At 51.8% G+C, this 71,359-nt stretch overlaps 1 protein-coding gene across 1 annotated transcript; it reads left to right on the top strand.

Annotated features, from left to right (window-relative positions):
- Nucleotides 1–15,447: 15,447 nt before the first annotated feature.
- On the top strand, nucleotides 15,448–46,692 carry Disp3 (dispatched RND transporter family member 3). The gene is made up of 20 exons (XM_052175754.1): nucleotides 15,448–16,420; nucleotides 17,307–17,526; nucleotides 26,577–26,713; nucleotides 27,492–27,626; nucleotides 28,175–28,335; nucleotides 29,317–29,456; nucleotides 29,880–30,028; nucleotides 30,214–30,375; nucleotides 31,549–31,710; nucleotides 33,538–33,651; nucleotides 34,418–34,554; nucleotides 35,889–36,073; nucleotides 37,912–38,042; nucleotides 38,139–38,311; nucleotides 39,074–39,200; nucleotides 39,655–39,800; nucleotides 43,603–43,762; nucleotides 44,366–44,479; nucleotides 45,190–45,356; nucleotides 46,330–46,692. Exons 1-20 carry the CDS (start codon nucleotides 15,448–15,450, stop codon nucleotides 46,690–46,692), a joined length of 4,056 nt encoding a protein of 1,351 aa, XP_052031714.1.
- The last annotated feature ends 24,667 nt before the right edge of the window (nucleotides 46,693–71,359 follow it).

Here is a 71,359-nt window from a genome sequence, read left to right as displayed (position 1 = left end):
AGGGGAATGGAGGGCGTAATGGGCCTGAAATGGAGATTCCTAGGCCCTGGTTTTAATAGGTGACAGGTGCCCAGTGTCCCCTGCACAGACTCTCATCATATGCTCAGCTTTGGGCCAGGCTGCCCGGGAGATGGCTCTTTGGATTTGATTATGAAGAATGCTCACTCTATAGTGAATGTCCCGACCTGAATGGGATTGACATCATGGTCGTAACCCCAAAGGTTGTGGTGCCTCCCACTGCTTCCTGAGAACGCCTCACTACTGCTAAAGATACCCCGTTCCTGAGTGACGGATGCTCAGTTCATTTTCTTAATAGGACCAGAGATGCCAAGTAATTTTCTTACATCACACTGCTCAGGCCCAGTCTCCACGGAGGCAGGCACTGAAGTGCCTCTCTGTGTATCTAGCCACAGTGCTAAGCCGTGACGGCTCAAAGCCCTGTTTCCTGTAACGAGGACTTCCGGACTAACCGGCACACCTGGCCATAAAGGCAGATGGAGTTGCTGGGTTGATGGTCCTTGTCCCCACATACAACGGTCTCACAGAAGGGACTGTCCAAGATCTATCATCAGTCGGTGTTATTTCGACAATCGGCTTCCAGACTCCAGGACACAACCAAGCAGGCTGTTCTTGGTCTGTGCCTCAGGCTTAACCGTTTGGCTAAGCTGCTTCTCACAGCATCTTGGTTTGAGGACTGCAAAGCGGGGTTCCTAGAGATATGGTGGGTTCCCCAAGGAAGCCACCAACCCACTGCTGGTTGTAAATACAGTCACCCCAAGATGGCACGGGCGCCGAGAGTAACAGTCTCAGCACTGCTAACCGACAACTGCAGGATTTTCATTGGACGCTTGGTTCTCTTTCTCCAGATCCTTCCTCCTCTCTCTGAAACCAGTTCCCCTCAGTTCTCCCTCTCCACCATGCTCAAGTGTGGGCAGTGAGAATCGCTGTCCCTGTCCTAGCCGAGGGAGGGGAGGGCTTGTCATCTGAAACCCTCTCTCTCTCTCTCTCTCTCTCTCTCTCTCTCTCTCTCACTGCCCGCCCTCCCCCCACTGGAGCCCGTTTCTGCCCGTGGAGCGTGAGAGGCGCCAAAGTCTGTCAAAACACCCTCCAAAGCTGGATTCCAAAGCACCAATATCCCGGGGAAAATAAATAAAGAGAACGGCGGCAGCCCAGAATAGAAACACGTGCTCAGTTGCAAATATGCATGTTTTTCCACGAGTCGCATTTCACGGGCAGGCGGTGCAGCATGCACTCCAGATGCTCAACAAAGGCCAGAGGCAGGGACATCGCTGGGGACCAGTTCAGGGAAGCCAGCGGAATCTTCCCAGCAAGCTCATGCCCCACACAGGGACACCACAAGACCACACTCCCCAGCTGCCCTGGCTGGAATGCCAGGAGGTGAATGATAGTTAATATGTTCCTGGGGTTACTCACCAGTTCTTTGAGAAGGGACACACGAGGCTGATGGTCTCCTGCCCCCTGTTTACAATGACAGGCTGGCAGTGGCAGTACCCATAATGGCAGCTGCCAGTAGTTGGATGTCAGGCATTGAACACATACACATGCGGTCATATTTTTAAGCTCTGAGATCTTCTCACGGTGTGGAGGTTGTTATCCTCAGGGGATTTGTGGGGAAACGGGCCTCTAAGAAGTCAAAGAGCCTATTCTGAGACTTCACAACCTGAAGAGTCCAAGTTGGGACTGAATTTTTGTTTGGTTTGGTTTTCAAGTCAGGGTTTCTCTGTATATAGCCTTGGCTATCCTGGAACGCTATCTGTCGACTGGGCTGGCTTCAAATTCTCAGTTCCTCCTGTCTCTGGCTCCTGGGTGCTGAGATTAAGGGTGTGCACCACCATACAGGTGCTAGATTTTGATTCATATGAAGCAGAAGTCTCCATTTTGCCCAGGATTCTGCGTTGTTGTAGTTATTTCTTTCTTATTTATTTTTTTTTTTCAAGAAAACCACTTGTGCTTGGTGTAGAAGTGCATGCTATAATCTCAGTATCAGGGAGGCTACTAAATCCAAGGCTGGTCTGGAGTATATAATGAGACTCTGTCTCAAAAAACAAACAAACAAAAACACAAATAAAATGAAAAACAGACCCACCTATGTGATAGTTTACAAAGAATATAAATGTCCTGCCTGCATGTTAAGTTAGCATTGTCACAAATGTGTCTCTGTGGCCTGAGCCAGTATCATGCACGGGGTACCTGGGGTTTCTGAGCCATGATTAGGCTAGGTCTGAAGGCCTCACTGCTGCGTCTTAGATTCTGTCTCCTGCCTTGGGAACCCAATGAGTATCCTGAGAGATGGAGTCCCACTGTAAATCTTGGGCTAGGAAAGACAACATAGTTCAGAAGACGTTGGGGCCAAACAGACTTTGCAGGCAGGAAAGTGACTTCAGAGAAGGCAAGTCAGTTCCCCAGCGTCACACAGCATTCTTGCACCAGAACCTGAATCTCGAAGAGGCTTGTTCTGGAGCAGTTCAGGTGGTCTTAGGGGACCGAACTGATACAGGCAGTGAGCCTGGCGGTGCCCCTTCAAGGGCAGAGATGAAAGTCCTCCTGTTACTGTTCAAGCCATCCCCACATCCCTGTGGATGTCAGTCTGAACCTCTTCTTACCCCGGGCCTACAACAACCAGTAACCGAGGCTCACACAGCGTGCCAGCCATGGGTCAGGCATGGTGGTAAAGGCCCTTTGTATCCTAATGCCCACTACTACCCCAAAGATAGACATTCAAGTTCTGTTTCACAACGGAAGGAAGCAAGTGAGACTGGGGAGGTTGAGTCGCTCGCCCAAGGTCGTAAAAGGGAGGATTTGGGACCAGAGCCAGGGAAGGTGCAGTCACTGTGCAGCCCCAGGCAGCCCCAGCCTCTTTCTATGACACCTCTCCATTCTCCTGTCCACTGCTGGCACCAGCAGCCGCTGTGTCCCTGCCAACCCCTGGAAGGAGGAGACCCAGGGGAGCATCTAGGGCGGGCTGTTGGAGGATGTCACTAGGGGACCAGGGCACGAGCATCTTACCTTAACCCCAGGCCGAGAAGTCACTAGAGGGGGACTTCATGGTACGTAGGCCCGCGTGCCATAGATTCTCACATCCCGCGTGCCATAGATTCTCACATCCCGCTCCCTCCTTTTAATGCCAACCCGGGAACCTAGGAATGGAGCTGCATTGGTGGCAGGCTCAGGTCTCAATGTATTGAGAACTAGAAGGTAAGGACAACAGAAAGATCTGTGTGGATTTCAATGCTAGCCTGTGCCATCCGGGTCCCCTACAGAGGGCAATTTTTGGAACCAGGTACGGCTATCCTGGGAGACAGTACCAGGGTCTTAAACCTCCTGGGAAAGGCTTCTTTAATCCCCTGCACCCCTGAGAACACCTATGTACAGCCCCGTGGTGTGCCAAGCACTGGGCATTCAAAGATAAAAAGATCTGACTGGAGACTTGTGGAGTACCATGGAGTCCCCTACCCCACTCCTGACTCCTGCCCTGAGAGCAAAGGTGACCAGTGACATAAGTTATTGCACTCTTGTGTCCCACCAGAAACAGAAAAGGGATCCAGTATTTTCTGGGACCGAGGACCTAATCCAAACAAGTGGTCTTCCCCAGTTGTGGGAATAAGTTTCCACAGGTGCTGCAATAACCAGCGTGCGACCCAGCTTCCTGTCTTCGTGGCTGTGGTAAGAGGCGCCGTGGGGCTGGTTCTTCCCACATGACATCTGGTCCTGGTATCATGCAGCACACATATGGCACCTGGTCAGTAGGAGAAGAGGCAAGACAGGAGGCAATGGTCAGGCAGACCTGCCCTGAAGGAGAGGTAGCACTTTCCTGACTCTGGGGAAGGTGCTTAAAAGGAGTCTAAGGACCGGAAGATGATGCTAAACTGGGACACTGGGAAATTATGTTTCCCAATTGTCTTGACCTAGGTGCCATCCTGAGGGGCTTCACATGAGTCTTACTGGGGCTCAGTTGCAGAGTGATAAGAATGACTCCAAAAATAGGCAGCATGCCTTGAGTTTGTAAATGTTATTTATTTTCTTGGTATGAGTGTTTTGCTCGCACGTATATGTGTGCTACTTGTGTGCCTAGTGTCCACAGAGGTCAGAAGAGGTTGTCAGAGCTGGAGTTAGGGAAGTTGTGAGCCACCAGGTGGGTGCTGGTCCTCTGCAAGAACTAATGCTCCTGACTGTTGAGCCATCTCTGCAGCCCCAGGCAGCAGACTTTGAATGTTTGCTATGCAGGTGACATTCTGTAGATTTTTCCTGTCAGTCAGCAGCAGATGGCACCTACCATGTCCATCGTAAGGGAAGGAAATGGGAAGTGGACAGAGGGGAAGCAGGAAACAAGAGAGGCGGGATTCGAACTCAGACCAGGTGATGACGGACACTATGTGAGGATGAAGTCCACAACATGGCCTTTGCTTAGCACAACTTGTGAGAGCGCCTCTCGGATCCTTGGCGATCGATGGTTTGTAGGTCTGGCTCTGAGTGAGGACTGGTCATTTACAGTCCTGACTTGCCAAGCAGCCAAACAGATCCCTCTTCTGATATCCAGATGTGGACAGCATCTGGCTGACTGACAGGGCACCCTCTGGCTTTTATCCAGATGGTCCCCCATCCCCACCCGTTGCAGACACAGGTGGGTCCCGGGTCCCTCTGAGTATAATAGCATCTGGACTTCCTGGATGAGAGCCTTGGTTTAAAAGCTTCATTGTGTGGTTCACAAAAATAGGATACTGGTTTTGGTTCTTGCCTGCTGCCCAAACCTGAGAGAAATTAACCCAGAAAGAAATCAGGCTTTGTAAAAATATCAGCCACCAGATAAAACCTTTCCTGGTCTGTCTGGGGACAAATACTATAGCAGTAACTGCTACCTGCTAGCTACAAGGCAGCCTGACTGCCCTAGCAGGCCAGACAGAGGCTTGGAGCAGAGCATCTGAGGTAACAGCTGCAGTCTATGATAAGCAGGGAGACGTGAGAATCAAGAGACATTCTTGGGCATTAGTGAACTTGAGACTGGGTCTAGGGTGAGAATTTCATGAATCCTTTTGGAAGAAGGATTTCACAAAGTCAAGTCTGGGATGATTTAACAAAAAGAACAGTCCTTTTATATAGAAAGTACAAATAAGGCGCAACGAATGCCTGGGTGGGTACATAGATGGTTCCTGTATGGATGAGTAGGTGGGTGGATTGAAGCACGGATGGATGGATGCATGCGTGGAAGGATGAGTGGGTGGGTGATGTATACATGCATGGATAGGATGGATGGATGGATGGATGGATGGATGGATGGATGGATGGGTGGATGGATGGATGGGTGGGTGGATGGATAATGGTGGATGGATGGGTGGATGGGTGGATGGGTGGATGGGTGGATGGATGGATGGATGGATGGATGGGTGGATGGGTGGGTGGGTGGGTGGGTGGATGGATGGATGGATGGATGGATGGGTGGGTGGGTGGATGGGTGGGTGGGTGGGTGGATGGATGGGTGGGTGGGTGGGTGGATGAATGGGTGGATGGGTGGATGGATGGATGGATGGGTGAATGGGTGGATGGATGGGTGGATGGGTGGATGGATGGATGGATGGATGGATGGATGGATGGATGGATGGATGAATGGGTGGATGGATGGGTGGATGGGTGGATGGGTGGATGGGTGGGTGGGTGGATGGGTGGGTGGGTGGATGGATGGGTGGGTGGGTGGGTGGATGGGTGGGTGGATGGGTGGGTGGGTGGGTGGGTGGATGGGTGGGTGGATGGATGGATGGATGGGTGGGTGGTTGGTGGGTGGATGGATGGGTGGGTGGGTGGATGGATGGATGGATGGATAGATAGATAGACAGACAGAGAGATAGACAGACAGATGGGTGGGGATGGATGGATGGATGGATGGATGGATGGATGAATGGGCAGATAGATGGATAGGTGGATGGATGGGTAGATGGATGGGTGGGTGGGTAGGTGGGCAAATAGATAGATGGATGGATAGATAGATAGATAGATAGATAGATAGATAGATAGATAGGCAGGCAGATGAGTGGATGGATGGATGGATGGGTGGATGGATGGATGGATGGATAGATAGATAGACAGACAGATAGATAGACAGACAGATGGGTGGGGATGGATGGATGGATGGATGGGCAGATAGATGGATAGGTGGATGGATGGGTAGATGGATGGGTGGGTGGGTAGGTGGGCAAATAGATAGATGGATAGATAGATAGATAGATAGATAGATAGATAGATAGATAGATAGATAGGCAGGCAGATGAGTGGATGGATGGATGGATGGATGGTGGGTGGGTGGATGGATGGATGGTGGGTGGGTGGATAGATGGATGGACGGATATCTACATGGATGCATGTATGCATAGATGAGTGGGGTAGGTAGATGCAAGCATGATTGGGTAGATAAATGGTGGATGAATACATATGTGAGCACATGGATAGGTGATTGTGTGCATGGATGGATGGATGGATGGATAGACGGATGGATGGACGGACGGATGGATGGATGGATGGATGGAGTTAATGGACTTTGATAATCAGGACTTTGATTGGCAGGGCCAAGCCCCAGGTACTGATAAAGGAAAGAGTCTTTGTCCCTATCCCCATCTTCAAAGGACTTCCCTTACTCCTGGAAGAGTTTCCGTTATAGAGGTCCTGAGTCTGGGAGGCCCGGGGAAGGATCTTTGGCTCTAGATTAGAGACCCTGACAAATTCCTCTCCTGGAGTGATGTTTAGTAGACCAAGTTCACGCCCTGGGTCATGTCAGGGCCTGCCAGAGTTGCAGGGTGGGGAGCGGCCGCTTTCCTGCTACTGCCAGTTTAGCCAGGGGCAGGCAGCGTTTGAATAAGAATCAGTTGGGTTTGTTTTCTGCCCTGACCTGCCCAGAAGAATAAGTGGACTGCTGGGGCCTCTTCAGTCCTCCATCAAAGTATGCCTAGATTCCTGCTCATTGTGTGGGTCTCCTGAGGTGACAGGGCCTGCAGACAAGGAGAGGTGATTTGATCCTGGAAGCCTCATTCTCTCACTCCAGCTCCTGCCCCACCCCAGTCTGAAGGACCCCCTATTATGGGATTCCCTTGACTCCCAGCTGTGGGACCCCAAGATCTCAGGGAACCAACACCTCCCTCCCCAGCTATCTCCAGTCTTCTGTTACAGCCTACATCTTGACCCTTTAGGGATTCTGGAAGAGAGCTGGGTTGTCTTTGAAGCTCATTAGATTCAGCGTTCCCATTTGACAGGGGCCAAACAGGGACAGGGATGAGACTGGTAACATCTCAGAGGGTGGCTGCCGGAGGAGGGACCAGAGGAGGGACCAGGTGGCCTTGCTGGGCCTTTCCAGATCTCTGGGGCTGGAAGCAGCAGTTGTTAGCCCTGGGGCCTTGGATCTCCTCAGTAGAGTCAAGGCTGGACTCTAGAGTTTCCTCTCTCCACCCAGATCCTTTGACCCCAGCTGCTCAGCTCTGAACATTCCTGCCTGTCTCAATAGACAGTGGACTCATCGCAGGGTGGCCTGGGGGTCAGAGCAGTGTCAGACTCCTGGCCAATCCTCGGATAGGTGGAGTACTAGGCTCTCCTCCAGCACTGACCACACTCCTTTCATGGATGCTGGAGCTGTCAGTAACCAGCCACTGGGAAGGGCACTGAAAGGAGAGTTCACCGGGACACCCTCAGTTTGAAGTAGGACGTCATTTCCACCCACCTCTCTCCCGGGGCTGCGATCCTGCCACCCCGGCTGAGAGTTTCCCCAAGATTGTCCCTAGAATGACTCAGGTAGACACCGGGCGTGCACAGCAGACGGCACACGGCGCATGCGTGTGAACACCACACACCCGCGAGGGTCAGAAGGGCTGATTTTAGAGCCCAGCGTTTTCAGAGATTTCAAACTCAAGGAAAACCTAACGGTGAAAAGTTCAGGTCCAAACGAGCCCCAGTAGTCCTTTAAAAGACGCAGTTTTCTGCTTTGCAAATTGGAAACCATTCCTCCTCGGGGCGGAAAAACACGAGACCTAATGGTCTGCAGGCTGGAAACTGCTTCAGAGCCGCAGTGTCCGAGTCCCCTAGGCTGGGAAGACCTGGGATGGGCAGAAAGCCGCTCTGGCTGTGTGTGTGTGTGTGTGTGTGTGTGTGTGTGTGTGTGCAGGGAGCCTGATTGGCCTCTACCATCCTCCTGCCTCTCTCATCTGGGACTGGCCCCCTTTGTGCTCTTCAAGCCTACGGTCTCTGAGGGAGGGGCGCTGCCTACAGGTCTCACCCCTCCCCACCCGGGAGCAGCCACAGTCTCGGTGCTCCCACAGCCCGGAGCACCTGCTTTAGGCTCCTGTTTGTCTAAGAGCTTCTCTGTCCCCTCCAGCTTCTCTACCCCATTACATGGTAGCTTGTGATGAGCGGGGGAGAGGGACCTCCCCCAGCCCTCAGCTCCCTTCGCCCTGCTTACCCCCCCCCCCCCAAACCTCCCGCCTCGCCCCCATTTACATTAAGGCAATTCTTCCCACTCTAGTATCTAGTAGGTGAGGAACCTACAAGCTCAGAGACGGTAGACGACTTGTTCTAAGTCACACAGCAGGTCTGCGGCCCTGGCCCATCCTGCGGTTGCGGGAGGTGGGGAGTGTGGGGGGGGGTGGGGGGGAGCTGCCCATCACCTGCCCCTGAGGAGCCCGCCTCCCTGGACCGTCTCCCCCCCCACCCCCACCCCCACCCTCCACCCCCACCCCCGCCCCGAGCAAGCACCAGGAAGAGCTGCTTGGAACCTGGGAAGCAAGAATGGTTTTACATATTTGCTAATCGGGTCTTAGAGAGGGAAGAGCCCTGAGCTCATCAGCCAGGAAGGAATCCAATTCGGCTTTTACAGCCCTGGTTATTCACCGTCCATTGTGGGCTCTTCTCTCTTTTATTAGCCCAGAGAACCGCAGAGGCTGCTGCGCCCCGGGGGTCTCAGGCTCTAGAGCCCCTCGCGGTGGTCCAGGCAGTGGCCAGGGTGTGTTGGGAAGGGGGAGGAGGACGGGGGCGGGTTCTGGAAGCTTCTGCCCCTCCCACCGGGAGGACCTGGGAGCCTGTTCTAATTTCTATTTCTCTGCAGTCTGCTGGTTACACTAAGCTTTCATTGTCTTGTTCTGTGATGCCGAGGCTGCCGCAGGGGCCCCAGAGTCTGGGCTGATTGATGGGTCTGGAAGGAGGCCTGAGCTGCACCGGTGGGGGAGAGGAAAGGGGAGAGGAGGAGGGATCAGTGGGTGGAGACCCTTCGGCAGCCAAACAGGGACTCAAGTGGCCCTCCCCTGCCGGCAGCCAGCTGCTTTGTGATGAGGATGACAGCAGATGAGAAACGGGATAACTGAGAAAAGCAGGGACAGAGAGAGGGCTGGCTCAGTGACCAAAGGCTCTTCTTGCCTCCAAACCTGAAGGCCCGAGTTCGAGCCCTAGCGCCCAAGTAACAAAAATTGATTCCGGCCGGTGTGCTCTGATCTACACACACACACACACACACACACACACACACACACACACACACTCTCTCTCACTCAACGAATACATATAAATTTTAAAAAGCACTTAGTGTGTGCAGTAAGCACACACTAGCGCCCAGCTGTGCAGCTCACCATCCTATCAATGGAGAAACATTCCTGCCCCAAACACCCAGCTAGTGGCAGACCCGGGGCTCAAACCCAGGTCTTCCTAACTACACAGTCTGTGCTGCTCAGCTCACCCTTCAGCCCTGGAATCAGACCCTGGTTTTAAGTCTCTAATAACCTCTTGTTGGGGGATGGGGAAGGGAACCACTCCTGTCCCACAGAATGGCAGAGATGCAGTCATGAGGGTTCTCTGGAGACACCCGGACAGTACCCTTAGCTGACATACTGCCCAGAGCAAAGCTTGTTTGAATGATATATATTGAGCTGTTGAGTTTATGAGTCGGCGTGTGGTTTTCTCCCCCTGTCAGCCTGGGGAGGACAGCCTGGGGAGGACAGCCTGGGGAGGACAACCTGGGGAGGACAGCCTGGGGAGGACAGCCTGGGGAGGACGGCCTGGGGAGGACGGCCATCCCTCATCTGCTCTGTCTCAGCTGCCTGCCCTTCTCTCAGAAATGAGGGAGGGGCTTGGGCGGGCTTACCACAGCCTTTCTGCTGCCCCTCCATGCCCCCCTCCCCTATCTCCCACCTAGGCTCCCAGTCTGCAAGCCCAGATCCCTTCGAGCCAACAGGATGGTGCTCCCTGGGAGCACATCTCATGCACGACGTCTAGGCATCCATCCCAGCCGGGCACAGCCGGCTTTGCCCCAGGATGAGCAGAGAGATCTAAGTTGGCCTTTTTGGAGGAAGGAAGAGGTTTCTGAGAAACACCATGTCTGGGGGCCGGGGCAGAGCGTTCACCAGTTAGAATCTGAAGTTTTCTTTTTCTGGTACTGCGGATTGAACCAGAGCCTTATGCTTGCTAGGCAAACACAGTCCTGCTGAGCTATAGCTCCAGCTTAGGACCTGGGTTTCTTGAGAGAAAATTCTAGGACAGCTCTAGTATCTAGTTGCTACTGTAGGCAACCCCCCCCCCCTCATTTTCTCTCTGCTTCCTGTTCCTCTTGCATTAGAGTTCTCTAGTGAAACAAAGCTCCTGGATGTGTGTGTGTGTGTGTGTGTGTGTGTGTGTGTGTGTGTGTGTGTGTGTGTGTGTATGTATATCTGTATATGTATCTGTATCTGTATATGTATGTGTATGTGTATGTATATATGTATATGTATATTCACAGAGATTTTTTTCTCTTGTAAAATGGGGCTTCTCACATGCCTTTGTTGCAAGGTTAATATGAGGCCGACGGAGATGGATAAAAATCCTCGTAGCACGGTGGGACCAGAACTAATTACGATGTTATAATTATCTTAGTGAGTGTCGGAGATTCTAGCTAAGCTAGCCAGGTTTTTGGCTTCCCCCCCCACTCATATGGTTTTGTCCCCCCCTTGACCATCTAAACCATCACCAGTCTCCTAGTTTGGAATGGAGTTTCCGAGTCACAGGAAAAGGCCCTGGGATGCTGGATACCAGGCGTGTGGTGAGGCATGGGGGAAGGCAGAGACAGGTCTCAGGTCAGCGGTGCCTAGGAGTGTCTGTGCCCTTCCCTTTGCTTCTTTCTCTTTCCCATGAGCTGGACTTGTGGAAAAGGGAGACCCACAAGCAGGGGAGAGGAGAGGAGAAGAGAGGAGAAAAGAGGAGAGGAGAGGAGAGGAGAGGAGAGGAGAGGAGAGAGAGGAGGAGAGAGGAGAGAGAGAGAGAGAGAGAGAGAGAGAGAGAGAGAGAGAGAGCACACTCCAGTAGCAGCAGCAGCAGCAGCAGAGTGGAACGACTTAACTCAAAACATCTCAGTTTGAACTTCTGCCCAAATCTTTCAACCCCGACGTGAGAGGATTCCAAGGGCCCTGAGCTGTTTGTGGACCAGAGCTGACACAGTGAAGGAAGCAAGACACAGCAAGTCGGGGAAAAAGCTGATTAGCTCCTAATTGCCGTTAAATTATATATATACATATATGTATTTTAAGTAGAATCTGCATGTCTAATGTGATTTTTTTGATTACATTTTAATAGTCTGGCTGGGATGAGGGAATGAAGGAGGAAGGAGTCTGTCCTCCTTGGCTAGGAGAAAGCTGCAAGCAGAAAGCTTTGGCCTGGGCCTCTGCCTGGGCACTGCGTGAAGGATAAGGAGGAGCCTGGGTCGGGGTCAACACCACCTCCCACCAAAGGTCCTTTCCCTGCAGACTTCAAACACCACCTTCTCTATTTTGAATGTGCTTATCGTCTCCAGACCTGCTTGTCCCCTGGGGTTGCCAAAAAAAAACAAAACAAAACAAAACAAAACAAAAACAAACAAACAAACAAACAAACAAACAAAAAAACTGCTCCAGAATCTGGTGGCAAGATAAAAAAACTTCCATGCAAGAACCCTGGCCTCAAACTGCTGGAATGACCTTGGGCGTCACGACCTTCCTCACTAGGTCTCAGTTTCCCCCATGTGGGCAGCGGAACTGCTGTACTTTGATATATTTTGTTTTGGTTTTTTTGGGGGGGGGGAGATACAGTTTTATATAGCCCAAGCTGGTCTCAAATTTGCAATGAGCTGAGAATGAACTTTAAGTTCCTGATGCTCCTCCTGTTTTCCATCTCCTGAGTGCGGAGGTTAGAGGTGTGGACCACCACACGTGGTGTGTGGATACTGCGGATGGAAGCAGGGAATGCAAGCTGGGCAAGCTCTCTACAACTGAGCCACACCCCCAGTTCCTTTGTTAAGGGTTTGTGGACAGTGGTTTTCTTCCCTTTCCTTTGAAGGACTGTTCCTTCTGCCTCAAGGGGACTGAGAGTGTCCCCTGCACCCCTCCCCCTCTCTCCAGCCCACTGTACTGCTTTCTCACTACTGTATCCTGGTCCCTTGGTTTGCCTCTTGGAGACTAATTAGCACTCGCCCCACCTCCAACACCAAGTACATCATGACTCTTCGAAGACGTAAAGACAGCTGGTAAAATATGCATGCTAACACTACACACACACACACACACACACACACACACGATCTAAATAGCATTTATTTCTGATTCCAAAAGTAAGGCTGTACTGATCTTTGCAGAAAATTTGGAAACAGACAAGCATAAAAGAGAAAATAAGAAATCACCCACAATCCTCCGAGAAACAGTGATAGCCGTTCTTGGTGGGTTGTATTTAAAATATGTACCTATGGGATTCCTTCCCACCCCCTGGTTATAAAAGTGGGGTTTTCTTTTGGATATAGCTTTGAGTCACAGCAAGACTGATCTTGAAACTGAGTGAATCAGCCAGATAGGTGTGGTAGCTCACGGACTGGCATTCCAGCCCTTGGGGAGCAGAGGGAGGACCGTCAGGATTTCAAGGTCATCCTCAGCTATATAGAGAGTTTGAGGCAAGCCTTGGCTACATGATGCCCAGTCTCCAAAACCAGAAGGGCAGAGCTGCGGAGCTCAGTGGTTGAGGGCACTTACTGCTCTTTCAGAGGACCTGTGTTCCATTCCCAGTGCCCACATCAGGAATTCACAACTGCCTGTAACTCAAGGTCCAGGGGACCCAACACCATTTGAGCTCCGTGGGCAGTGCACACTCATGCTGCACGTCAGCTCACACACACGCTGACCTGAATACAAACGAGAGTGTTGGTAAGATGGAGTAGGAGGGGAAGGCAAACCCGTGACCTGGGTTCAATCCCTGGAACACACATGGTGGAAGGAGGGGACTGACTTCTGTCAAGGTGTCCTCTGAATGCCACGTGCTCACCACGGGTGGGGATATGCACACCTACACAGAGTGGGGGAACCACGGGTGGGGATATGCACACCTACACAGTGTGGACGTACCACAGGTGGGGATATGCACACCTACACAGAGTGGGGGAACCACGGGTGGGGATATGCACACCTACACAGTGTGGAGGAACCACGGGTGGGGATATGCACACCTACACAGAGTGGGGGAACCACGGGTGGGGATATGCACACCTACACAGTGTGGACGTACCACGGGTGGGGATATGCACACCTACACAGTGTGGGGGAACCACGGGTGGGTATATGCACACCTACACAGTGTGGACGTACCACGGGTGGGGATATGCACACCTACACAGTGTGGACGTACCACGGGTGGGGATATGCACACCTACACAGTGTGGACGTACCACGGGTGGGGATATGCACACCTACACAGTGTGGAGGAACCACGGATGGGGATATGCACACCTACACAGTGTGGAGGAACCACGGATGGGTATATGCACACCTACACAGTGTGGACATACCATGGGTGGGTATACACACACATACACAGTGTGGAGGAACCACGGGTGGGGATATGCACACCTACACAGAGTGGGGAAGAGGAGAGAATAGAATGTAATAAAAATACAGGAAGGTAAAGGGGAAAGAGGGAGGGAGAGAACTTGGTACATCTTTCCTTCTTTGCTCCCTATTAAGGGGCAATTCTCTTGATTTTTCCCCCTCTTCTTTCAAGTCTTGGACTGAGTCTCCTCAGCCATTCTATCGCGTCTGCCTCTCTCCTCCACCCCACTTCCCATTATCCCACTCTCCTGCCTCACTCTCATGGCCTTACTCCTCCCTCCAATCTCTGCCTCACTTTCTCTGACTGACAGCACTCTCTTGTTCCCGGGTTGCCCAGCTAATTGAAGCGAAGTGCTCCAGACAATGCCAGTCGGAGGTGCCGCGTTGTCAGCCCAGCTGCCTCTTCCCTCTCTGCCTGGTGTCTAACTGGATTAGGAGTCTCCCTCCATCAAGGGGCTGGCTATCCCAGGGATACAGAAGGTGGCCTTTGGGCTGCCCCGCGGGAGTCCTCACATCTCACTGAGAGGCGCCTAGCCCCTGTCTGTGCTCAGAGGGCTGCGGTTGCGGGAGCCGCATATTAAGTGCTGTGAGCTTGACAAACAGCGGCTGCAGCTGCTGCATTCAGGGAAGAACTGAGGATAGACTGAGGGCTCTGTGGCAGACACCTAGCCTTGGCACAGCCCCTGGGCAATGACTGAGGGTGTTACATTTCCAAAAGGGAACAAAGGAATCTAATTGGCTGACAGATGATACTTAACATACTACACGGATCGCAGAGTCCTTCTACTTCTGACCCCCCTCCGCCCCCCCACCCCCGGCAATCCTATGAGGCAAGAATAGCAGCCTCCATTTAATCAGGATAACTCTGAAGTTCAGGGTGGCTCCGAGCCTTGCCAATGTTCAGGTTGCCAGGACCCAAACCACGGCCTGTCTGATTCCAGAGATCATTTTCTCTCCCTCTACTCTGACAAACTCCTGAAGGTCCTTCACAGTTGCTCATTATACACAAGCAGTTGCTATGGAGTCACTTCTTACCATCTTACAGAGCAGCCTTGAGTTCTAAAGTGAGGCAGAGGAACACAGTAAAGACTGAAAAAACACATATAGTCTTGCTGGTTTTTACCTACCAGAAAAAATGTCCTTTATCTTGCAATTGGCTTACAGGTCCCCCTTCTTTAAAAAAAAATGCACATGACTATTTTGTTCGTATGTATGTACGCGTACACATGTGTATCTGGTATCCCCTAGGATCTGATCCCCTGGATCTAGAGTTACAGGCGGTCGTGTGCAGTCATGTGGGTGCTGGGAATTGAACCTGGGTCGCCTGTAGGAGCAGCCAGTGCTCTTAACCGCTGAATCATTTCTCCAGCCCCAGTTCTCCGTTTTCTTTCGTCTTGAAAGACAAAATCACCTTGCTGTGTTTAATGGGGAAGAACAATGCGGTTTTCCTGGTAGGAACACGTGTTGTTGGCTTCCCCGGAGCCTGGTGAACGTATGACGCAACTCCAATGTAGAAATGGTGTCTGCTGGTGGTACTCAGGCTGGGCAAAGCCTCCCCTCTCAAAGCTGCTGACCCATCCGTTTCCCCTAGGGCATGGACTCGGAGGATGACCCCCTGCTGCAGGATGTGTGGCTAGAAGATGATCAGCAGGAAGAGGAGACTTCGGATGAGGTCTGCAGGGGTGTCCCCGGGCCAGGGCTGCACTCTGGAGCACAGGGCTGCTGGCGACGCTGGACACTGCCCTCCAGGCCCCCGACCTTGGGGTTCTGGAGTACCCTGGGCTGGGCCTTCACCAACCCGTGCTGCGCAGGGCTGGTGCTGTTCCTCGGCTGCAGCATCCCCATGGTGCTGTCCGCCTTCATGTTCCTCTACTACCCGCCCCTGGACATCGACATCTCCTACAACGCCTTTGAGATCCGCAACCACGAGGCGTCACAGCGCTTCGACGCCCTGGCCTTGGCACTCAAGTCCCAGTTTGGATCTTGGGGGCGCAACAGGCGCGACCTGGCGGACTTCACCTCTGAGACTCTGCAGCGCCTCATCTCAGAGCAGCTTCAGCAGCTGCACCTGGGGAATCATTCTCGGCCTGCATCCCGAGCTCCTCGCTCAGCACCCAGGGACACGCCTGCCACTCAGACATCCGCAGCCAATCCGAGTGAGCGGCGTCGCCGAGAGGCTCCGCCCCCTGAGGGTCAGGTAGCCAATCAGAGTCGGGCCCGTCGGGGTGCCTCGCGCTGGGATTACTCACGCACTTATGTGAGCGCCAACACACAGACGCATGCACATTGGCGAATCGAGCTCATCTTTCTGGCGCGCGGTGACGCGGAGCGCAACATTTTCACGAGCGAGCGGCTGGTCACTATCCACGAGATCGAGCGGAAAATCATGGACCACCCAGGTTTCCGGGAGTTCTGCTGGAAGCCGCATGAGGTGCTCAAGGACCTGCCACTCGGCTCCTATTCCTACTGCTCCCCACCTAGTTCACTCATGACTTACTTTTTCCCCACCGAGAGGGGTGGCAAGATCTACTATGACGGCATGGGCCAGGACCTGGCGGATATCCGGGGTGAGCAGGCACACTGATGGAATGGGATTTTGCAGAGCTAGGGCATGGCCAGCAGGCAAAATGTCTGTGGGATATGCAGCTGGGATTGGGTATGAAGAAGGAGAGAAAGCGACAGACTGGGGGCGCCCACTGGGATTGTGGGATTTAGGAAGTTGAGTCCAGAGAGAGAAAGCGGGGAATGAGACTTAGCGGTGCAGTTGGTTTGAACGTACCTGGAAGGAAATTTGTCTTAGTTAGGTTTCTATTGCCACCAAGCCACTTGAAGAGCAAAGGGTTTATTTTATCACCCACATCAAAGGAAGTCAGGGCAGGAACTCGGGGCAGGAACCTAGAGGCAGGAACTGAAGCAGAGGCCACGAAGGGAGCCGCTTTCTGGCATGTTTGCTCCGTTTCTTTTCTTAAACACCCTGCCCAAGAATAGCACTGACTCCAGTAGGGTCCTCTTCTGTCATGTAGCAATTAAGAAAAAATGTTCCCACAAGCCATCTGATATTGGTGTCGCCTCAGTTGAGGTTCCTCTTCCCAGATAACATTAACTTGTGTCAAGTTGATAAAATACCACGATGAAGAGGAGCATGGAGGTTTAAGGTGCCTTTTGGGTAGTTTTTTGAGGAAGAACAAGACAAGGCAATAAAGGATGGGGTTTGGGTGGAGGGAGGCACAAGCGGGGTGGGTCTGCAGCAGATGGAGTTAAGAGATTACTGACTGAGCCTCGGAATCAGGTGCGGTTCAAACTGGAACCAAAGCATAAACCTAGCGGGAACTGCCTGCTCGGGCCAGGAAGCTATGGCTTCTCGGAGCCATTCCTCTGTCCCAGAAGGTGCAGTGGTAGAGGGGACTGGTGGGAGCTGGGCACCGAGCTCCCTGGGTTTCCTGTCCCCTGCAGGCTCCCTAGAACTGGCCATGACTCACCCTGAGTTCTACTGGTATGTGGATGAGGGGCTCTCCGTGGATAATCTGAAGAGCTCCCTTCTGCGCAGCGAGATCCTGTTCGGAGCGCCGCTCCCCAACTACTACTCCGTGGACGATCGCTGGGAGGAGCAGCGGGCCAAGTTTCAGAGCTTCGTGGTCACGTACGTGGCCATGCTCGCCAAGCAGTCCACTAGGTAGGGAGTCCAGCCACGCCCCGTGCGTGCCTCTGCATGTACGCGACAGGGCGTCTCTTAAGCCCGAATCTTCTTCCTCACAACTGTAACCCCAGGAAGCCTTCATCTCCAAGTTTGGGCAGAGTTAGGCACATCCTCCGGTCCATCCAAGAGGCCTCTTTTTTTGATCGGTGTATTAGTAGACATGGCAGATTTGAAGGAGGGAGACAGTTCCAAAACTCTTGTCCCCGAGGGATTAGGTATGATTGGCCCGAAAGGAAGCAGTCCCGCTCCGCTAATATACATAGAGCCCGTGGGCGGAATCGCTTTGTGTCCTCAGTGTCCCTACAGATGGGACTGTGATTCCTATTACTCTGGTCATTAAGAAGAGAGAGCAGGAGCTGGGCGGTGGTGGCGCACGCCTTTAATCCCAGCACTTGGGAGGCAGAGGCAGGCAGATTTCTGAGTTTGAGGACAGCCTGGTCTACAGAGTGAGTTCCAGGACAGCCAGAGCTACACAAAGAAACCCTGTCTCGAAAAAACCAAAAAAAAAAAAAAAGAGAGAGAGAGAGAGAGGGAGAGAGCGAGAGAGAAGGTAGTTTGATAGTTAAGAGCACCTACTGTTCTCCTTCTCTTCTTAGCACTAAGTAGCAGCTCACAGCCTTCCATGATTCCAGTTTCAGGGGGTCCTTTGCCCTCTGCTGGCTTCTGCAGGCACACAGCACGCACATAGTGCACACGCACATCACACAGCAAAGCGCTCACACATATAAAATAAATATTTCTTTTAAAGAAGTGGAGAGGAAACAGGCCTGTGGAGACGGCTCTGTTAGTAAAGCGCTTGCCACGCAGGCATGAAGATCTGAGTTCAGATCCCCAGGACCCACATAAAGCCCAGGCATAATCCCAGTATTAGGAACCAACCGTAGGCTTGCAAGCCCTCTCTCGAACCCATGGCGGTTCCTGGGGCGTTTGTGTGTGAGCGGGGCCTGAGGAGAAGACTCGATGGGTAAGACTCAGTGGGTTAAAGTGCAACCGGTGCAAGGCTTGGTAGTGAAGGGCTTGGTGATGCTTGCTGCCTTCCCGGAGGGCCTGGAGGTCTGTCTGCTCCCAGCACCGACATCAGGAAGCTCACAGCTGCAGGAGATCCCTTTTCTGGCCTCTGTGGTTACTGCAGTCATGTCCACAGACAAACACACACACATACGCATAGAGAAAAAATAATATAAATCTGAAAAAAAAAAACAAGGCAGAAAATACCAGGAAGGCACTCAAGGTTGATGTCTGATCTCTGGTCTCCAAACACACATGCACACACATGGGCACATGCAGGTAGACATACATGCATATGCACGTACACACACACACACACACACACACACACACACGTACCATTTAAGAGGCCAGCAGGATGGCTCAGTGGAGCCTGTCACCTAGCTTGATAACCTGAGTTAAATCCCTTGAACCAATAAGGTAGGAGGAGAAAGCTGATTTCCACAAGTTGTCTTCTGACCTCCACAAGCACACTATAGCATGTATATATGAACACACACACATACACACACACACACACACACACACAAGAAAGATCTGGTTTGGAGATGGGCTTGTTTCTGGCTCACTTCTATAAGTGACATGGTGCCTGGCACCACTTAGTAAAGATTGGTCTAAGGCATGAATGAGTAGACAGATGGATGGATGGACAGACAGATGGACGGATGGATGGGTGGACGGATGGATGGATGGATAAGTACCTCAAGAAAAGGCAGCTGATAGGAGCTGACTATGGAGGACACTTCAGATAGCAACCTACCTCAGCTGAAATGTTTAGCCACTAAGTTCAAGGCCTTGCCCCTAGGGGTAAAAAAGCCAGTCTCCCCTCTGTTACCCTGTGGCTTCCTAGCGCACCCCCTCCCAGGACTTGATTTTAATGCCTACTTTCAGCTTCACAAAATCCTTTTCATTGCTGTATGATTGGTAACGAGAGGAAAACACACCTTGACTTAACCCAGAATTGCACGGATCGGCACTCTGACGGCTCCACTGATCACACCAGGGACTGAGAACACTGCTGTGGCATTTACTGGTCTCTGTCCCCTCCTGGTTTGGTTGTGTGCACTTTAGTTGTGCGCGCATATTAATCCCATAGCCACTCTGTCTCGCAGGTTCTGCCGTCTGTCGACGGGCGTCTTTACCTCTCCTGTTGCTTTTTGTTCTGCGGCTTCACGTGTCCCTCTGGGGATTTTCCTCATGTCTGAAGATCTCTTTTTAGTATTCTCTGAGTGCTGTTTAGATGCTGGTGACTCCTGTTTTGTTTGCCTGTAGTGGGAAAAAAATCTTTATTTTAGTTTCATTTTTCAAATCTGCCTCACTTCTGTGGCATTCCAGATTGGCAGCTGTGTTCGTTTACAGTTTGAAAGCCGCCACTCCACTGTCACACGACTTCCATCGGTTTCTGTAGAGAAGTCGGCTGCAAATCTTCCTTACTGCTCATGTTTCTTATTAAAAATTTGATTGCATTTGTGTGTGTGTGTGTGTGTGTGTGTACATGCATGCCACTGTGTACGTGTGGAAGTCAGAGGACAACTTGCAAGAATTTGTTCTCCCTCTCCACTGTGCAGATTCCAGAACTCCTACTGTCAATCTTGGCAACAAGCACCTTTACCTGCTGAGCCATTTTGCCTGTCCATTGTTGCTCTCTTAAAATGACTGATTTGCCGGGCAGTGGTGGTGCATGTCTTTAATCCCAGCACTTGGGAGGCAGAGGCAGGCGGATTTCTGAGTCCAAGGCCAGCCTGGTCTATAGAGTGAGTTCCAGAAGACTGTTGTTTTTTCTCTGCTTTTAGTTTGTTTATTTTTTAAAGATTAATTTGTTTATTTTATGTGTTGGAGTGTTTTGCCTGTAAGCATTTCTGTGCGTTATGTGTTTATCGTGTGTGAGTGGTACCCACGGTAGCCAGAGGAGGGCTCAGATCCCTTGCAACTGGCATTACAGACAATAGTAGGCCACGGTGTGGGTGCTGGGAACTGAACCCAGGTCCTCTGCAGGAGCAGCAAGTGCTTTTAAGCACTGAGCCATCTCTCCAGCTCCCCTTTCCATAAAATTCCTCTGTACATGCTACATGAATTAATGTATGCACAGTAAATGACTGGTTCAACATTCAGCTTGTTAACTCAAAGGAAAAAATTATCTAATTCATCAAAGTAAGACTGTCAGAGATCTTTTCTTCTTGGTTATTATGTATGGGGTTGAGAAAATAAAACATTTGGTGAGGTGTGATTGGCACACAGCCAACTGTATATACTTCACGTTTTAAAGCTGATTAGTCCTGACACGTCCACTGTCAAGATCATCAAATGGTCCCGGGATGTTTCCTTATGACAACTGATAACCAGCTCAGACTGCATCCGGCTTCCCACCCCCAATCCTAGCAGTCACTTTCCAGTTCTTGTTTTGCTTTAATTCTATGCCTGTGAACATTCGCTTGTGTGTGTTTAAGGGCACCACATGCATGCAGTGCTCCGAGAGGCCAGAGGAGAGCATCAGACCCCCTGGTACTGAAGTTGTAGACAGCTGTCAGCTCCCAGGCGGGACCTGGGAATCGAACCCAGGTCCTCAGCTAGAGCAGGCTGCACTCTTAAGCCCTGAGCCATCTCTCCAGACCCACTTTCTGCTTTCTACCATCCTTTTTAAGAGCTTCGTATCCAAGGTATCTTACAGCGTGCTCCCCTTTGATGGAGCTCGGTCGATCCTTCTAGCTCATTCGAATTGTGCCCGTGCTTTACCACAGTTAACATTCCACATACACCGTGTACCCACAGTTTACGGTTGAGCACTGGGTCGTGTTCACGCCGTGCTTTGTCCATCTGTTCACTCATTGCTGAGTGTCTGCAACGCTTCCAGGTTCAACCTTTACTGACAAAGCTCCAGCCAAGTGTTTGTGTGTAACTCTTGCTGTGAACAAACACTTTGGCCTTAGATTAAAAAGCCTCATCATAGTAAAATGACCAGGCAGCTGTGGTGAGTTTTTCCATTTGCTTGTACCATTTTGTGTTCCCAGTGAGAGTGAGAATTCCACGTCTCCTACATCCCCTCATAAACTTGGCGGGATGTTCTAGCTTGCTTCTCTGTCACTGGGATAAACACTAGCCCTAACCAACTTGGGGACAGTGACAGTCCATCATGGAAGGAGGCCCAGGACCTGGAGGTGGGACCGGAAGCCGTGGCCATGCAGGAACACGGCTCTCTGGCCTGCTTTCTTGTTCTTACTCATCCACCCTTTCCAAACCTCCCGGAACTTCCCAGGGGTGGCAGCGCCCACACCGTCCCTCCACACTAACAACCGAGAAAACACCCAACGACGTGCCTATAGGTCATTCTGACAGAAGTGCCCTCTGCCAGATGACTGTAGTGTGTCACGTTGACAAAAATTAACCGGCACATATAGGTAGTGCTGTTTTTAAACTGTTCTTAATTTAGGAAGGAAGAATGAATGAATGGATGGATGGATGAACAAATGAATGAATAAATGAATGAATGATGAAGGGGGCTATTCTAATAGGTGATTAGTAGCGGTCCTGCTGTCTCTGGTTTGCATTTTTCTAATGAGGAATGACTGAGGCATCTGCTCTCATGTTTCTAAAGGAGAAAGGACTTACTCAGATCATGTTTTCAGTCCTTGGCTTCTTCTGGTCCTTTGGTTTGGGCCTGGGGTTTGGCAGAGCATTGTGCTGGAAACTCAGGGTAGGGGGAAACGGCCCACCTCACGGTGATGGAAACTGAATGAACAAGAGGCTCACGAGTGTATTTGCCATCCATCCCGTGTCTTTGGTGAAATATTGATTCAGATCTTGTATCCACTTTAGAATAACATTTATATCCTTTGGGAATTTCATACATGGATACAATGTATTTGATCACATTCTCCTGCTCCTCCCATAACTCCTCCAGATCCTCCTCCACCTCCACCTCCACCTCCTTCACCAACGCCAGCACCAAATGTCTTTCATTTCATAACCTACTGAGGTCAGTTTGTGCTGCTCATACATTCATGGGTGTGGGATCATCTTCTGAGTACAGTAAACCACACCATGGAAGAGAACCAACTCTCCTCTCCCAGAAGCTATCAGTCAATGTGCAGATCTTAGCCAGGGAGGGGGATTCATGAGCCCTTCCCACTTCCAAGCTGAAAGGCTGACCTGCCTGATCTTGTGTAGCTCTGTGCAGGCAGACACAGCTGCTGGGAGCCCGTGAGTGCAGAGTCCCTTTCCTGTCCAGAAGATACTATTGCTTCTGATCCTCCTCGACCTCTTGTCTTATAGTTTTCTCACCTCAAGGGACACATGGCTCAGTGGTTAAGAGGACTTGTTGCTCATGCAGAGGACCCACATGGCTGCTCACAACCATCTATAACTCCAATTCCAGCAGTTCTGACACCCTCTCTGGTTGCCATGGGCACTGCATACTCATGGTGCTCATACATAAATACAAACATACATACGTATGAACATACATACATACACACACATATAAACATACATATGAGCATGCATATATATGTACAAACATGTGTACATATGAACATGCATATATACATACACACAAACATACGTACATATGAATATACATATATACCAACAAACATACATATGAACATACATACATACATACATACATACATACAGGCAAAACACTCACACACATAAAATAAAAATGAGTCTTTTTTTGAAGTCTTCCCACCCCCTGATCCCCATCTTTCCTGAGCCTTGGTGGTGTGCCCTGTTTGTGGCTGGCACTCTACAAATATTTATTCTCTGTGCTGTGGCCAAGTATGAGTTTCTGTGTTAGCTGCTGCCCAGTTATGCCCACTTTTGGTTGAGTTTTTCCATTTCCTACTACGCTATCCATTTTGAGTTTGCTTTGGAGCATGGAAAAGGTATGGCCTGAGGCGTATTATTTTTACAATATCCTCAGTGTCACTTGTTGGAAGGGCTCTTCTTTCTCTGTGCCTTTGCACCTTGGACAAAACTTTCTGTCCACAAATGTGGTCATTTTTGACACCTCAATTTGTTTTTAAAAATTAAAAAGTAACCGAGGCTGTGGCTCAGTGTAGAGTACCACAAGATAGGAAAGTCGGTCTCCTGGGATCTTGAATGTGACAGACATCTTAAAACATTGCACCTGTGGTCCCATGAGCATGATTTCATTTTCTCCCTAAGCATTTTCTATTCTCATGCTCCTATAATAGTATACTTTTGAAATCTATTCCCCAGCTATTAATTTAAATTTATAATTTACTTTTTTGTCTCATGACCTTGTTAAACTTAGGGTTTGTTCTTGCCGCTGCTCTGTCTTTTTAGATCCCATTGGCCTTTCCATGCAGATAGGCATTTGTTATACTGATAAAGACATATCCGCACCTTCTTTTCCAGTGCAGACACACTTTATTTTTCGTTTTCTTGCCCGATCGCACTGGCTAGCACCTCTAGAACCTGGTGCTGAATAGGTGGAATGGGAATTTAAAAAAAAAATTAAAATATTTATTTTATTTTAATTTATTTAAATTTAAAATATTGCTTTTATTTTCATCTTATTTTTCTCGGTAGCCATAACTCTTAGTAGTAGCTACTTTAGGATTTGTAGTATGCTAAATATCACAGTACATCTTTAAGCACATCTTTAAGATGGTACCATATCACCCTGTCATATCCTTCGGAGCTTCCCCTACAGTGCTATGGTCCACAATCTGTTTGTTATAACAACCATGCACCTGTATTATTTTTAAGTAGACAGTTTTCTTTTGTAGAAATAAATAAAAATGTTGCATGTCTTTTTCTTTTGTTTGTGGTTTGTTTGTTTGGTGTTTTGGTTGTGTGTGTGTGTGTGTGTGTGTGTGTGTGTGCTTGTTTTGAGACAGGCTTCTCTGTATAGCCTTGGCTGTCCTGGAGCTCACTCGTGTCTTACTTGTCACATCTCCATTTACGGTGCATTTTCTCCTCAGTGCCTCCTGCACGCTGTCATCTTCCTTCCGCCAGAGGGGCCCTCTTAGCATCTTCAGTAGTGTCTGTGTACCAGAGGTAATTTCGGGCTTGTACATCTGACAGAGTTTTGTTTTTTGCCTTTGCTTTTGAAATGTGTTTTTCTGGGTACAGCATTCTGGGTTGAGCGTCCCCTGAGTGTCTGGGGACACGGCTCTGCTATTTTCTGGCACTGAGAATGGCCTTGTTCTTCTCTTTGTTCTGTGGTCCGTGACGTGTCTTCTCCTCTCTGTCAGTTTCTCTCCTGGTGAGAGTGTCCAAGCGGTTCATCTGTGGTGTGCACTGCAGTCCCTTCAGTTGTTTGGCCTTTGGGTCAACAGGTTCACAGCTTTTGTCGAGTTTGAAGAATTTTCCCGCTGCTAGAGAATCTACTAACCAATCCGTGAGGCTGCCCTGGGTCCAGCTACGCCATTCGAGGCGCCAGCCCTGGAACCCACAGTGCCTGCTTCATTTCCTACTTCAGAGGATAGCCGTCCTCTGTGCTCTGACGTCCAGAGTCCTGTGTCACGTGTTTTCTCTCATATCTTAAAAAGGATTTTTATCTTTTAGATTTATTTGTTTTTCTTTTATGGTCACGAATGTTACCTGTATGCATGTATGGTGTGCATGTGAGTGCTTGTTGGGTCCCCTGTAACCAGGGCTGTGTATGCTTGCGAGCCACTGTGTGGGTGCTGGGAGTTGAACCAGGTCCTCTGTAAGAATGTAGGAGATCTTAAGTACTCAGCCATCTCTCCAGCCCCATTCTCTCATATCTTGTGGTTGCAGCAGTGAGACAGTCCTGATGTGAAGCCGTTTCCCCAGAACTGCCAAAAATGTCACTCTTGCTTGTATTTTAAAGCAGTTTGAGTGCCGCAGAGATGGCTCAGTGGTTAGGAGCATGCAGTACTCTTCCAGAGGATTCAGGTTCAAGTCTCAGCACCCACATCAGGTAGCTCACGAGCATCTGTAATTCCAGATCCGGATCTGACGCCTCCCTCGAGCCTCTGTAAGCATCCACACATACACGGCTCACACGTCAATAAAATAAAAATAAAGAGTTTGGGGTGGCTGGGTGGAGTAGAGACCTTTAATCCCAGGCAGATCTGAGGCAGAGGCAGACAGACTTCTGTGAGTTCAGGTCTAGCCTGGTGTGTGTGCATAGCATGCACTCACATGCACATACACACAGCACAGCATAGCACAGCACAAAAGTCTAGTCTGGGGTACAGAGAACATTCTAGCCAGCCAGGGACACACACACACACACACACACACACACACAGTGCGAGGGTGTGAGGTTTGGGAGATTGCCCAGTGGTTAGAGTATTTATTGCCTGAGTGTGAGGACCTGAGTTCGGGTCCACAGAACACACATAAACACTGGATCAGTGTGGCAGCCCACCTGTCATTATAAAACTTATGAAGTGGACATGTGGCCCCTGCGCAAGCTGGTTAGCCAAACTAGCTGTGACTGAGAACCCTGGGTTCTGTTGCAAACTCTGCCTCAGTTAAGTTGTAGCACAACCAAGGGAGGCTATATCAACATTGTGCCTCCACACCCTCACACATGCACACACATATGAACATGTATGCACATACCACATCCACATCCACACAGAAGGAAAACTGTGTGATCGTCCCAGCTGGGGTTCCTGAGGAAAATGACATGTCAGGAGCACACACTGAAGGGCAGCGTGAAACGGGGTTACCTGGGGCCCGTGGGATCGACTGTAGGCTGCTGTGGACGGTTGAGAACCGGAAGATGATGGAGGGGCTGGTTGTCGTTGATTATTATCTGTGTAGAATGGTAGTTCTCAACCTCAGCTACACATGGAATCAACCTGGGAGATCTGGAGGGGGGAAAACCTTGATTCAGCTCCACCCAGGACATTCTGATTTAATTTGCCTGGCATCCTGCCTAGATATCAGGACTTTTGGAAGCTCAGGCGATTCTGATGAGCAGCCAAGGTAAAGAGCCACCGATGAAGGGCAGCAAGAGGCCACAGCCATCTTTAATCCCCTTCCTGTCTTTCTCCATGGCCCCCCTCCCCCAGCAAAGTCCAGGTCCTCTATGGGGGGACGGACCTCTTCGACTATGAGGTACGCCGGACCTTCAACAACGACATGCTCCTGGCCTTCATCAGCAGCAGCTGCATCGCTGCCCTTGTCTATATCCTAACCTCCTGCTCAGGTATGGCATCTCCGAAGGCTCACGGTATGGCGTCTCTGAAGGCTCACGGGAGCCCGCGCCTTCCCTCCCTGCGGCTCCGCACTGACCGGCTCAAGGATACCGGGAGAGCCTTAAAATCCAGTTCCTTAGAGCTGGGCCAAATGGTGCTCAGACACTGCGGTAACTTTGTGTCGGGGCATCTGGGATAGTTTTAGTCCGTTGTGGATCATTCAAGAGCCTGCTTACTGTACCATAGCAGCCGCCCTTTTGCCCGCGGCTCACAGCCCCGCGGCCATCACCTGCTCACCTGCACTAACTACCCCTAACTGCTGCTTGTATGCAGGACGCTTGCCCATGTGAGCAGGGATAGAAAACTGCACAAGACATGCAATCATCCATGCAGCAGATGTTAATTGGGTGCTAGATAAATGCCCGATGTTCTGACTCACCAGAATCTAGTGGTCAACGGGACACAGGTCCTGCACCATGGAACCTCTGGTTCCCCCCAGGCGATGCACAATATAAAACACTCACGAGTCTCTCTGTGTATTCGAGGTTAGTGGGATTTGGAAGAACTTCCACGGATGATTTGACCTGCCACACAGGCCTCCTGTCCAGTCCCTTCTCTGGGAACAAAAGGCTTCAAATTCTGCAAATTGTCCCCGCGCATGCCCAGGAGCAGACAGGGCGATGCGGGGAGCTCAGCATGAGGGGCTGAGGTCAGGGTCATTGAAGTGGGGGTGTTCTGTGTTCTGCGATGGCCCTCCCCATGGTCCCTTCTGCTTCCTGTCCTGCCCAGTGTTCCTGTCCTTCTTTGGGATTGCCAGCATCGGTCTCAGCTGCCTGGTGGCACTCTTTCTCTACCACGTGGTCTTTGGCATCCAGTACTTGGGCATCCTCAATGGAGTGGCCGCCTTTGTGATTGTAGGCATCGGTGAGTTGTTTGCCAGCCACAGCAGGGGACTCCCACTTGAGAACTCTGTCCCTCTCCCCCACCCCAAGAAAGCATTCTGGGTGATGATGAGAGCGGTGGGGAGATAAGAAACTAATCTTTGGAAGAGTGGTGGGTGGGGCCAGGAAGCTTGATGGATGGGGCTTGAACTCCGTCAGCGGTGGCCACAGAGGCTGGTAGGTGGGACTTGAGACTTTATGGGTGGGTCTCGAACAGTGAGTGGAGCCAAGGTGCATGCTGGGTGATGCTTGGGCACAGTGGGTGGGGCTTGGAGAGGCTGGGTGAGGCCATGATATCTGGTGGATGTGGCTTGAAGACTAGTGGGTGTGGCTTGAAGACTGGTGGGTGGGGCTTGAAGACTTAGTGGGTGGAGCTTAGAGATGCTGGGTGCAACCAAGAGCCTGGTGGGTGGGGCTTGACATCAGGGTGGAGCCAGTCAGATGGCCAGAGGTGAGCCACCTGGCACCTGACCTGAGGCACACAGAAGTGGGACCTGAGCTGAGCTGCCCGCTGGCCTGCTCTTCCTGCAGGTGTGGACGATGTCTTTGTATTCATCAACACGTACCGCCAGGCCACCCACCTGGAAGACCCCCAACTGCGGATGATCCACACGATCCAGACGGCAGGCAAGGCCACCTTCTTCACCTCACTGACCACTGCCGCCGCCTATGCGGCCAATGTCTTCTCCCAGGTGCGAAGCCTGCCCGAGGTCCTTGTCCTGACTCCCCATCCGCCCACACGTGGGTGGCTCCGGACCACAGCACCTTCATCTCAGGGCCCTAGCGGTGACTCTGCAGGTCGTTTCTGTGACTAACCAACATGTGGGGCGGCTACAGCAGTCCAGTGCACCACCATTTCTGACCTCTTTACCATCTGGTCAACACAGCCCAAGATAAAAGTGTCACCATCTCTGTCTTCCTAGCACAGAAACTGGGGCCCAGAAAGGTAAAGGGACTCTATCGTGGTCGCACAGCTGGTAAATGGTGAAGCCAACAGTCTCCTCACTCCTGGCCTGAGCTCTTCATGACCCATTTTGATCTCTTGTACATCCGAGCCGTCTGCTTCCTCTCTCCCTCCCTCCGCTTCTCTTTCCTCTCTCCCCATCCCTCCCCCTCTCTCCCACTCCCACTTCTGTATTCCTCAGTAAGGTAACCACATCTTTGAGAGGCTTTGTAACCTGTCCACATAACTCATGTAAACCTCTCTGGGCCTCAGTTTCTCAGTGGGTTATTCTGGGTCTGGGATGAGCAGATGGTGAAGGGATTTGACAAACTTCAGGTCGGCCTGCTGTTTGGGGAGGGGTTCCTCCAATCGCCACAGCCCTGGGCAGGTCCCTGTGAGATTTCTGGGACTCCCTTCTTCCCCTGTTGGGTGCTGTCCTTCCTCTCCATCAGCCTGCCTCCTGGTTTTGTGTGATATGTCTTCAGTAATGGCCGCTCCCCGCTGGTTACTCTGGCCGCCCCCAGGTGACTGCAGGTAGCCTCTGCCCTCAGGTGGAGCAAGTGCTTCCTCAGCTGCTGGGCCCTGCACAGCTTCTGGCATCCAGGCCCAGTGCTATTGTGCTGTAAACGGTTCCTACTTCAGTGTGGAGAGACCCCGCTTTCTGGTTGTCTCGGGGCATAGAGACTCCCACGCCTCACCGTGCTCTGTCCTCGCTGCCTCCTGGCTACAGATCCCCGCTGTGCACGACTTCGGCTTGTTCATGTCCCTGATTGTGACCTGCTGCTGGCTGGCTGTGCTGTTCACCATGCCTGCCGCCCTGGGCCTCTGGAGCCTCTACATGGCACCCCTGGAGAGCTCCTGCCAGAGCAGGTGAGCAGCCTTCACCCTTCACATCCTACGTGGCCACGACGTGCCGCCCTCTCTCTCTAAACCAGCAGCAGCGGCAGTGTAACGGCGTATGAACAGGAGGTGGGCATGCTTACGTCTTTAAAACCACCATTTCCGTAATGTACATCTTAGGCAGGACCCTAACCTAGGGAATCGTGGGGTAGCTTTCTCACCTCCTGCGACCCCGCGTGTCCCGAGAGGAAGAGTAGCAGCTGAGGGTGGATAGCTGCAGAAGAAACTCAGCCCTGGCTCTCCGCTCGCTCTCAGCTCTCGTAGTCAGTCAGTGGCGCCTCCCCTGCAAGTCCATCCGGAGCAGCCGTTTGCTGCCTGGGCACGAACCATTCCCCTTGCCCACCATCCTCTCTGGGTGCCCTGACTCCCAGCCTCGCGCCATGTCCTCCACAGCTGCCACCAGAAGTGCGGCCACAAGAGCTCCTTGCATTTTCCCGGGGACCTGTTTACAGCTCCAGAGCGGGCTGGGGATGGCCCTGCTCGGGGACCCCTACCCTACCTGGATGATGACATACCCTTACTGAATGTCGAGGATGAACCAGGTGAGAGCTGGCTGGCCGGAGTGGGGACGGCCCGCAGAGGGAGCTTCAGAGATAAGCAGGCCCCAAGGGACCCAGGCCAGAAGGCGGGGTGGAGACCCTCCCCTAGCACTGGGCTTTGCCAGGGCAGGTGTGGGCCGGGGCAGGCTGTGGCTCAGACACTGACTGTCTGCCACTCTGCCTGGCAGTGTCTCTAGAGCTGGGAGATGTATCACTGGTCTCTGTGCACTGCGAGGGTCTGCAGCCCGCCGCCAGTGGGAACAGCAGGGGCCAGCTCCTCGCCCAGCTGCAAGAGCTGTTGCACCGCTGGGTCTTGTGGGCAGCTGTCAAGAGTCGCTGGGTGATCGTAGGTGAGTGTGCCCCCAATTCCTTCCTGAAGGCAGACACACCCACACCCACACCCACACCCACACTCCACACCGCACAGGCGACAAGCTCAGTAGCTCTCAGAGGGCTGAGCACACCTCGTCTCTGCCTCCTCCTCTTCCTAGGTGGGCTGCCCCTGGGCCTCCTCAACCACCGCTTACAAGCTGCTGTGTGCCAGACAAGAGCGCAGTGTACGCATGCTTGGCCCTGGCGTAGGCTAGCTGGCTGAGTTTGAACCCCGGTTCTGCCCTCTGCCCTTGGCTGTGCCAGCCAGTCTAACACTTGAGTTCTTGCCCTATAAATGGGGGTGGTGACAGTGTCTGGGGCCACGGCATAGCTCAGCACACCAGGCCTAGGCTCTGTCTCCCTAGCACCAAAAACAAACAAGGGACTAGGAAGACAACTGTAAGGAGTTTGGCGCATATAAATAAAGGTCTTGGCCTGGTACAGGGCTGGACGGCCAAGTGCTCTGCATGATCAGAGCTACTGCGGTCAAAGAGAAGTACCTGCTCTTCAGGGACGGACAGATAGTTCAGGGCACTAGCGAGCCCTTGTGGAGGAGTGTCAGCTTGTAATGTACAGCCAGGCCCCAGCAACTCCACAAACACAATCGCTATCCCTGCCTCTGATGGGGCTATCTCCTTCCTCCTCTTCCTCCTCTTCCTCCTCTTCCTCCTCTTCCTCCTCGTCCTCCCCCTCCTTCCCCTCCTTCTTCTCGTCCTCCCCCTCCCCCCTCCTCTCCCTCTTACCCTTCCCCTTCTCTCCTCCCCCTCCCCTCCTACCCCCTTCCCCTCCTCTCCCTTTTCTCCCTCTTCCCCTCCTCCTCATTCCCCTCCCCCTCCTCCCTCTCCTCCCCCTCCTCCTCCTCTTCATCCTTCTCCTCATCCACCTTCTCCTCCTTCCCCTTCTCCCCATCCTCCCCCTCCGCCTCCTCCTCTTCCTCCTCCTCTTCCTCCTCCTCCTCCTCATCCCCCTCCCCCTCCTCCTCCTCACTCTCCCTCCCCCTCCTCCTCCCCTTCCCCTCCTCCTCCTTGTTCTTCTCCCCCTCCTCCTTCTCCTCCTCCCCCTGCCCTCCACACTGACAACCATTCTGCCAGGGTGAGATGCCAGCCTCGGATCCTTCCCAGGACGCCATCTCACAGGGCACTTCCTCGCAGGGCTTTTCGCTTCCATCCTCATCCTGTCCCTGGTGTTCGCCAGCCGGCTCCGCCCGGCCAGCCGGGCCCCACTGCTCTTCCGGCCAGACACCAACATTCAGGTGCTGCTGGACCTCAAGTACAACCTGAGCGCAGAGGGAATATCCTGCATCACCTGCTCCGGTGAGGATCCCCGCTGGCTGAGCCCGCCTGCCGTGGCGGCTGAGCCCACTGTTGGCCTGCGAGACAGCATGAGCTGGAGGGATATCCTGGGCTCAGGGGTGCCACACTACAGAGTCGGGGACACGCTGTTAGAGTAGCAGATGAGAGCCTTTGTGGAGGAAGGATCGGGTGCTCTGTGGGCATGAATACCCCGGAAGGCTGCCTGGAGGAGGCGTCTAAGCAGATACTTAAAACAGCTGAGGAGGGGGAGAGTAGGTTAGACCCAGAGGAGAGGGGGAGGGTCAGTCAGGCCAGGCTGAGGGCTGTGGCAGTGACAGGGAAAGGCAGAGCCAAGACTGAGGGGAGGGTGGCAGGAGCTGGGACTAGTTCATTGGTGGGAGGATCGGGGCTCTGGGGGCTTTGGGGTTGGTGGACCAGATGGCTGTGGGCGTATCTCTGCAAGAGTCAGCTAAGGAGTCAGTTTAGGGAGTGATTTACGACCTGTCGATGCTGACAGGCAGGGGTTGAGGGAAGCAGGAGGCAGGGAGTGGCTTTCAGGGTGTCTGGTCTGAGCCCTTAGGGCAGGGAGAGCCGGGCGAGCAGGGGTGGACAAGGGTCAGGCCACTCTGCTCCCGTGGGTAGAAGGGACTAGCCGAGGCTTAACTGAGCTGGAGGCCTGCAGCTCCAGAGACCAGCCCCCATTGCCTCCCGTAACCAGGGCGTCGTTCCCATTAACCCAGCCTTCCCGGGTCAGGGCAGGAGCTGAATGCGTGATAACCGGCTGGGCTGGGGCTCTGACAGGAACCCAGAGCCTCGCCTCTCACAGACAGCCGCAGCTCAGCCCCCAGATCTCCACTGGGGCTCCCCCGTTCACAACACACACACTCCTGGGGACCCCCTGCCTGTCCCCTGCCACCTCCACCTCCCCAGCAGGACAGACGTCTCAGCAGCCCTCTGCAGGTCTGAACCCCGTTCTGTGGGGACCTGTGGCATGGTGGCAAAGAAGGCGGCATCTCCTGGATGCCCTCACTTCCCGGTCCCTGTGGTCCCTGGTTCTCAAAACCACAGCTTATTCCTCTGATAGCCCCTGCTTCGGGGTGCCTATGAAGACTGCTATTTTATTTCATTTTTAAAGATTTATTTATTTATTTACTTATTTACTTATTTATTATATGTAAGTACACTGTAGCCATCTTCAGACACACCAGAAGAGAGAGTCAGATCTCATTACGGATGGTTGGGAGGCACCATGGGGTTGCCAGGATTTGAACTCAGGACCTTTGGAAGAGCAGTTGGTGCTCTTAACTGCTGAGCCATCTTGCCAGCCCAAAGACTGCTATTTTAAAGTGTGATGTTCCTCTCAGTTAGACAAAAACTTCACCTGTAGTGCTACGATAAGGCAGGCCATTGCCCAACCTTACCCTCACCCAATAAAATTGGGAAAGCCAGTGGGCACATGGAGACATCCCTGCATGACCCCTCCAGATGGAGACATAGTAAACATTTGATGGGTTGGTTTTGTTTTTATTAAAGATTTATTTATTCATTATATATAAGTACACTGTAGCTGTCTCCAGACACACCAAAAGAGGGCATTATGGATGGTGGTGAGCCAGCATGGGATTGTTGGGATTTGAACTCAGGACCTTCAGAAGAGCAGTCAGTGCTCTTAACCACTGAGCCATCTCTCCAGCCCCCAGTGTTCTTTGGTTTTGCTGAGTCTCCTTTCAAATCTCTGCTGTCCACTCCCTCCAGCCTCTGGCCCCTCCTCCTCGCCTAGCAGGCGTGGCCAGAGAGGATCCCACGGCCCTGACTCAGTGAGGCGGTGGGGACGGGGTGGGGGGACAGGTCTGTTCCAGGAGAAGCCTCACAGCTTGCAGAACAATGTCAGGACATCCCTGGAGAAGAAGAAGCGAGGCTCCGGGGTTTCCTGGGCCAGCCGGCCAGAGACCATGGCACAGGGTGAGTGGGGTGGGGTGCGTCAGTGTACCCTGGTGCTCTCATGTCTGACTCTGCGTGGAGAGCGGGTCACATCTAAAGCCTGTACTCCCAAGGGAACAAGAACCTGTGTCCTGGGGTCAGCTGAGGGACAGCATATGTATACCTCAGGACCCTCACGTCACCTCAGCCCCCTACCCTGACTAGAACTCTAGGTTTCTATCTACTGTAGCCTCCATGATGAGCTTGCCATGGTCGCCATTTTGAGAGCCAGTATGGGGGTGTCTTGAACCTTGGCTCACCTCTCCTGGGGTCTCTCCAGTAGAAAGGTTACTGAGACAAGTATACAAGGGGAGGTAACCCCAGTGAACGTTTACATCTGTCCCTGTCACCCACGGTATTGTCACCGTGTCATTATCAGACCTAGCCTCACTTCTCACACTGTCTCATTGATGGCAACACTACCCCCTACTCCACTGCTGGTATCTTCACCATCATGGGTGACTCCGTCTGTGACTGCTACCACCTCCCACCATCTGACTCTAACTACCCCACCCTGTCGTCGTCACCCGCCACCATCACAGCCACCGTCCCACCCGGGACAGTCACCTCCCACCTTCCTCCCTACGGATCCTTTCCAGTACAGAGGGGTGGCACCGACACCCGAGGATGAGCCTAAGACCAGGGCTCAGCTCCTCGGCCGACAGAGCTAAGTAAGGTGGGCTTCTGTCACATCCTGAGGCTGCCTTGGTCACCGTCCTCTCCTCTGTCATCCCTTGCATATCTGCAGAGTCCATGAGCACCGTGTACATCTCCAAAGTCAAGAGCAACGGCCACCCTGCTGTCTACCGGCTTTCCCTCAATGCCAGCCTACCGGCGCCCTGGCAAGCCGTGTCCCCTGGAGACGGAGAGGTGCCATCCTTCCAGGTGAGCCCAGGCTGTCATGAAGTTAGGTGCTGAGGAGGGACCATGGGGGCCATGCTGGCCGTGTAGGCGGGGAGCAGGGCCCTTGAGGATGGAGCTGTTCCGGGTGCGTGAGGGTCTGCCGCAGCAGTCAGACGTGTGGCAGGCTCTGCAGACAGAGCTGGGCTTCAGTCCAAGCGCTGCCTTGTGTAACCAGATGTTGTCGGGCAGGTGATTCAGTCTCTCTGAGCCTCGGTTTCCTGATCTGTGAAATGGGGATATAAAAGACATTGTTGGTTGTACAGGTTGAGAGCTCTGTACCACCTGACAATGGAGTGCAGTAACTGTGCCACCATGACAGCCCATTGTTGGTCCCATAACAAAGAGATTGCCCAGAAGACAGTCTCCCGTGGGCACACCCAGATTCAGTGTCCCCTCAACAGGATCATTCCTGTTCCTTAACCCTTCCCACTGGCCAGATGACTGGCCCAGAGGAACCTACCTGTCCTCCCTGCCACAAATACAACCCCTCCCTCAACAGCCCTACCTGGCCTCACTTCTCAGGGTGCCTTTCTCTCACCCGATGGTCCTGTCTGACTGAACCCGGCACAACCGGAATCCGACACCATCCCCACTGCCAGCTGGGGCAAGGCCTTGCCCATCCTGCCCAGGCTCGGTCCTTAGATCCAGGCACAGAGCCTGTCCCAAGAAGACACCTAGTATCCTAGTTTTTCTCTTGCTGTGATAAAAAAAAAAAAAGAATAATACCCCCAATGAAAAGCAACTTAGGGGAGAAAGAGGTTTACTTCAGCTTATAATTAATTCTAGGTCACAGTCCATCACTGTGGGGAAATCAAGGAAAGGACTTCAAACATGGAGTCCCATCACACCCACCGTAAAAAACAGGGAAATAAATGCATCCATGTTTGTTTGCTTGTGCTTGGCTCTATTTCTCATCCTTAGACAGTTCAGGAGCCCCTGAATAGGGAATGGCACCGCCCACAGTGGGCTGCGTCTTCCCGCGTCAGTTAACTTGAGACATCTTCCACGGGCATGCCCACAAGCCAACCCAATGTAGACAGTCCTTCATTTAAACCCTCTTCTCAGACAATTTTTGGTTGGGTCAAGTCAACAGTTAAGGCTAACCCATCGGAAAAGAAATGAGGTTCAGAGAGAAAGGGGGTGAAGGGAGAGAGGAGAAGTTGCCCACTTTGGAGTTCAAATCCAAGCTTCTGAGCTCTGGGGACCAGGACAGGGCGGGAGATAGGTCAGGGAGGGAGGGGACAGACCTTGAGGCCGGGAGGGCCCAAGCAGCCTCCCCGAGTCACGTGTCTTGTCTCTGTCAACCCACTGCTTAGGTGTATAGAGCGCCTTTTGGTGACTTCACCAAGAAGCTGACCGCTTGTATGTCTACAGTAGGGCTGCTCCAGACGGCGAGCCCCTCCCGCAAGTGGATGGTGACGGCCTTGGCCTGTGACGCCCGGAGGGGCTGGAAGTCTGACTTCAGCTTTTACGTGGCCACCAAGGAGCAACAGCACACTCGGTAAGAGCTGTGCAGGCATGGCGCCCAGGCTACCGTGACTTGGCCTCGCTTCTCTCGCTCTAGGGGTGGGGACACTGGCAAAGATGACTGGCCCACAATCCCTGTTCCAGTTTACTACTTCTCCTGTCAGCTCTGCAGGGTCACTGAGGCTGTCTGGATCTACCTCATGGTCTTGGCAGCTACCCTCTGTCCCCAGGACAGTCTCCTCATGTCCTGGAGCCTTACGCCTCGGGATTCAAGTTTCTAGCCTAAAGCCACTTCCGGGGGCAGGGGGGTGGTGGTGAAGCTGTCCCTGTACAGAGCCCCTGTCCCATCCCCCATCACCCCATTCAGATTCTCTATGCAGCACCTGCTGCTGTTTCTGCCCCGAGTTGCCACCTGCAGTCACGTGGGTCTGGCATGTGACCTCTCCAACCCTGGATTGTGTCCCTCAGGGCCCTCTGAGGGGTCGGTCAGGAGGCAATTCATGTGTTTGTCACCTGACAGGCTCTCAGGAGGTCTCCACTGGTGGGATGAATGTGTGCCCACACTTCCTGTCCAAGGTTCTCACCCACTCTTAATAAGCAGCCAGCTTCCCGTGACCCTTTTCTAGATGGCTGGGCGTGGTGTAGGTCGTATCCGTTGTAGTGTCTGCTTTATTCTCCATCACTACCTCCTGGCATGCAGCAAGTGACTAGTTCTTGCTGAATGTGAGCACCATTCTTGGGCTGGAGAGATGGCTCAGTGGTTAAGAGCACTAACTGCTCTTCTAGAGGTCCTGAGTTCAATTCCCAGCAACCACATGGTGGTTCCCAACCATCTGTAATGGGATCTGACTCCCTCGTCTGGTGCTGTCTGAAGATAGTGACAGTGTACTCATAGAAACAAAATAAATAAATATTTTAAAAAGGAGAGCTCCATTCCCCACCTCACGGGGTCCCAAGTCCCCAAGGCAGTCTTGTCCCAGGCTTTATACCCTCGTGTTGTGAATATAGCCTTATTTATCAAGTAAGGCTGCCTTGACCCAAGTATCCAGCCATTAATTTCACAAACATTCAGTGCGGCTGTGTGTCTGCATGCTACGGGCAGGACAGGGTAATGAGCACCTCCCTGGGAGACAGGCAGCTACCAGGTGGCAGCTACCATACCAGGTGGCAGCTACCATACCAGGTGGCAGCAGCTTCCTGGCAGACCAGGAGCCAACCTCAGGAACAGGAACAGCTCAGCTCCCATCTCAGGAGGGCATCCCAATGCCAGGCTTGTACTGCGTGTGCTACCTGGAGACCATGGTCTGATAAGAAACCACATTTAGGGCATTCAGCTCTCCGACCCTAACAGGTTGATTCTACTTGGAGTAGAGGGGTGAAGAGAGGAGGCAGCGGGCGGTGAGGTGGCTCTAGCTGGGTCCTTCCCTGTCTCAGGGTAGACTGTCTGCTCCCAAGCCCAGGGCCAGGCTAGCTCAATATGTACAGACATGGCCTGGGACTTGCCAGTTCCCTGGCTGAGCAGTTGAGAAGAACTAGAAGCCAGTGGCAAACTCAACGTATCTTGACTCCTCGGGTTCTGTGGGTCAGTAGGTCAATAGGCCAGTAGGTCAGTAGGTCAGTAGGTCAATAGGCTGGGTGTGGGGCACACTAAGGCTTACCCTAGGTCCTTCCTGAACTCCGGGGGACAGTTTTAAAAGTGGACACTTGGGCTTTTCCCCTCTTGTGCCAGGGCGAGAGACGGAGAGCCAAAGGGAAGAGTCTTGGTCAGGGTCAGGTTGGTCTTGGCAGCGCCAGAACTAAAACAAGCCCCCAGCCCCCAGCCCTGGGCACCCAGTGCCTTCCCGACTCAGCCTGGCCTCCCTGCCTCCACAGGAAGCTGTACTTTGCTCAGTCTCACAAGCCCCCCTTCCACGGGCGCCTGTGTGTGGCGCCACCTGGTTGCTTGCTCAGCTCCAGCCCCGATGGGCCCACCAAAGGCTTCTTCTACGTGCCTAGTGACAAAGGTACTTGGGGCACATCCCCGGTGCGGGGGAGGGGGTCGAGGGGAGCCTCACAAGTCTGGCCTACCCTCAGTGTCGGCTCTGACTCCCCTCCTGCAGTGCCCAAGGCCCGCATCTCTGCCACCTTTGGCTTCAACCCTTGTGTGAACACAGGCTGTGGGAAGCCTGCGGTGCGGCCACTGGTGGACACAGGAGCCATGGTCTTCGTTGTGTTTGGCATCCTTGGCATCAACCGCACCCAGCAGATGGACAACCACGTCATCGGGGACCCGGTATGGCCACTTTAGGCAGGTGTAGAAAGGTCGTGGCTGCAGCAGACACTTGAGGACAGGCACCTGTGTGTGGCCCGGCAGTCTGGTCCCTCACACACACCCGACTCCTACACAGCTCCTCCAGCCCACAGGGGCTTCTGAGGGAGCGTCATTCCCCTGGAGGGGGAGAACTGATTGAGAATGACCCGGGAATATGGGTACATTTAGGGACCCACACCTGCTGCCTTGCCTTCAGGGCCAAGAACAGATGAGAGGAATCCTGTGTCAGGCCCGGCCTCCTCTGGTGTGGACTCTGTATGTTGACATCACTGACCCATGAAGGGCCTGACAGGTGTACTTCCAGGGTCACTAGAGGTCACATTCGGGTTGGCCACAGGCATGGAAGGTACAGCCCGTCAATGAACAGAGGGGAGAAGAGGAGGTTTGTTTGTCTTTCCAGTCAGAGGGACACTGTCCACATTCAGAGCAGGGATGGGAGCCTGAGGAGAAGGCAGGCAGGCAGCCAAGACAGAGCAGGCCAAAAGCAAGGGAGACAAGCATTAAGTCCAGTTGAGAGGAAAAATGGAGGCGGGTGCAGGGAACTGTAGGGTAGGCAATTACCAGAGCAGAAGTGCCAAAGGGAGTCATGGGTATCCACGTGAGGGTGTGACACGGGACAAGGGAGCGGCTGCAGAGTCTGTCTGCCCACCATGGGGGAAGGGAAACCTGGGACTGAGTCCGCAACTCACTGAGTGCCCGGGCCTGTGTGTCTCCTTGGGAAAGGGCAGCGTCATCTACGACAGCAGCTTTGACCTCTTCAAAGAGATCGGGCACCTGTGTCGCCTCTGCAAGGCCATCGCGGGCAACTCGGAGCTGGTGAAGCCAGGTGGGGCCCAGTGCTTACCGTCAGGTATGTGCAGTCCTGGCTGGGGACCTGGTGAGCGCGTGGTCCACTTGACAGTGCAGGATAATATGTGCCTAGAGTTTGGATGTCGGTAGTCGAGTGGGTCCGTCCGGCACTCACAGCCCTGTACAAATGTTTTCCAGATGTGCACAGGCTTGCAAGAGAATCGGGGTGGGGGGATGGGGGAGGGGTGCTAGTGAAATGTATAGATAGGTATGCCTGGGGGGGGGCTCTTCCGGAATGGGGGGCAAGTGGCTGGTCCAAAGGCTACTTGACTGCAGTAATCCAAAATGCCACTTTCCACCTCAGTGGCAAGGGTGGGTCATAGGCCTCTCAGTGACACTGCCCAGTGTCTGCAAACACATCGGAAGCTTGAGAGGCAGGTGAGGGTGTGCGCCCAGGTGTAATGTGTGGGACTGACCGCCTTTCCTGCCGCACCTCCTCTTGCTTCTCCCCACAGGGTACAGCATTTCTTCCTTCCTGCAGATGTTGCACCCCGAGTGCAAGGAGCTGCCTGAGCCCAACCTGCTGCCAGGGCAGCTGTCCCACGGGGCGGTGGGCGTCAAAGAGGGCCGTGTGCAGTGGATCTCCATGGCCTTTGAGTCGGTGAGCCGGGGTGGGGTGGGGGCCCTGTCCCCATCCACTCCTTCCCCTCAGCTCAGACCAGAGAAAGATAGCCAGGCTTTGGCCCGAGGTCACAGCTAGCAGTTGTTAGTGTCAGGCACCACCCAGTCCAACTGCACGTGTCTGCCCTTTCTGACACCTAGAGGGATAAAGGAGGGTAAAGGAGGCCAGCAGACTCTCCACTGTCATCTTCATGTTCCCTGGCTCTGCCAAGGAGGTGCAGGAACATGTGTACACAAGCGTGCACGTACTTATACACACAGGCATGGCCCCCGACCTGGCCTCCCTGACACCTGGCACTTTAGCCTCCCAGACTTGACAAGATGTCCCGCTGTCTCTGTGTGGAACCCAGGGGCCCAGCCTTTACCTGATCTTGATGTGATTGACTGATGTCCTGGATCAGATCCCCAGTACCCCCTGGCCTCTTATTCTCCACCTACGAAGCAGGATTTAAAATCCCTAGCCGGGCAGGGGTGGTGCTCAGCACTCAGGAGGTAGAAGCAGGTGGATCTCTGGGTTCAAGACCAACCTAGACCACAGAGTGAGTTCCCAGACAGCCAGAGGTATGCAGAGAAACCCCATGTTAAAAATCAAAAACAACAAATAAAAACTGCCGGAGAGATGGCTCAGCAGTGAAGAGCACTAGCTTGCTTTTTCAGAGGTCCTGAGTTCAGTTCCCAGCACCCACAATCATCTATAACTGCAGTCTCAGGAGATCAGATGACCTCTTCTGGCGTACAGATAGGTATGTAGATAAAACATCCATGTACATAAAATGAATCTTTTTTTTTAAGTTTTCGTTAAAGCCTTCACCTGCCCAGTCTGGCTGTTATGGAGATAACACACTTTGCTGGAAGTGGCAGAAATAGAGACCAGGTGACAAGCTTAGGGGAGTGTCTGTTCTCAGCCCACCCCCACCACACAGTCACCCATGGTCAGTGTTACTTGTAGTATAGACCATGACACCTCTGATCCAGGTCAGGTGGACTAGATACCCCCTAACCCAGTGGCGACAATCCCAGTCTGGGTCAAAGTTGCCTTTTTTTTTATTTTTGGTAAAACACTCTATAAAACTTAGTGTCTATATTAACTGGCTTTTCGTTGCTGATACCAAAATTAGGGGGGGGGAGTGGAAAGGAGGGAGGAAACAACTTATGAGAGAAAAGATTTATTCTGGCTCATGGTTTCAGAGGGTTCAGTCCATCGTGGAGAGGAGGAAGTAGCAGAGAGGGGAGACCAGCTCTCCGTAGACCAGGAAACAACGTGAAGTGATGAGAACGCCACCAGCCTTCTCCTCTCTTGTTGTTCCCGCCTGCGACCCGACCCCAGTCTGTGGGATGAGTCCTTTCCCTCACGCAATACTGTCCAGAAACCTGCAAGTTTTCCTTGCTATCTCCTGGGTGCCTCTAAATACAATGCCATTAACAATAAAGATAATGTGTTACAAGTCAACCCCTTGTCAACTTAACACCTAAATATATCAGTTTAAGTCATAATCTTTTACCCCTGGCATCCCCAAAGGCTCATGTCCGTCTCACAGTGAAAAATGGATTCGTAACAGTTCTGACATTTTTCAAAAGTCTTGACTTAAGAGTCTCCACAGAGACTCAAGGGAAGCTCTTAGCTGTGAGCCCCTGTAAAACCAAAAAGACAATTACAAACTCCATGACCTCTTTGCATCCTGTATTCATGTACAGCAGCACCATATTGATGACACCAAGGTCAACACCAGCCCTAGGACTACGGCTTCAGTAGCCTCTGGGGCCCAGGTAGTGAACTGAGGAAAACACTTCCCTTGGTGACCCTGTGTTTGTCAAGGAAAAGTTTTTCAAGTGAGTGATCGTTTTCATGCACTGGAATCAACAGTGAGTGGAGTATTAATTCCTACTGTCCACGCCCAGAGTGCTTGGATATTCCTTAATAGTGCTAGTCTACGTCTTTCAACTATCTTCCTTTGTAAATGCACTGCACCCTTTTCAAATCCTTCTGTTATGTCTTTTTGTTTGGTTGATCCTCATTTTTACTGTAAATCCGGCTAAATGTGGGTAGCGTTAACCACCCCACAGCTTCAGTGTTATGCTGTCTTGAAATTTCCTCAAATTAATTAATCTGTCACCTTTAAATGTATACAATGTTTTGCTGTTATTTTGCCAGAATATGACATGAATGGATTCTAGCCTAATTCCCAATAGATTAGTCTATTCTCAATGAGTCTAATTCTCTAGTTCCATGCTCCCATCTGAAACATCAAGCACACAGTCTTTACCATCCACATTCCTGTCTGCATTCTGGTCTTCCAAGATCCCACCAAAATGTCCCAGTAAGCTCCACTTAGAGCATTCTAGAGTTTTTCTCCAAGCTCTCCTGAATTCCTCCCTACAACCTTTAGGGACCTCAGAGCTGTGTGCCCAGACTTAGTTACAGTGACAACCCCACTCCTGGTACCGCTTTTCTGTATCGGTTATTTTATTACTGTAACCTAAATGATTGACTGGAGGTAGAGAGGCAGAGTTTAGTCCACCACCCCCAAGACAGTGTAGTAGAACAGGGTACTTCCTGCCAGGGTGGGCCAGGAAGCAGAGAAAGAATTTTCACATTCAAGTAACACTTTCTTTTTAACATTGTGTTCAATCTAGAACCCCTACCCATGGGATAGGGCTGCTCACATCCAAAATGGGTCTGTTCCTCTCAATTACTTTAACTCCCTGAAAATACCCCACCATATCCAGAGACATATCTCAACAAATCTTTGTCGATTCTAAATCTTGTCAAGTTGGCAACAGAGATTGGCCACCCCACATTTTAGCCATTTTTTTGTGACATTTTAAAAAATCATTGCCAACTGGGCATGGTGGCACTCACCTTTAATCCCAGCACTTGGGAAACAGGGGCAAGTAGATTTCTGTGAGTTCAAGACCAGCCTGATCTAGATAGGGAATTCCTAACCAGTCAGAGTCTTGTAGTCAGACCCTGTCTCAAAAAAATAGAAAGAAAAGCACATTGTCACTGTTGAGACCAAACGTCAATCACCAAGTTCCTGCCCTTCCTCCCAGCCCATGGCAACCCCGTGCTACTGTGTGCATGTGCTTGAATACACTGAATATATCACACAAATGGAATCAAACAGAGCTGTCCTTTCCATGGGCATCAAGTCTTTCAAGGTCTATCCACACTGTAGTGTGTGGTGGAACCGCCTTCCTTTATTCAGACTGGTGCCATAGTCAACTTGAAATTAGAAACGTTATTGATCATCTCAACCATCCAGCATGGCATACCCTGTCAAGCTGACCCTCAGTGCACACACACACACACACACACACACACACACACACACATCTGTGCATTGTCACGTGCTGAAACTATTTCATAGGAATAACCGAACTCAGTCAGTGAGGAAACAGAAAAGAAAGTCCTCGATCCCTTTTAGGGCTGTGCAGTGTGGCCTAGCAGGCTGCCCAAGGCCCTGTATGTTTGCATCGTCAGCCCAGAGGCAGTGAGTAGATGTCGGAGAGCTGTGAGGAAGTCTGGGTCGTTGGTGCTTGAGAGCTCAGAGAAGGCCCATCTTGAACAAAAGGAAGCTTCTCGGGACTTCCTGAATAGGCAGAGAGCGGCACATGGAGCACGGCATATTCTAAGAGAATGTTGTGTTGAGAGAGCTTGTGGCAGCGGATGGGGTGGTCAGCACCCGCCTCCTCACAGGGCACCTCACTGGTGGCCACAGAGTGGCTGTCCTCAGCAGATGCCAAGCAGACCCACTAGTCTCACCAGCCTGTGTCCCCTGCAGACCACGTACAAAGGCAAGTCCTCCTTCCAGACCTACTCAGACTACTTGCGTTGGGAGAGCTTCCTCCGGCAGCAGCTGCAGGCCTTCCCCGAGGGCTCAGCCCTTCGCCGAGGCTTCCAGACCTGTGAGCACTGGAAGCAGATCTTCATGGAGATCATAGGTGGGTGTGAGCCCACCCCTTCCCCAGGCTGGGCGGCGGGCAGCCACACAAGGGCAGCTACCCACATCGAGAGTGCAGCGTGGTCTCTCTGTGCCCAGTGAGGAACTACGCGGCGGCCCCTGACGAGAGGCCAGAGTGTGGGCCCTCTCTTGCCAGCTGCATCTGTCTGTGTGTGATCTTGAATTTGGCCACTTGGAGAGTAACACTCAGGCCGGTGAGATGGCTCTGTGGGTTAAATCCCTTGTAGTTTAATCCTGGTGGTCTGAGTCAATCCCTGAATCCCACGGTGGAAGAAAAGAAGAACTGCACAAAGTCCTCTGACCTCTACACATGTGCTCTGGTGCATGCGCACATGCATGCACACATACGATAACTTTTAAAATGTATGTCATCACCCTTCCTAGGCCACCGCTCTCTGGTGGCATGTTTAACTCCTCAAACTCCAAATAAAATTCACCTGTCTACAGTCCACGCTGCAGCAGGGTGGCTAAGCGGCCATGACTGCCCGTTTGTACAATGTGGGTAACCTCTGCATTGGGGGAAAGGAGGGCTGCAGTCTCCTCACCCTGAAGTACCCCCCCATCCTTCTCTCCTACCTTGCAGGGGTACAGAGTGCCCTATATGGCCTGGTCCTTTCCCTGCTCATCTGTGTGGCCGCGGTGGCCGTGTTCACCACCCACGTCCTCCTTCTGCTGCCTGTGCTCCTGAGTATCCTAGGTAGGTGCCCAGGGTGACGGTCACACAGCAGGGCACACAGCCAGGGCACACGGCAGGAGACAGCGGACCGGGTGTGGGCATGTGGTTGGTGGAGCATCAAGGCCAGGCTGGCAGGGGTCTTTCAGTCCTCAAAGCAACAGCTTTCTCTGAGCCTCTGGCCACCCAGTCTTAGCAAAGGCTTCATTGCAATCCTTACCCCTACAAAAAAGACCCTCAGCTTGACCTTGTGTGACAGTGACACACAGAAACTACCTGTCTGTGTTCCCTGAATGGAGCCAGGTATCTGTCTGTGGTATCATGTAGGTGAGTGGCATGTTGCTGTGCCTGCCTCTTCCCTCCTCCTTCCTCCCTTTGCTGTCCTCCCTCCTCCTTCCTCCGTCCTCCCTCTTCCTTTTTCCCTCCTCCCTCTTCCCTCCTCCCTCCTCTCCTCCTTCCTCCCTCCTCCTCTTCCTTCTTCCCTCCTCCCTCTTCCCTCCTCCCTCCTCTCCTCCTTCCTCCCTCCTCCCCTTCCTTCTTCCCTCCTCCCTTTTCCCTCCTCCCTTCTCCCTTTTCTATCCTCCCTCCTCCTTTCTCCCTCCTCCCTCCCCTTCTCTCTGTCACTAAGCACCAGCATCCCTCTTGACTCCAGATGTCTCCATTCCCTGGGGGCCCCCCTAGGACCACATGGGCGGGGAAAGGTCTAGGCTCTACCCCTGCCGTCCCTCCTACAGGCATCGTCTGCCTCGTGGTCACCATCATGTACTGGAGTGGCTGGGAGATGGGCGCCGTGGAGGCCATCTCCCTGTCCATCCTGGTCGGCTCCTCTGTGGATTACTGTGTCCATCTGGTAGAAGGCTACCTGCTGGCTGGGGAGAACCTCCCCCCACAGCAGGCTGAGGTAAGCAGCCCTGTGCATGCCTGACCCCTGACTCAGCTCCCACCTCGGGACAATGGGAGGGCCTGGACGGACAGATGGACACCGCCGTAGTGACCACCCAGGCAAGCCATGTCCTACAAGCTGTCCCCAAGACTGCAGTGTCTCCATCCTCAGCCCTAGGTGCATGGGGCTGTCTTTCCAATCAGGAGACCACAGCCAGCGCTCGCTGTGGAGCTAAGGAGGGGATTGGGGACGGAGCTGTTCTAGTTAAATACCTATTGCCATGATAAAGTAACCCTGAGAAGAAGCAGTTCAGATGAAGAGGGGTTTGTTTGACTCTTAGCTTCACTTTGTAGCCCGTCATTATGGACAGATGGGGCAAAAATGTCAGACACCCAGCCACATACTTCAGTCTGGAGCAGAGAGAAATTGAACGCATGCTGTCTTGCCCGCTCACTCGCTTGCTTGCTTCTCTAGTTTGACTAATTTAATCCACTGCTACACAATTCACCACCCCCTGCCTAGGGAACGGCGCCACACATGGTAGGCTGTGTGCCCCACAACCCAACCCAATGTGGACCAACCCCTCTCCCAGGTGATTCTGGGTTGTGTCAAGGTAACAACTAAAGCGAACGTCCACCATCTCGGGTTTTATTTCTTCTTCCTGGTTTGAGGTGAAGACTTATTTTAAAAAAAAATTAAGACCAACTAAAATTAACTCATCTACATTTTTAAGCACTTTTTGGTTAGGATAGAGTGACTCCAGTCAGAGCACCATTTTTGAGGACCCACTATGCCTACCCTCCTGTCCTACAGCCTTTCAGCGTGGGATGGGAGCCTCTCAGGCAGAGCCAGCCTGGGGTAGCAGTGTACACTGGCATGCCCCACAGATGGCATGGTGCTCAGCCCCAGCTCTTTCTCTCTCTCTCTCTCTCTCTCTCTCTCTCTCTCTCTCTCTCTCTCTCTCTCTCTCTCTCTCTCTCTCCTGTCTCAGGATGCCAGCTCTCAGCGCCAGTGGAGGACATTGGAGGCCGTCCGGCACGTGGGCGTGGCCATCGTGTCCAGCGCGCTCACCACCGTCATCGCCACCGTCCCCCTGTTCTTCTGCATCATCGCCCCGTTCGCCAAGTTCGGGAAGATCGTGGCGCTCAACACGGGCGTGTCCATCCTCTACACTCTCACCGTCAGCACCGCCCTGCTGGGCATCATGGCCCCCGGTTCCTTCACCCGGACCAGGACTTCCTTCCTCAAGGCCCTGGGCGCCGTGGTGCTGGCGGGAGCCCTAGGGCTGGGTGCCTGTCTTGTGCTCCTGCGCAGTGGCTACAAGATCCCCCTGCCCAGCGGGGCCACGCTATAGCCCTGTGTTTGCGTCCAGACTCACGCGCCTTGCCCTGTAGCAGGGGATGAGGGGATTTGAGACCCAGGGGCTCTCAGTTTTCTGGCCTAGTTCCAACTAGCTCCCCTCACAGGCTTCGTGGAACCAGGATCCAGAGCTGTGTGGCCATACCACCTTCAGCCCAGCGCAGACTGGAAGTAAAGTCAGATACCCCCATACTATCTGGGCCCCCTCACTGAAGTCTGCCTGGCCCTGGAAGATGCTAGCCCTCCTCCCGTACCTGGTCACCACCGATCAGGTGGCTTCCTACCAGGGTCTCTTCTCACACTGCTTCCGTGTTCGTGACCTGCTTGGGTGGGCATTTCAGGACCAAGCACTCTACAGATGTGGAAACTGAGGCACCAGGAGGCAGGGACTGCCCTGTGCTGGATCAGGGCAGAGCCAGAGTTGTCTCAAAGCACAGGCCTCCCTGGGCCTTGACAGGAAGAGCACAGCAGATCCAGGACAGGGGCCCACCCCACACAAACCCCAGCTCTATGCAGCCAGTGCTTGGTGACCCTGCTGTGGCCCAGGCCAGCAGAGACAGAGGCACTTCTTGGGATCATGCATGACCTAGCCCCAGCCCCAGCGTCCGGGCCACCTCAAAATCCCTCCCTGGAGTTGTGGCTAAACTATCCCCACAGATCCAAACCTCATCACCCCCACCTGCCTGACAGTGGAGGACTGGTGTGTGGCGGGGTGCCGCACACATGGGGAAGAGCTGGCTGCGCCTGCGCCCGCCCGCGCGGCAGATGGTCCCTATTAAAGTGAGATGAAACTGCAGACCGCCGCTATTAACACAAGCATTTTCAGCCCCGCTGGCTCCATCACGTTCTTAAAATTGAAATAATGGAGTGTTCACACGCAGCCTGACACAGAGGGTGGCACCGGACCTGGGTAGAGGGTGTCCAGCACAGAGACGGGAGCACGTGGGCTCGGTGTGGGGCCAGGGCCTCCCAGGGGGAAGTGGGTGGGGCCCAGGAGACGTCTGAGCCTTTGTGGCGTCCATCCGGAGCCACTGCTAGGCATTTTTTGAAAGCTTGGCATTGTGACAGCCAGCAGGCTTCTTCCTGGGTGTAGACGTTGCGCCTTTTGGGTCCTAAAATGCTGGACAGGATAGTTCCCTGGGGGTGTGGAAGGAATCCTGGGGCAGTCTACACATCAGCTCACACTGGTCAATAGCAGATGTGAAAGGGACAACCGGGTTCAAGACAACCACTGTGTCCTTGTCTAGTTATGCCTGCTGTGGCGTGGTGCCCAGTGTTTGTTGAGGATATATATCAAACCTTTGGACCCACCATCCGCAGTGAAGAAATGAAGCGATCAGGCGGGTCCTGGCTGGCGTGTAACACAACAGACGCTCTCCTTGGAGTTGGTATTCATTTCCTGAGGCGCCGTGATGGCACCACAGATGTCTGCAGCAGAAGACCCTCAGCTCTGACAGCAGGGCTGTCCCCTCTGGGAATCCAAACGGGGGATCTGATCCAGGCCCGCAGGCTGCTGGACATCTGCTGGTCTCCGTGTGTCTGTCTTTTCATGTCCACATTCCTCTAAGAGGGACATCTGTCATGCTGAAGTTGTCCCCACCCTAATGACTTCATCTTAACCTGATTGACTGTAGAGACCCCGCCCCCCCCAGTAAGCTCCTGTCCATGGGGACTAGGCATTAGGACTGCAGCATACCTGGGAGGCAGGGTCACCACACACACAGGAGTCAGCTCAGTTTGAGACAGGGCTTCTCTGTGTAGCCTTGGCTGTCCTGGAACCTACTCTGTAGAGCAGGCTGGCCTCAAACTCAGAGGTCCATCTGTTTCTGTGCTGGGACTAAAGGCGTGTGTCACCATGCTAGGGAGGAATCAGTTCTTTTTTTCTAATCATCAGGTGTAGAATCATACAAGGGAGTCAAACCCTGAGCGGTGGTTTTTCCTGGCCCCTGAGCCTGGCTCCATTCACAGACACCAGGATGACCCTTCACAAAGGCATACAGTGTTACTAGCGGGTTTGGAGGCTGTAGACAGACCAAGGGGCCTATTCTGGAACTCCTGAAGCAAGTTCTTGGACCTGCCTAACACACTCTTCACTTGGTAATACTGGAGCCCCGGGAGGCTTGTCACTGAGAAAAGGCCTCAGGAAGCACGCTGGCTCTGACCCAGGGCCTCAGGATCCCCTCGTGTAGCCACCACGTAAACAGAGTCCATGAAACTGACCACAGCATGGAGTATGGAGAGGATAAGAGAGTTGGGGAGGGGCCTGGCGGATTGACAGCGTACCTCAGAAGGATGGGTGTCTGCAAGTTCTTGGGCTGAGATCTTCCCAATAACTCAGTGTACTGCGGAGCTGGGTCATTTGCATGCTGTCCACAGGATGCTTGTCGACTCCGGGCGATCTCTGCCTGGCCCGTTTACCTTTAAGGGCAGAGCTCTGCCTTTATAGAGAGCTGTGAGGAAGTAGGAGGACTGAGGATGGAGGAGACGGACTCAGGCTCACTAGCTTCTGAGCAACTCTGTGACCCGTGGGGGACTCCTGTACGCCCCCAGTTGACAGATGATGAGTCTGGCTATCGGAGAGGGCAAGTGAATCTGCACACTGGCCTCAGGCCTTGCTTCCTGTCTCATACAAGGATGGCATTCTTAACGCCCAATTTGTATCTTCTCAGCCCCACTTCCCTGACCGCCCACCTGCCTTCCTGGAGGCCCCGTGTGGTTGCTGATAGATTGAGTTCCCACCTGGGCCTTCCCAGGGCAGGGACAGGCCTGGAGAAAGGAGGTGGTGACAGTTTCTGTGCCCTAGGGAACTTGGGCCACACAGCTGTCTGCCCTTTTGATCCCCTCCATCTTGCTCGTGACTGTTGGCACCACCGGATCCCAAAGGCACCGACTCCCGTGAATAGAAGCCTGACCTTCCTTTGACACCGATGTGGGCTGCAGTCTTAATGAGCCTCGCTGAGCTTAATGAGATCTCTGTTCACTTGTGCTCAGCAACCAGCCCGGGGACCCCCAGGATGGGCAGGCGGCTGCATGCCAAGGTGACAGTCCTCTGTGTGGAGGAGGAGTCAACGGCATGAGTGGGGTCTGAGTAAACGAAACCCCTTCACCAACCAAAGACTCCATGGCCCGATTCTCCACTGAGACCAGATGTCCATGGCAGCTGCTTTTAAGGGGTACCTACTCTGCTCTTAAGGGCCGCCTCTGCCCCATTGAAAATCCCCAGTGTACCTCAAGAAAGTGTCTTTGTCGTGTTCTATTAAAGAAACTGCAGCCAGAGGCGTGTTTCTAGCCTCCCTAGCTGACCACAGCTATGAGATGGACAGAACTCCACCCACCTCCACATCTGCTTAAGGATGCTGCGCTTTGTCCTAGAGCAGGGGTTTCAGTAGCATACTCTTCCAGAGGTCACTCTCTATCTGGTTGGTAGATTGAAAGGTTTGGTGGTGAGGCTAAGGGGAAAGCAGGTTCTCAGGTATCACCTGTTGGAGTGTGTGATCTGCTCAGCTGTGCAGGACAGTTGGTCAGTAGCAGAATTACAGCCACACCTCCCTTCAGATTCAGCACCCCTTGTCCTGCAAATTGAAGGGTAAACTTAACCCTAGCAGAGTGCAGAATGTGCGCATTGAAGACTGGTCTGGTTTACCCAAGAACCAGAGACCCACGCAGCCATCAGCACCGGAACAGGGGAGGTGAGCTACACAGGTCTGTGCTCCGTGGCTGAAAATGAACAAGGACGCTTCCTCGGTGGGGGGATGGAAAAATTGCCAACGAAGATCAAACAGAGAGAGAGAGAGAGAGAGAGAGAGAGAGAGAGAGAGAGAGAGAGAGAGAGAGAGAGAGAGAGAGAGAGAGAGAAGGTTGTAAAGTTATGACGCTTATGTATTTGAAAGCTACCCAAGTGGAGGCGAGCCTGTGCTCATTTTTGTTTGCACGTACATTTAAAAATCCTGGAGAGCAATACCAAAAGAAACCGTGACAGTGGTTACCTGAGTGTGCCGGGATGGGATGTGACTCGGAGGCAGGCAGCCGTGGGAGAAAGCGCTAACCATAAATCTCTGTGCACTCAGGTGTTCCGACTGCAGGGATCGATCACAGGAGATGATTTTCTTGTAAAGAGAGGGGTGGCTTCTTGGGAAACTCACTCCAGTCACAGGAAGAAGGAGAAAAGGAGTCCCTCTGAAAGGCCTTAACAAACATGAGCCGGCATTTATTATATCTGACCCCCTCCCAGGAGCTGCAAGCAGCAATGCCCAGTATCCTGCCATCTTCTCCAAGCAAGGTCAGGGATGGAGCTAGAGAGGCTGGAATGGTCAAAGATGGCGGCCTGGGTGTAGACGAGTGGGCAAAGAGATGCTCAGGTCGGGCAGCCCTGGGTAGCAGGCCAGCTGGGCTCATGGCCCCCGCATGTTCTCACAATGTCACCCTCGTTCTGCCTCTGCGGGCCTTGTGTCCAAGCAAGTCACACATTCTGTCTTTACCTGCTCACTCAGCCGTTAAATAGAATAATACCCACTGAGTGTGGCCTTTGTGTTTCAATAAGATGATGTTTGCCCAAGCAGTGGCCACGGTAACACCTGTCATGCCACCCTCCCTGCCGTCTCTCTTATCAGACAGGTCTCTCCCAACCCTCGGTGGATGGATGTGCATTCCAAAGCTCTTTAGTGAGCAGGGGCTTCCCTCCCCCAAGCTGCTCCTCTTACTGGGGTGGAACACGCTTTCTTGTCCTAAGCCTGCCTGTGGGACCCATGATATTCAGTGGCATACGGTAAGCAGGAAACAGTGAAGCCTCAAAATGTTGCTGGTGCTCTGTCTTTCTGAGTTAAAGGACATAGTTAGTCCCCAACCTTACTGGCTCCAGGAAGCTGAGGAACCTGTGGGGCCAGCCTGGCCCCATGTCTGGCCTGCAGCTATGATCAAGCATAGATCAGACTCCCTGATGACGGTAAACAATTAGTATTGGGAGACCCTGTGTCCGGGGATGTTTGTTATGCAGCAGTATGGCAGCATTAACTGACTGAAGAAACTACCTGGAGCCTCTAGAGCTAAGCCGAGGGTTCCTCGGAGCTCCACAGGCTCTCAGGGATCGTGCCTCCATCATCAGCTGAAGCCACACCCTCTACTTTGGCTCTCAGGTCTCTGTAACCAAACTTCGCCCCTGACACGTGTGGTGCTACGACTGACCCGTCTTTGCACAGTTAGCTGTCCTCATCTTGAACATACTGCACCATGTAGTGCCTGCCTTATTGCCCTGAAGGAGTTGGTGTCCCCTCAGAAGCCCTTGTGGGGACCCCAAGTGTGGGCTACTCACCACATAGCACCTTGCCTTTCCCTCTCGATGTTCGTAATGGCCTGCCACTTGGCTGTCACCCCCACTGGATGAGGGGGTGCTGCGTGCAGGCGAAGGAAGGATATCCAAGCTCCTGCATAATGTGTTCTTGGAGCAGTGGCTGACAACTTCCATCGGACCCTCGAGCAGGAAGCAAAGAAAACTAAGTTCCAGACTAAGTCTGGCACTGACTTTTGAAACCTCAAAACCTACTCCAGTGACACACCTCCTTCAACAAGGCCATGCCTCCTAATCCTTCCTAAATAGCCTACCAGCCGGGAACTAAGCATCCAAATATCTGAGGCTATGGGCCCATTCAAACCACCACAGGGACAGGGCAAGGTTTGGGGGTAGAAGGTATCATGGTGTCCCTCCCATCACCCTCTACCCCCCCTTTTTAAGTAGAAGCTCTTTATCACCAGGTGAGCTTCAAAGATACTGCCGATGTATCTAAGGCCAGCCTTGAACTTCTGATTCTCCCTCCGCCTCCTGCATGCTGGCATTACGGGCTTGAACCACCACTCCCAGCTTCTTGCTTTGACTCCTGGAGGGCTCTAGAATGTTTCAACACTGCAGGATCCTGGCGGCACAGCCCTTCAGCTCCTGGCTTCTGTGCTCTAACCTTGAACATGTCCCTTTGTCTCTGAGACGCGTGTATCTGTTCTGTCTCAGTGCCTAACAAACCACTTCAAAGTCTACTGGCTGAAAACAACTACTCTGGGCTAAAGAGATGGTTCCGCAGTTAAAATCACTTGCTGCTCTTACCAAAGGACACAAGTTTGACTCCCAGCACCCATGTTGAGCAATTCAAGACCATCAACGACTTCAGTTCCTGGGGACCCGGCACCTTCTGGCCTCTGAGGGCACTGCACACACATGCACATACACAAAAGTTTGTTCTCTCTCTCTCTCTCTCTCTCTCTCTCTCTCTCTCTCTCACACACACACACACACACACACATCACTTAAAAACAATAAAAATGATTGTTGCTATGTGGTTCCAACCCAATTACCCGGTAAAAGAAATCTCAACTCAAACAGTAACAATACAAGCTATAACCTAGATTGGGCAGATCTCCCACTACGCTACTCTATCCCCACCTATACTATCTCATCTATATTAACTTGCTGTTTCTCCAGACCACGAACTTCCCTCCAGCCTCTCCACCAATCCTCTGTAGCTCCTCTCCTTCCTGGCGATGCTCTGTATCTCCTCCCCCTTCCCCCGTGATCCTTTTCTCCTCCCCCAGACTCTCAGCTCCTCCTCCTTCCTCCTGCCTAGTCACTAGCTCTAGCCTTTATTTGAAAAGTTAAGGTGGGGAAAAGATTCACAAGGTGTCGGCGCCTAACTCGACCAGCAAGGAAAGACGCGACATGACCAGGTTCTTCTCTGCAGCGCTTTATTCAGGACCTTGCTTTTCTTCTCCAACCCGGGGCCACCAACTGTCTTTTGCTGCCCTTATATATCCCAGCAGCCCTCGCTTAGGGGCGTGTCGCATTGTGATAGGAGAACTAAGGTGCACCTCATTAGCATACCAGTACTGAGTCACTGTGTGGTCTTACCGCTCATGCGCCAGAGTTGTTTAAAATTTGGACTAAAATTTTCCTGCCAGCGCCATCTCGCAATGGCGCTGGATAAAGTGGCTTCCCACATCTCCCCCTGTTTTATTTTATTGATGCCGTCCCTTGCTGGGGCTAATCGGGTTGCCAGGAAGGTGGTAACCAACGACCCCTGTCTTAGGTCATCTCAGTCCCTACTTGGCCTTACCCGTCAAAGGGTTACCCTATCACCCACCAGGCCCCATGTCTTAGGTTGGTCCAAGCGTTGAGAAGTTGCCCGTCTTGGGGTGTGGTTGGAAGTTAGTTGGTTTGAGGCATACTCTGGGGCGAAGGCTATCAATTTTTTAGGGAGGCAAGCCAAATAGAAACATCCTCATTAGAGTCCATGGCTATGAGTGCTTGGTAGACCATGGCTTTATGTGCAATTTGTTCTCGTCTGACGTGACAGAAGCACCATAAACAAATAAAGGCTGCTAAGAACATAAGGGCGGCCATGGCTAACATCCCTGCCCACTCCTTGACCCAGGAAAAGGCTTTGGACAGGGAGTGGTATGGGCCAGGTTTTTGCTATGGCCCAAAGTGTGAGCTTCTCTGTCATCCCTAGGGGGAGACGAAGTATCAGGATCAACATCCATGAGTACTGAAGTCTCAGCATCCTCTCCGCTATCTTGGAGTTTCACTTTCTGCGTCAGTCGCTCCGGCACCCAAATGGGATCGTTCAGGTCCTGCGGGAAAACACAAACAGCTCCCCTAGATCTTGTTATGACGGGATCTGGGCCAAACCATTGATTGGACAATATATCTTTCCATTTTACCATTTCGGTTGATTGAGGGCACTGAAGCGAATGTTGCTCAGCTGCGGACCGATTTTGTGAGTCCAGATTTAAAAAATTTAGGGTGAAGAGGGCAAATGCTATGCGGTCCTTAGGGGTGCGACCATAGCCTATTCCCCCCTTTTGTTTTTCAAGACACTCTTTTAGGGTGTGATGTGCATGTTCAACGATCCCTTGGCCCTGTGGATTATACGGTAGGCCATGAGACAAAGCAACTTGCATTTGGCTGCAAAATGAGGTAAAGGAACTAGCAGTATAGGCAGGTCCGTTATCAGTCTTTAACGTGGCTGGTTTACCCCAAGCTGCCCAGGCTTCTAGGCAGTGGGTAATAACCCTAGTAGTCTTTTCTGCACTGAGTGGAGTGGCCTGAATGACACCAGAGCAAGTGTCCACGACACATGGACAAATCTGAGTTTCCCAAATTCTGCATAATGTGTCACATCCATTTGCTATAACTGTAAAGGGCGTAGTCCTCGAGGGTTCAGTCCAATGCCAGGCGTGGGGTGGAATATAACACAATGAGGACAAGAGAGAACAATCTGTCGTGCATCGTTTCAGGAAAGGTTAACTTTTTGTTGTAAGACCCAAGTGGGCACATGGAATTGTGAATGAAACTTAGATGCTTGGTCCAAAGATGATGCCATGAAGGCAAGCTCCATGCGTGTGCATCGATCAACCACATCATTCCCTGAGGCAATGGGACCCGGCAAATTGCAGTGCGCCCTAATATGGAGAATATGAAAGGGCTCTGAGCGGTCCCAAGTAAGCTGTTGAAGTTTTTGGAAAAGACGGTACACCGTGCTGGAAGAGGCAGGGGTCCCAGCGGTCTCTAAAAGGCGTACGGCATTGACCACATAGGAGGAATCAGAAATCAAGTTAAAAGAAAAATGACAATTGCTAAACACTTTAATTACAATGGAAAGCTCCACAACCTCCTGTTCTGTAGTGAATTCTGCCTGGAGAGACCTGAAGTCTAAGTATTGCCCTGGATTTACACAAGCCTTTGCCAGCTGCTGCCAATCTGTAGGCGTGAGAGCGGTACGCGACAGGCTCTCCAATTGGGTAACTGTGTAGGCTGCGGTGATACTGTAGGTACGTACCTATTCAGCCATGTCTTTAATTTGTTTAAACTCAAGAGCCTGGTGATAGAGTGTCCCATCCTCGCGCTCCATGACCGGGAGGGCTAGATTTAATTCTCTGCATGCGGTCCTCCATGTATCAGGACAGAATGAACGTTTAACAGAAGGCTTTTCCTCTCTATATGGAGGAGGGGCAGACTGTATCGGTTTGTTGCCGCCTTTTTTTTGTTTTTGTAACTAAATTAGCTTGCTGGCGACTGTGCCTATTGTACTTGAAAGCCTCCTCCTCCAATTCTTGTTCTTCTTCTTAGTCTAGGCTGTCTTGTTCTGACCTATCATCAGAGCTAAAAATTTCCAGGGAGGGATATAAGCAAAATGGGGAGGTTTCCCTCCCCTTGTGCTTCCCTTTTCTTTTAGATCTGTTTGTTTCACTTTCTCTTTCTGACTGGCTTTCCTGATGTTCCTGCAAGGCCTTATTCCCTAGTTTCTTTGCCTCCTCACAGTTTTTGTCCTCTAGACATGCTCCAACCAGCCTCCAAATGGGCCGCATGTCTGGTTTAAGGTTCTTTTTCTCCCACGCCCTGTCAAGATCTTTACCAAGTTTATCCCATGAGGCAACAGATAGGTTACCAGAAACAGCGAACCATGGGGCCGCCGCTTCGCAGGATTCTATGAAACACTGCAGACTCTTTGGGCTAAGCTTAATCCTCCTGGTGTTTAACAACTCTTTTAGCGCCACAAATATCGGGTGGCTGGTAGAATTTCCCATCCTGTGTCTGTGTTTACCTACACACGCGTTAGCACAGGTGTCTCGCGCCGCTCTTTTATACGTGCATTCTTCTGGGGTCTCGTGACACACACAGAGCAGGAGCAATATCAGTGCTGCAACTGCCACAGTGGGTGCCAGTATTGCGAGCAACAGATAGTGTTCCATACGCTCTAGCTTGTCACCGGGCCGGTGAACTTTATCATCGCCCCTCCGGCGAACTTTATCGTCCCTACTTACCCAGGGAACTTACCAGTACCGCTCCTGACGCTGAGAGTTCTGAACCATTCCCCGTATGGGCCACCAACTGTCGGGGCCTAACTCGACCAGCGAGGAAACATGCGACATGACCAGGTTCTTCTCTGCAGCACTTTATTCAGAACCTTGCTTTTCTTCTCCAACATGGGGCCACCAACTGTCTTTTGCTGCCCTTATATATCCCCTATATATCCCAGCAGCCCTCGCTTACGGGCGTGTTGCATTGTGATAGGAGAAATAAGGTGCACCTCATTAGCATACCAGTACTGAGTCACTGTGTGGTCGTACTGCGCATGCGCCAGAGTTGTTTACCAGGACTAAAATTTTCCTGCCAGCGCCATCTCGCAACGGCGCTGGATAAAGTGGCTTCCCCCAACAAGGCACCTGTATACATGATTAACATCTCATCTGCGGCCCCTCCCAGGAGTGGAATTAGCATCAAAACACAAGCCCAGGGCTATCCAAACAAATAATCTTTACAAAAGTCATGTTCATCTCATGATTCTAGTCCCCCCACCCCCCAGTAAGCTAGGCTCTTCTGGGCCCCTCTAGGTGGTTTCATTACCCTAGTGGGGGGCTCTTTCATAGATCTGTATTAAGCTTCAGGTTAGATGGGTCACTGTATTTGGGGGGGGGTTGGAGGCTTGGCTAGTTTTGGACTGAAAGATAGGTCACAAGGCCATGGGTCATCCAGTATCCAGTAGCTCGGGCTTGTCCACAATGCCAGGTCCCCAGAGAGTATTGGAATGCACACACAACTGCCTTTTATGACCTGAACACCCCCCACCCCCAAAAAATGATATTTTGAAACCCTGACCTCTGGTTTATTAGTATGTGGCCTTGTTTGGAAGCAGGCTTCTTAGATTGAACCAAAAGAAAGTGAGGTCATTAGAGTGGACTCTGCTTCTAATCAAGTATAACTGGTGCTGTGGCCAGAACGGTGCCCCAGCACAGCCCAAAATTCACACACTTAGGCCTTAATCCTGGATCCTCATGTGTGACTTCCTTGGAGATGGGGCCTTCAGTGAGGGGGTAAAATGGAGCAAGGCTGACACATGGGTCCTGACCCAGTCTGGCTGCTGTCCTTGTAAGTAAGAAGACATTCGTGTGCAGATGTCGAGAGCAGACAAAGTGTGCAGGGCTGACCACGGAGGACACGGCGTGAAGGTGCCATCTGCAAACCGAGCAGAGGGGCCTCGGCAGGACCGGCCCTGCCAGCACCCTGTCTTGTTGTCTGTGGTTGAAGCTCCGTCCTGTGCGATGTTGTTATGGCAGAAGAAGAATACAGCTGATGCCCTCTCAACTGGCATCTGGGGCTGGGCGCGGTGGCTCAGTGATACTGCAAGTGTAAGAACCCGAGTTCAGATTCCCAGACCCCGTGTTGTTGGGAGTCTTCGAGCCTAATGCTCTATCAGAAGACAGGATAGGGACAGAAAAACCTACAGGCACTCATGGGGCAGCTATCCCAGCATCCACAGTGAAGAACAAACGGAGCAAGACAGAATGAGAGGCCCAAGGTCAGAGGCTGTCCTCTGACTGCAAAGGCACTGTGGCACACATCCCAATGCATGCACACATGCACCGCACCCTCACACACAGAGAGGGAGCTGTTTGATGAGGAAATCTGAGTATAGACACACATAGATAAATATGGCCATACAGAGACACAATTACAAGTAAAATTGAGGACCAGAGCTGTGTATCTTCATGTCAAAGAACACCTATAGACTACAAATTACTTGAACCTGGGGAGAATCGAGGATGGGGTCCACAGGCTTCACCAGCCCATGGAATGCTGCCATCTTGCTTTCCTGTCTGGAAGATTCTTACATGTCCACTTTGGGTGCATTGGTAGGGCAGCTAGGCAACCAAAGCACCAGGATTCTTTCTGCTGCAGAAAGAATGCTTGCATCTGACCCAAGTCTGGTGCCAAGTCCAGGAAGTGAGGGATGGGGCAGGAAGTGTGGTCTGTCAGGTCAGACGCCAGTGAAGGGATGCTCTCTACCCATCCTACCAAAGCTACTGAAAAGTCCTCCGCTGCCGCCATAGATCACAGACTCAGATTCTGTAGGAGAGATGAAGGCACCCTGTGGTTCACAATCAACCCCTCCCAGGGCTTCATCTGTTGAACAGGGCAAGGATGCACCCCGCACAGTGTCGCTGCCGCCAGGTCTCAGTAGGGCGTGTGGCCCAGAGGCCACGGCGCAGTGATTTGTTGGAGTCAGTATTTTTCTTTTAAGCAAAAATCTTTATGCAAACTCTAACTGTAATTTCCAGAACAGTGCTGTTGTGGAGCAGAAATTCAGAGACTAATGAATTCCAGCCGGCTTGGCATCGAGGTCCCTGCCTGCCCACAGGGGCCCACCTGATGCTACCTTCTATCCGCAGGTGCCCAGTCCACAGGAAGAAAGCCTCCTCTGACAGCAACAGCCTCATTCCTATGATGGCTGCTGTGGAAAACCCGCAGGCCATCAGCCAGTCTGAGCTCTTTCGTTGCAGGAATCTGCCTCGCAGGCAATGTTCCTGCCTCCCGGTCCAGACAGAGGCAGTGACCCCTAGTGCGTAGAGCACCACGCCTGCCACTCTGAAGCAGGCAGAGGTGGCTGAGAGGCGGGTCGGCCCTGCTCTACCCCCCCCCCCCCGGCCGGCCGAGCTGTCACTAGTCCGGAGGCAGAGGCGTGTGGCAGGCTTGCAAGCGCTCGCTTGCCAGAATCGCTTTCCTGCCCTAATTATTTCAAACACTCGAAGGCTCTCCAGTAGCTGCAGGTCACAAGTTCAAAAGCACAAGAAAGATGACCAAGCTTCGTGTCAGAGCAGAGCCAGGGGAGCGGTGACACCCATGCTCACATGGGCCAACCCCCAAAACCCAATTTATGAAATGAAAATCTGGTGCGACATTCAACTAAATTAACAATTTATAGATAATTCACAATGCTCATATCATTAAGCAAATGCACTTTAAATTGATTTCAAATTAGTGGGCTAATGATTTCCCTCAGGACCAGTCTCCTCCAGCCCCCAGTGTGGTGTTTCTAATAAGAGGTAGGTGTGTGATAACAGCCTCTTTATTCCATAATTGAAGCCATAATTGAACTCGAGGTCACATCCAAGGGCCCTATTGATCCTCGCAGAGAGGGAAAGTGCTGACAGCCACCATCCTTGGCCGGTGGGGCCAGCCAGGCCACAGAGACTCCTGCAGTTGCAGCAGATTTGAGAACGTTTCCTGTATGACCTGCAGGTAACCTGGATGGCTGATAGGAAAGTTAAATACCCTTGAGACAGAGTGTTTCCAAACCCAGATTCAGAGCATTCCAAGATGGGTAGAGAATCCACGGGACCCTCCAATGTATAGAATGTATAGAATCCACATTCAGACATGGCCTGCATCCTACCATGACTCCCTCTCTGCCTCACCGGGAGCTGTGCTATACCTCAAGTCATTTAACTCTCACCTCAGCCCATCCAGAGCTTCATGGGTGTCACCTAAGAAAGGCAGAATGCAAAGAATACTGCTGACCCAGCCCTGGGTCAACACCACACAGCACAAAACATTGACCGTCTCTGCTGCAGCTGCCGAAGGGTCCGTGAGCATCTTCTGCACCATCTCAAGAGAACACGGGAGCTTCGCTATGCACTAGCCTTGTAGATATTTTTGGATTCAGAGATCTTTTCTCCAAAGAGTAAGTGAGGGCAGGGGAGTGGGAGGAGAAGCAGCAGAGAGGGAGAAAGGAGGCCAGAGGAAAGGAAGGGGTTAGGGAGGCCAGAAACCCAGTGAGAAAAAGGAATGAGTAGAGAAAGGGAGACAGACATAAGACACACAGAGACTGGGAGACACAGAAGTGGAGACAGCAACAGGAAGTGCAGAGACACGCAGACAAACACACAGACAAACACATACACATATATGGACAGGCACGCGTGTATACAGACAGACACACCTATGGACACAACACATAGATAAGTACTTCTCAACCTTCCTAGTGTTGTGACCCTTTGATATAGTTCTTCGTGTTGCAGTGACCTCCAACCATAAAATTATCTCATTGCCACTTCATAGCTATAATTTTGATACTGTTACACATAGTGATATAAGTATCTGATATGCAACCTCTGTGGGAGATGCAACCAAGGTTGAGGACCCTGAAATAGACATAGCACATACATAGACCTATGAACTCTCACAGACACACACACACACATACATATACACAGAGACATACACTCACAGGAAAGTAACTACAGAGTTGAAAACCTCGTGACTCCAGAGTCAGAATATATAGTCATCAGGATAAAGGGGGAGAGGTCTTCATGGATGGATCAGTGTTGAGTGTGAAATGTTCCACATGTGTCCTTGCAGTTATTGCACAGATACAGCTTGTGCCTTAGACTTACCTAAACTCAGAGGCTGGCTGATGGCTTAGTAACAGCACTTGCAAGCGTGAGGACCAGACGCAGAAGCTGGGCGTGGCCTCATGCACACGTGTCACCCAAGTGCTGGTGGAGTCGGGAGTGGAGACAGGAGGAAAGCCGGGCTTGGTGGCTGAGTGCCAAAATCCAGGTTCAGTGACAGAGTTTATCTCAAGGGAGGAAGATGGAAACTGATAGAATGAGATGCTCAGTGTCCTTGTGTGCACACAAATGGCTGTGTGAATGCACACACACACACACACACACACACACTTTCCTAAACACAATGCAACAGCAGTCAATATATCACCCATGGATCTCATAAGACTCGGAGAGAACTGAAAACAGAAGTAAAAATGTTTGCTGTTCTCTCTGCCTTTGTCCTCACCTTGTATTTGGAGAGTGACTCTCCCTGCAGATTTTAAGTTGTTCTTTGAATGCTCAGGTGGCTGTGGGGATGGAGACCAAGCCCCTATTGGCTGGATTCTTCTCTCAGCCAAGTTCTAGCCCAGGATGTCAAAGACGAGAAGAAGGGAATTCACTCTGAGGTGAATGTCATCTCATTCAGATTCCATTACAGACCGGGTCACGTCAGTGATAGAGAAGAAAGAAGGTTCATGGAGAATGTCTCCGTTCCAGGCAGAGGTTATCAGAGAGATTATGTAATCGATATTGATCAGTAAAGTGCCCCAGAAAACTCTCAGACCACAATTATCCAGACGGAGACTTCAGAACATCATTTCCCCTGGTCAGGAGATGCAAACAAAGGCAAAGCCAGGGAGGAGGGATTAATATTTTTTTTGGTTTTTTTTTTTTTTTTTTTTGAGACAGGGTTTCTCTGTGTAGCCCTGGCTGTCCTAGACCTCATTCTGTAGACCAGGCTGGCCTGAAACTCAGAAATCTGCCTGCCTCTGCCTCCCAAGTGCTGTGATTAAAGGTGTGCGCCACCACTGCCCAGCGATTAATTTTTTAATGACTGTAAATCAATGTGACCGATTTGAAAGCAAACGTCTGTGCCATGGCCCAACCATCCCAGTCCTAAATACGTATCTGGCACATTTGTGTTTTTCCCATCCAAAAAATGCACAAAAACATTAATTCTCTTCCAAATGACTCAAACTAGAGACAACCCCACTGTCTGATGATGGCACACAAGTGTTATACAGTGACAAAAAAATGAGCAGTGACACACAACATACCAGGACTGAAGATCAAAGGAAGGAAACCACGGTGACCAGGGCAAGGGGCAGGCACAGTAGGAAATGGAATGGGGGCGTTTCAGCACGTCGGACAGAGGTCGTCTTGGGACGCCCGTAGGCACGATTGTTCAGTACCGTGGACAGCGACCCCACTCATTAACTGGCTGTGGAAACCTGCCAGGTCAAAATCGCAGAGAGCAATCTTCCCTCTGTTTGCTATTTACACGAGGGCGCTGCTGTTTCCAACTTTTTATAACAAATTAAACTCTGACAATGTTGAAAATGTATATGTAGTGAGAAGATCGTCTTGGAAAACTCCCAAATGTACTTCCCACTGCCATCTTCTTCCTCCAATCCAGGTCTCTCCCGAGGCTCCTGCCTGTCAGGAAATGCTCTGGTAAATTATGTTCCTGGTTGCCGGGACTTCCATAGTACATGTAAAAAGAACAGGACCCTAGGGCTCACCTTACTTCCCAAGACCTACACGCAAGAATACTTGCCTGGAGAATGAAAGGAGAGGCTGTTTTAGAACTTAACTTTAAAATTTGACAGTGGGCTGAAGAGATGGCTCTGTGGTTAAGAGCACATATGTAATAATCTTGCTGAGAACCTGAGTTCAGTTTCCAGCACACACATCCTCAGAAACTCCTGAAACTCCAGTTCCAGGGAATCCAACACCCTCTTCTGGATTCTGATGGTGCACATGCACAAACACACACACACACACTGCGGGTATACATGTTTGCACAAACACAATGCACAGGAACACATACAAGTGCACAGATGCATGCACACACATACACACAGTGCAGGTATACATGCTTGCACAAGCACAATGCACATGAACACATACAGGTGCATAGATGCATGCACACACATACACACACAGTGCAGGTATACGTGCTTGCACAAACACAACGCACATGAACACATACAGGTACAACATGCATAAACACACAGTGCAGGTATACATGCTTGCACAAGCACAATGCACATGAACACATACAGGTGCATAGATGCATGCACACACATACACACACAGTGCAGGTATACATGCTTGCACATACACAATGCACATGAACCCATTCAGGTGCACAGATGCATGCACACACATACACACACAGTGCAAGTATACATGCTTGCACATACACAATGCACATGAACACATACAAGTGCACAGATGCATGCACACACATACACACACAGTGCAGGTATATGTGCTTGCACAAACACAACGCACATGAACACATACAGGTACACACATGCATATACACACAGTGCAGGTATACATGCTTGTACAAGCACAATGCACATGAACACATACAGGTGCACACATGAGTACACACACACACTGCAGGTATACATGCTTGCACAAACACAATGCACATGAACACATACAGGTGTACACACACATGCACACACAAACTATCAATGCACACACTGATCCCTTAACCAATTTTTAAATATTTATTTTTATTTTATGTGTATGTGTCTTTTGCCTGTGTGTGTGCATGTGTACCTCATGTGTTTAGTGCCCACAGAGGACAGAAGAGGATGCTAGAACCCCTGAAACTGGAGTTACAGGTGGTTATTAGCTGCTGTGTGTGGGTGCTGGGAATTGACTCTGAGTCCCCTGGAAGAGCAGCCAGGACTCTTAACCACTGAAGAATCCCTCCAGGCTCAACACGTTGAACCCTTATTGAAAACCTACTGTGTGCCTGGCACTGGAGTACACCCGCTGACCAATGAGCTCTCCTGCTCTCAAGAAGCTTGCCTTCCAGGGAGAGTGGAAACATGAATGTAGGCAGAAGTTGGAATCGTTTCAGTGTGTGGAAACTAAAAACGTAAGTGTCTTGGGTGGGAGTCACTGTTTGGATAGCCAGAGACAACTGTGATCAGGTGATGCCTGAGACAAGATCTAATCACTGAGAAGAGCCAGACGTGTGGAAACCTGGCCAGAGAGAAACGCGTCCAGAGAGAAGGGTACAGGCATCAAGAAGGGACCGAGGTGGCCACGCAGTAACCGGAGTAACACGGAGTAATGCGCGTAAGCGGAGTAAGGGAAGGTGGTTACTGGGAGTCGGCAGGATGAAGAGAGGGCGTGGAAGAAGCCAGGCTCGGCACACGGGCTGGGATGTGGCAGGCTTGCAGGCCACAGGGAAAGGAAGGGCCAGCAGAGCCTTTGCGTGTCTCCTTGGGATTCTTTCTCTGAGGAGAGTGTCTCACCAAAGCCAGTGGGGAGTGTGAGCTCTGGGCGCTGGGTGAGCTCTGGGCGCTGGGTGAGCTCTGGGCGCTGGGTGAGCTCTGGGCGCTGGGTGTAGCTGTCCAGCAGCCATGGAGAACTGAACCCGAGGGGCTGAATCTGTAGCACCATATTTATTTAGGGAGAGCCCACAGACCCATCCTTTGTTTCATCTGGATTATGTTGCGAAGCAAGCTCAGCAGGAAACTGCAGGTACCCACAAGGTGGAAGACTCCACCTAGGTCCGCAGAAGACCAACTGTGGAAAACACTTAAGCCTATTTAGCCTGCTCAAGGCTTGGGGAAGGGCACAATTGGGAGACCTTATGCTACCTACCAGTTATAAATGAACAGAAGCGACGGCATGTATTTACAACGTGGGTGAGTGGGAGACACTCAGTCTGTAAGGTGTTTGCTGCGCCAGTACAGGAGCCTGACTCCAATCTGTAGGCCCCCATGGAAAAGCTTAATGTGTGTGTGCAATCCCAGCATGGACAAGCAAGCAAGCAGACCCCTGCCACCTGCTGGCTGGCCAACCTAGCCTGGCGAGCCACAGGCCAGTGAGAAACTCTGCCTAATAGAACGAGGTGAAGAGGTTGGGGAGACGGCTCGGGGTTTGAGCGCTCGCTGTTCTTGCAAAGGATCTGAATTCAGTCCCCAACGTTCAATCAGGTGGCTTGCAGCCATCTGAAACTCCAGCTACAGAGAATCTGACTCCCTCTTTCAGCCTTTGTAGCTGCCCCACACATGTGGCTTCCATTCACACCAACCTCACACTCACACACACACTTGCACGTGTACACACATATACAGACAAGGTAAAAGCAAAAAACATTTTTTTAAATCTTTTTTTAAATGTGAAAAACACTACCCTCTACATGTACACACCGTTGTATACATACACACACACATAAACACATACAAAATAAACCATGGGTACCACTTTGCAGACACAGGACTAGAAAACCACAGTTGGCAAGCCTGTGCCAACTGTAAAACAAGAGACTCGTTTGGACCTTGTGACACTCTGGCTGCAGCATCTGTAAGTCCATAAATGACTCCTGACCCTACATTCTTTCTGCCTATAACTGGCTTTCACACCCATGTGTCTTTTGGGGTCCTAAAACTCTCAAGTATAGGCTGTATCAATCACTATCACAGATTGGATGTAAAATGCCTATGTTTAATGTAGAAGCGTATCTCTGGGCTGGGCCTTGCGGTTATCAGCCAGGTCCCACTTTGTGCCCTGCCTCTGTTTCCTGGTCTGCCAAGATATGAGCAAGCTGTCTCACATTCTACCTGCCGCTCCTGCCAGCCGCTCCCATGGCTACATCTTCCCATCAGAATGGACTGTACCTTTAACTGAGAACCAAAATAACAACCTCCATCCTTCCTTGTCAGAGACAAGGCTGCAGAGACAAGAAAAATAACTAACACGGGTTCTAGAACACTGTTTCACAGGCGGGGACAATGAGTCCTCGAGGCCACATGAGAATGTTCACAAGATTTCTGCTGTTTCAGCTACAGGGTGCTGAATGAGGGTCCATTATAGCTTGCCCAGACACACTGAAGTGGAGAGCCCTGCCGTCTCCCTGGCTCACTCTCCAGATGTCCTCTTTCCCCTCCTCCCAGCCTCTCCCAATCCTTCTCAGGTCCAGGCTAGCCTGCAACATCCTGGCCATCACCAGCAGGTGTGACAGGGCTGGGAAGCTGTCCCTGCCCCAGGCATAGCTGTTTCTTTCAAGGCCATTGTCAGCTCCTCACACAGGCCCCTCCTCTGTAATTGTTGTCTTGGCTCATTAGCGCAGGGAAGAGGAGGAAGACACCACAGGCTTTTCCTGAGAGTGCGCACTCAGATTGTGTTCCCTGCCAGGCTCCTGGGTTGGAAGGATGATGTTTGCTATGGAAATTAGCATTTGCCCAAACACATAAATCTACCACAGACCATCTTTCTGGTTCAGTCCTTCCCTGAGCTGTGCTAGAGGAGGCAGAGTTGGTGCCGGGGTACTGCAGTCTCCGTCTCTGAACTGATGGCATGAATCTTGGTGACCAGAAGAGCCCAGGTCACCCAGGGTCAGGTCCCTGAGAGTTTGTTATGTGCCTTGTACTGTAATTGGGTTGTACTAACTGTCTCATTTAAATTTTTTATGTATGTATGTATGTATGTACGTACGTATGTATGTGTGTATGTGTGTGTGTGAGAGAGAGAGGGGGGGAGGGAGGGCGGGAGAGGGAGAGAGAGAGGGAGCAAGAGAACAAATGAGAATGTGGAATGTAAGGTCAGGGACAACCAGTGGTATCATTACTTAGGAGTCATTCATCTCTCCCCCAAACATTTTTTTCTTTAAGACAGGGTCTCTTACTACCCTGGGATTAGGCTAGCTAGCCAGACTCCCAGGGACTCTCGTGTTTCTGCCTTCACACTACTGGGATTTTTAAGTATCCAGATTTAAAAAAGAAAAAACACAAAACAAAAAACATAGTTTCGAAGGATCAAGCTCAAGTTCTTCTGTTTGCAAGGCAAGCACTTTACCAGCTGAGCCACCTCCCCAGCCCCAACTGGGACATAAAATCACATCAGAAAGAGGAAGACATGGGGTGATTATACCCCGGGAATGAGGCCTCCCCTAAACCATCCCTTTGTCATTTCTCCCCTGGATGGTGATGTGCTTCCTCTCTTCAGGGATGGCTTGATGACACAAATCCTTCTCAACTGTTAAGAATTATTGTGCAGCAGACGTGGTTCAAGGATAGCCAGAGCTATAGAGAGACCTTGTCTCAGAAAAAGAAAGGAAGGAAGAAGGAAGGAAGGAAGGAAGGAAGGAAGGAAGGAAGGAAGGAAGGAAGGAAGGAAGGAAGGGAAGAAAAGAAATATCACTGTGACTTTTCCAGGCAAAATACTCCCTGGAGGGTCAGGCAGTGTGCAGACATCTGTCTGTCCATCTTTCAGGCCCACATATATGCTGTGCATCATCCAGCCATGGTCATTCCAGAGCGTCACAGGCCTCACTTTCCAAGAACATTGCTCTCCCAGCCTAAGGGCCCCCCTGAACCACATGCCCATCCCTAATCACAGCACCATTGTCAGAGGAATGGGTAGCGTGACCAACAGACACGAAAAAGAAACTACTCCTTAGGGGGACAGAAGGGTACCCTTCAACGATCACCCCACCAAGTTCTCCAGCAGTGTGTAAGCTCAAGATGGAGCCCCACCCCCTCGGCCTCGTGTGCTTTTCTTGACGTGTGGCAGGTCCTCTACAGAGCAGATGGACAGCTAACCTTATGCTGAGCTGGATTAAAATGGCTGAGGGTATCGGTGCCCTAGGAAGATGGGCACGCCGTCTTCAGTTCCGAGTAACTTTCTAGGACAGCAACAGGCGGGGATTTGTTCCCCATCCTCCTAGAAACAGTCTTCAAACCTTTAGCCCAGTGAGTCATGTCGCCTCCGAGGTATAAGGAGGTGAGACAACAGCGTTTTCTAAATGGAACCCAGTACTAAGGGGAGGCATATTCATTCATTCGTTCATCCATTCATTCATTCACTCTCCCTCCCTCTGTCCCTCCCTCACTCTCCCTCCCTTTTTCTCTTTCTTCTCCCTTCTCTCACACCATCACCCCCTCTAAGCCTCCCCTCTTTTGATGGAGTAGTCTCCTGTATCCCAGGCTGGCCTCAAAACTCACAATGGAGCCTTAAGTTTCTGACTCCCCTGCTTCCAACTCTGTAATCAGCCTTGTGCTACCCACCATGTTTGCAAGGCTGGGAAACCAAATCGAGGGTCTCCTACACGCTAGGCAAGGACTCTACCCACTGAGCCACATCTTTAAAAAACAGTTTGCCTGCTGGGCGGTGGTGACACATGCATTTAATCCCAGCACTCTGGGAGGCAGAGGCTGGCGGATTTCTGAGTTCGAGGCCAACCTTGTCTACAGAGTGAGTTCCAGGACAGTCAGGACTATACAGAGAAACCCTGTCTCAAAAAAAACAAAACAAAACAAAACAAAACAAAAATATCAGTTTGCCTTACAAAGTTCTGCAGACAAGCCCAGAAGTCCCAGGCTGGAGCTATTCTTCCATCCAGGACCCTAACCGTTGGTTCATCCCTCCATGGGCAGATCATCAACTTTCACCCAGGGAGGTGTGATACAGCAGCACAGGCTGCACTTCGGGCACCAGCCTTGCTATCTGGTTGGCTTGGCAGAAGGTTACAGCGCTGAAAGTCTTCTGTGAACGCTCCTTCGTCATTCACTGAGTGTCGTACGCTCTTAAAGCATGCTTTCTCCAAGCACGCTCTGCACCCTACCCAAGTCCACCTCAGTCCCCTGAGCTGAACCACACCACTGACCTCAGCCTTGAGACCCCGCTGACCCCACAGATCAACATCATTTCTTCTTGAAGCACCTCCTGCACCAGTCCCCATGCCCTGTCTCCTGTGCCCACCCGAGCCCCAGCCACCTGGCCTCAGTTCCCTCCTCTCTCCTGAGCTCCTCTCTTCCTTCTTGGCTGCAGAGATCCTGCTGCTGGGACTCCCCCTCCCCCTCCCCATGCGCTGGATTCCCCAGCAGGCTCTGGCTTCCCACTCTCCAGTCTACAAAACAAACAGCCTTCTTCCTCCCAGCAGCGCTGCCCTGCCCTACGCTGCCCTACCCTCGGTTAGCCGGAGGCCCCTGGGTCAGCCCTACTGCGCTCCACCAGCTGCCAGCTGTGTAGCCTCTGGCATTCTGTCATCTCTGCCGTGTCTCCCTGTCCTGCCTGAAAAGGAGAAACAGCACAGCGTCCATCTGGCTGGCTAAGACGATCTCAAGATTACCCAAGTGAAGAATCTTGGTAATGTGTGGCTTGTGATATCACCTCTAAGTCCCCTGCCCTGCAGAATCCCCTGAGGCCGGGACAGCTTTCATCATGCCCATGGCTTTCAGGACAACTCACGAAGAGAAAGGACAGTCACTTAAAAGGCAATAAATTATGCAGTCAAACAATCTACCAGGATTATTGAATTTTGTTAAGAGTGAAGGGTCTGCCTCAGGAACTCATCTTGGGAGGTGCATCTGCAGCTGAGGATTTTTCTGAAGCCGATTAGAATCGGCTTCCTATAGCTGCAGGGAAGGTGGAGCATTTGTCCTGCATCTTATCTCACTGAAATGTGTTTATAGAAGTTGTACAGAAACAACACACCTGGACCAAGTGAAAAAACAATCTCTTCGGCACTACGGACTCTGGGCAGGAGGATGACCGTGTGATGCGGTCAGATCTTACAGAAACAAAAGAGGAGAGCTTGGAGGCGTGGCTCAATGGGGAGAGGCCTTGAAGCCCTGGCTTCCAGCAACAGTGCCACGCGACCTAGGCACTGAAGTGGGACACACCTGGGATCCCCCTCTTAGGAGAAGGTGGGAAGGAGGCCAGAACCTCGAGGCTGTCCATCCTTGGTGGGAAGGAGGCCAGAACCTCGAGGCTGTCCATCCTTGGTGGGAAGGAGGCCAGAACCTCGAGGCTGTCCATCCTTGACTACACAGTGAGTTCAGGGCCAGCCTGAGGTATGCAACCTTGTCTCAAAAAATTAAAACTAATTACATAAATAAAATTGAAAGGGCAAACTGGGTTTCATCCCTAACCTGAGAAGAAGACAATGAAGAACAGGAGAGGGAGGAGGAAGAAGAGAAGGGGAGGAGGGGAGGAAGACAAAAAATACTCTGCACATAAATAGTCATAACAGCACTAGTGCTAGAATTCCCTAAGTGCTTAAAGCCCAGTGTCAGTCTGGAATATGGCTAGGTGACAGAGTACTTATCTCACATTCATGAGTCCCAAGCCTCTGTACTACAGTCATGCATACACACATACACACACACACATGCACATACACACATGCATGTACACATGCATAAACATACATACACATGCATGCATGCACTTACACACATGCATGCACAAATGCATGTACATACATGCACACATATGCTTAAGCATACGTGCACATGCATAAGCACATGTTTAAACATACATGTGCACACGTGCACATATGCATGAACATACAGGCACATACATGCATGCTTAAACACATTCACATGCATGCACACATGCATAAACACACATATATATATACATGCATACATGTAAACATGCATGAGCACACATGCACGCACACATACACACAGGCAAACATATATGCACACATATACAAAAAGCCATCAAGTGGACAAACAAGATGCAGACTAGCCATACAGTGGAATATTATTCAACAGGAAAAAGGACTATGTCATTGATACCTGGCAAACACAGGTGAGCAGGCTGAAGCTGGACACTGGCACCACAGGCTGCGTGGTTCCATTTATATGAAATGTCCATAATGAGGAAAGCCAGGGAGACAAAACAGATCCGTGGTTGTCAGGGGTCTCGGGTGGGTGGTGAAGACTGAATGCTGAGAGGACTGGGGTTTCCTCAGGGGCTGCTCTGAAGCAGCACAGCTGTTGAGTGAGCGACTCTATGAGAGAAGAGTCACACAGTAGAGTGGAGAAGCAAGCCTGACCCTCACTGGTTCTTGCTCTCCCTCTGGAGGTAGGTCAGAGAGAAACAGGCATCCTGGGTCTCGCCTCCTGAGCCAGTGTGGTACCACTGTCCCTGTGCCCCACCAACAGGCCTCCGCACTCACATCCTTAATGTGGAGGTGAAGATGAAAGGCCCATTTCGTAAGCATGGGGTGCGCTGAGTACTCTGCAGGAAGCTCTGTCCTGGGAAGAATCACCCCTTCTCAGAGCACCTGGGTCAGAGGAGCTGGTTCTGCCCAGAGAGGGGGGCTTCTGAGCTAAGCTTTGTGGGGGCCCCAGCCTGGGTCAGTGCTTCCCAGCATAGTCTGACAATTGATCGAGTAGGGATCCACCCAAACCCAGAAGCTTTGCTGTATAGACCGGAGACCCAGGAATCCACAGCATCCCCTGGGTAGGTCAGCTGCCTTCTGGTGTGAGACATGTGATTGAGAAGGGAGCAGAAAACGACAA

Source organism: Apodemus sylvaticus, chromosome 3 (genome assembly GCF_947179515.1).
Source record: "Apodemus sylvaticus chromosome 3, mApoSyl1.1, whole genome shotgun sequence".
NCBI lineage: Eukaryota > Metazoa > Chordata > Mammalia > Rodentia > Muridae > Apodemus > Apodemus sylvaticus.
The sequence above is the reverse complement of the archived record's forward strand: the minus strand, read 5'-3'. Positions and strand labels throughout refer to the sequence as shown.

Bases quoted from the DNA above. Each gene is read 5' to 3' on its own strand.
- Disp3 (XM_052175754.1), top strand. From the start codon at position 15,448: ATGGACTCGGAGGATGACCCCCTGCTGCAGGATGTGTGGCTAGAAGAT. The intron at 30,376-31,548 runs GTGAGTGTGCCC...ACTTCCTCGCAG, and splicing joins GAGTCGCTGGGTGATCGTAG to GGCTTTTCGCTTCCATCCTC. The intron at 44,480-45,189 runs GTAGGTGCCCAG...TCCCTCCTACAG, and splicing joins TGTGCTCCTGAGTATCCTAG to GCATCGTCTGCCTCGTGGTC.